Source organism: Carica papaya, chromosome 2 (genome assembly GCF_054855325.1).
Source record: "Carica papaya isolate Zhongbai chromosome 2, ASM5485532v1, whole genome shotgun sequence".
NCBI classification, from domain to species: Eukaryota; Viridiplantae; Streptophyta; class Magnoliopsida; order Brassicales; family Caricaceae; genus Carica; species Carica papaya.
Genome location: NC_142310.1, coordinates 16,187 through 88,275, shown reverse-complemented (window position 1 = coordinate 88,275; position 72,089 = coordinate 16,187). Strand labels below are relative to the sequence as shown.

General features: G+C 33.0%; 4 protein-coding genes, 2 long non-coding RNA genes and 3 other non-coding genes across 27 annotated transcripts; all 9 read right to left on the bottom strand.

The window, feature by feature from the left end:
• Nucleotides 1-1,409: 1,409 nt before the first annotated feature.
• Nucleotides 1,410-2,248, bottom strand: LOC110814657 (bZIP transcription factor RISBZ4-like). Its single transcript, XM_022042204.2, has one exon. It carries the CDS (start codon nt 2,110-2,112, stop codon nt 1,540-1,542), a length of 573 nt encoding a protein of 190 aa, XP_021897896.1. The 5' UTR covers nt 2,113-2,248; the 3' UTR covers nt 1,410-1,539.
• A 6,258-nt stretch (nt 2,249-8,506) lies between these two features.
• LOC110814606 (fe(2+) transport protein 1-like) lies at nt 8,507-10,063 on the bottom strand. Its single transcript, XM_022042134.2, has 3 exons — nt 9,260-10,063; nt 9,035-9,184; nt 8,507-8,943 (listed from the first exon to the last, which is right to left on the bottom strand). The coding sequence occupies exons 1-3, from the start codon at nt 9,863-9,865 to the stop codon at nt 8,638-8,640; spliced, it is 1,062 nt and encodes a 353-aa protein (XP_021897826.1). The 5' UTR covers nt 9,866-10,063; the 3' UTR covers nt 8,507-8,637.
• Nucleotides 10,064-11,600: 1,537 nt separating this feature from the next.
• On the bottom strand, nt 11,601-56,958 carry PHYLLO (2-oxoglutarate decarboxylase/hydro-lyase/magnesium ion-binding protein). Of its 14 annotated transcripts, none has more exons than XM_088212348.1 (31): nt 56,345-56,957; nt 56,036-56,245; nt 55,240-55,457; nt 53,797-53,917; nt 53,501-53,617; nt 52,665-52,772; nt 51,333-51,392; nt 51,111-51,179; nt 49,958-50,113; nt 48,362-48,466; nt 48,096-48,290; nt 46,761-46,859; nt 46,017-46,586; nt 40,409-40,633; nt 35,809-36,111; nt 33,601-33,668; nt 33,265-33,423; nt 32,041-32,166; nt 31,822-31,971; nt 31,616-31,733; nt 31,196-31,351; nt 30,760-31,002; nt 30,063-30,230; nt 22,787-22,930; nt 15,982-16,443; nt 15,323-15,622; nt 15,091-15,248; nt 14,872-14,979; nt 14,148-14,459; nt 13,847-13,957; nt 11,601-12,450 (listed from the first exon to the last, which is right to left on the bottom strand). In XM_088212348.1, the coding sequence occupies exons 1-29, from the start codon at nt 56,501-56,503 to the stop codon at nt 14,189-14,191; spliced, it is 5,346 nt and encodes a 1,781-aa protein (XP_088068474.1). In that variant the 5' UTR covers nt 56,504-56,957; the 3' UTR covers nt 11,601-12,450; nt 13,847-13,957; nt 14,148-14,188. The 14 variants fall into 14 exon arrangements, with proteins under 14 accessions (XP_088068474.1, XP_088068472.1, XP_088068469.1 ...); XM_088212346.1 differs by having other exon boundaries at nt 13,911-13,957; XM_088212343.1 differs by having other exon boundaries at nt 13,847-13,985; nt 14,095-14,459; nt 56,345-56,956.
• Nucleotides 23,114-25,050, bottom strand: LOC148268628 (uncharacterized). Its single transcript, XR_015816747.1, has 2 exons — nt 24,054-25,050; nt 23,114-23,550 (listed from the first exon to the last, which is right to left on the bottom strand). It is a non-coding gene; the product is annotated as an uncharacterized LOC148268628 (long non-coding RNA).
• Nucleotides 56,959-59,588: 2,630 nt separating the features above from the next.
• LOC110820153 (uncharacterized) lies at nt 59,589-61,616 on the bottom strand. The gene is made up of 2 exons (XR_002540816.2): nt 61,212-61,616; nt 59,589-59,882 (listed from the first exon to the last, which is right to left on the bottom strand). It is a non-coding gene; the product is annotated as an uncharacterized LOC110820153 (long non-coding RNA).
• Nucleotides 60,439-60,519, bottom strand: LOC148268627 (small nucleolar RNA R160). The gene has a single exon (XR_015817470.1). It is a non-coding gene; the product is annotated as a small nucleolar RNA R160 (small nucleolar RNA).
• LOC148268626 (small nucleolar RNA R160) lies at nt 60,644-60,724 on the bottom strand. The gene has a single exon (XR_015817471.1). It is a non-coding gene; the product is annotated as a small nucleolar RNA R160 (small nucleolar RNA).
• On the bottom strand, nt 60,933-61,016 carry LOC148268625 (small nucleolar RNA R160). Its single transcript, XR_015817432.1, has one exon. It is a non-coding gene; the product is annotated as a small nucleolar RNA R160 (small nucleolar RNA).
• Nucleotides 61,617-62,350: 734 nt separating the features above from the next.
• Nucleotides 62,351-67,474, bottom strand: WIT2 (WPP domain-interacting protein 2). Of its 6 annotated transcripts, XM_022049540.2 has the most exons (6): nt 67,172-67,473; nt 65,931-65,949; nt 65,400-65,897; nt 64,141-65,294; nt 63,507-63,698; nt 62,351-62,773 (listed from the first exon to the last, which is right to left on the bottom strand). In XM_022049540.2, exons 2-6 carry the CDS (start codon nt 65,932-65,934, stop codon nt 62,576-62,578), a joined length of 2,046 nt encoding a protein of 681 aa, XP_021905232.1. In that variant the 5' UTR covers nt 65,935-65,949; nt 67,172-67,473; the 3' UTR covers nt 62,351-62,575. The 6 variants fall into 6 exon arrangements, with proteins under 6 accessions (XP_021905232.1, XP_021905216.1, XP_021905207.1 ...); XM_022049524.2 differs by having other exon boundaries at nt 65,400-66,057; XM_022049515.2 differs by having other exon boundaries at nt 65,400-65,949.
• Between the last annotated feature and the right edge of the window lie 4,615 nt (nt 67,475-72,089).

Sequence of the window (72,089 nt, the reverse complement as noted above, 5' to 3'; positions counted from 1 at the left end):
TGTGGCCTTCAACTCAATTGGGCTAAAGCCCAAAATCTTTGTTCTCCAATAATTACAGAGGTTATTGTTCGGCCAGCTGTTCGGATGTCCAATGTATTAGGGTATTAAAACTACGTAATAATTTGAATATGGTCATATTTTTACATATTATAAAATTATATAAACATATAAATTTTTTATCACATATATTTCTTTTTTCACACCATATTCATTCTGCATATTTTTTTCAAATATTAAGATGTGATAAATATTTTATATTTTTACTAAAAATTTCTTTAGTATTCACATAAAATAATATTTTTATTATATTTTATACAACTATAAAAATAATATTCTATACCTAGCACATGAAAAAAAAATATATATAATATGTTAGTTGTATTATTAATTTTATAATTTCATTAATTTTATTACAAGCAAATAACTATATATGCAAGAGCTAAGAAAGGGGGATAAAGATACCAACTTGACAAGGGATGGTTGGCAAATATATATATATATATATATATATATATAATGAACAGGAACTCACTTAAGACAATAATTGGAAAAAGATTAATGTCACTAGCTACTGTTCAAAGCAACACCTGAAGAATATAGATGTAGATATATATATATATATATATACATGTGGTTAGCTTTGACGCCATATTTAATGGTGAAAAGAAAAAAAAGAAAAAAAGAAAAGAATGTAAAGGTTAGAGGAAACCAAGTTTAGACAGGAAATAATGCCCTCATGAAAAGCTTAAAACAGTATATGGGTGTTGTAGTGGATAGGCTTTTTTTTTTTCCTTTCAAATGTTTTTGCTTCATATGGTATGATCATGATCCACTACCACCAGCCTCGTCCACCATAATTTGTCCTCTTCCTCTCTCTGCAATTCTTGACTCCCCATAGGACCTCTCTCTCTCTCTCTCTGCCTCTGCCATTACTGGGTTCCCTGTTCACAGAATTAAGGGTCACCACTCGTACCCAAAATAACATGTTTGCTGATCATGATCACTTTCTTTTTTTGTACACCTGAAAAAGAATATAAATACATATATTCTTTTTAATATATGCACGACCTCATATATCATGAGAGTAATGATTTTTCTTAAGAGTTTCTGTGATGTTACACCATCTAATGTGAAATCGAATAATAAACAACTGGTAATTGGGTTATCCAAAATTAAAGTGATGATTTGCTGCTTCTGGACCACCATGGATATATTTAAATCATTTTCGCGTACGTTATCGTTCCCACAACTGTGCTACTTTGCAATCATTTAATTCATACGCGGCGAGAAGCTTACAAGTTAATTACTCTGCAGCTTCTTTGATCCATCAACTGGTTAAAGCTAAATGGTAACTAGAGTCAGTTATTGGACGATATATGCACACATATATATACATATACTCGTAGAAATGGTGAATGTAAATTATTCTTGCTAATTATAAAAACAAACGGTGGGATGTCGATCAAATGTTTAAACATACAAGCCGTAACGTACAAGAGTTAATAAAATTAATGGGAAAATTTGGATGAGCTAGATTTCTCAATGAAGAAGATCTATAGACGCATTACTGATAGTGGATTCAGCCCTGAGATGGGCAGTGTTGCAGGTGATCTGATCATCTAATCCGGCTCTTAAAACCGCCGTATAAGGACTGCTAATCTGCAAATCAGTCAGCATTCGACGAAGATCGGCAGCTTCTTCCTTGAGCTTTGCATTCTCTTGTACAACTCGGTGATGACATTCCGATACATGATTCAACCTATCTATCAACCCATGATTCTCGTTCCGAAGCCGAACCACCTGTGACCACAGCTCATCCAAGTGTTTCTGCTTCCTCATACGTGATCTCCGAGCAGATTCTCTGTTAGAAATCATTCTTCTCTGCCTCCTTTCGTCGATGATGCTCCGTTGATGCTCCTCCGCTTCGTCCGAAGTTGAGTTATTGCTGCTCAGACACGATGAGGACTGAGGGATGCCAAACAAATTACTGTTGAATTGGAGGGCTGGTTGGATCATACTCAAGTTATGATTATTATTAGAAGAAGGAATCTGAACTGGGTAATTTTCGGGTTGAAGACAGTAGTTCATTTCAGTGATCTCACCTTGAAGCATGGTGGCAGGCACTTGATCAAGGGTGTTGCAGAGGGGTAGTAATTAATAATGTTGGAAGGCTTGGGATATTGTCAACAAGACAGCCGAATGGGATTTTATAGGAAGAGAAAAGTCTAATGAAGTGGGCCAATTTTAACACAGGAAATAAAAAAGTAATTATATATACATTTATTTTTATGTACATCTCTTATATAGCCATGTATAGGTGAATTAGTGTATGTTATACAATATTATTCTTTACACGTATCATCAGCTTGGCCAGTAAAGATGATGCGGGTTGCTGTTTTTAGTGCAGGGTCAATACGAGATAGTGGCATGTATATCTCACGTATATACACTTTTTCTTTTGCTGAAAGTATATATGTAACCCATATATAAGTGCATTAATGTGTATGCATAACCAAAAACAAGCGTTATCTTTGCTTTTTGTGGTGAAGAGGCAGGTGTTATGTCTAATGATTTAAATGTAAGAGTAATGATCAGGAAAAATTAAAGAGAGAAATGAAAAGAAAAAAAAAAAAAAAAGAAAGGTTGAGCGGGAGAAGTCAATTCTCGGGAGAGTCAAGAAGCACATTAACACTTGAAAACTCCATTAAAAGAATGAACACTTGTGGCTGGCTGGCTGGATGACGCAATGAAGTTCAATTCAAAAGATAATTAAATTATATTAAGAATGGAGTTTCAATAGGGTAACTCTTTTTTAATTCGATGACTTGTTAAGCACTTGGATTTTGAGATTGGAGGGGACCCCCATAATATAGTTAACATCAAGAACCTAAAATTCCGAACATTAATTTTATATAATATACAAATATATTTGTTCATGTGTGAGCTTTTTGATCATCAATTTATGAGTGGCTTGTTCTTGTTCTTGTTTTAGTTTCACTTTGGGTTAGTCGTTTTCAATTTTTGTTTTTTAATCATCGAAAGCATGGGATTAAGGTTGATTTTCTTTTATTAATGGAATTAAGGTTGAATTAAATAGTTTAAAGTATGCTTAAACTTCCGTTAGTGGTTTTATCACAGAATTAAAGCTTTCATGTTCTTCTTTTCATTTGTCTTTCCTTTTTTTTTTTTTTTTTTTTTTTTTTTTTTTAAAGGATGAATATCATCCTTACATTTTGTTGGACCAGAACTTAATTCTCTCTGCTTTATACTTTTTTTTTTTTTTTTTTTTTTAATCTGATTTAAGGTTACAAATGGCTCAAGATTGTAATCTTTTCCACCTAAGTTTGATTTTTTAAATTAAGGAAAATACTAAAAGAGAAGCCTTCTTTTGTGACATAAAATAACTTAGTCGCTAATTATATGTGGATTTAACAATTGCGTTCAATTAGTTGATTATACATAATTTTTTTTTTTTCATTTTATAACTTAGTAAATTAAGTATTTAAAACAATAATTTATCTGGTTTAAAAACAGAGAGATATGATAGTAGCTAACTTCAGAAACTTTTAATACTAAATATCATCATCGAAAAATCACGAATGAACGAATATTAATAAACAATTAAAGGTTTTTAACATTTTTCAAGTATGTATATATTTGGAGAGAAGTTATTTTTATAACACGATAAAATTTAAAGTTTAGGTAATAGAAAATATGCAAGAGCTTGGTCATGGAAAAAAATGCTCTCTATATATATATATTTTTGAGTTATTTAAGTAACCGATATTTTATTTCTAGACATGAGTTATTTGATCTTTGACCATTTTATATCATTAATGGAGTAATTCATTCAAATATTTATGTCTTTAAATACGTAAGGAAAAATTATTTTTAAAAAGTATATACATAAAATATATATATATATATATATATATATTTGAATGAATCACAGATTGAATTTTTAAACTTTAGTAAAATACTTGTGATTTAATATTTTGTGCACATAAAATGATATTATAATCCTCTTGGTTTCCTTTCGAGTTAGTCGTTTTCAAGTGTTGCTTTTTATAACTCAAGGATGCATGATATCCTTAAAAATTTTGCTAGTGGTTTTAACTCATAATTAAAGCTTTCATTTTCGTCTTTTCTTTGAATAATTTTGTTTTTGTTTTGCTTTTTATGTCATTTAAGGATTACAAATGGCTGGAGATTACTGCTTCTCATCATTATATATAACCTTTTTACATGCAAACTATTTATTCATCACTTCGCTTCTTCTAATAATTTTACATTCTACATTTAATGTTCTTAATTTTACAAAGATAAAATAAATTGGAAAATTAACTTTTCCTGATCTACAGTATATTAATGCTTAATCACAAATGTATACATAATGGGTTTTTTTTTTTTTTGAACCATATATCCGGTAGAGCACCAGTTGCTTAATGTATATTGGGATAGAAAAAGCTAGTAATAAGCAAAGGATAATAATAATATATTTGCATGTACTTATATATAAATTGATTAGTTTCATGAGAGATTAGGCGATTCCCCACTAAATAAATAAATAAATATATATATATATAGAGATAAAACCTAAGAAGCAACAAATTTTTGCATCTATCAAGCAATATACTCTGGTGAATATTCAAATCTCATTTTCACCTAATTTCTTAAATTAAGATAAGATAATCCACCCAATCAAAACCGAAAAGCTAAGCTTTAGGGGGTGTACGGCATTATCTTTTTCATCATAACTATTTAATAGTTTATTAATTATGTAAAGGATCTACCATAATCTTTTTCTACTGTGTGCAAGTACGAAATTCATACGGTCTACCTACCTAAAGGAGAGGTAGATGATGTGGTTTTAAAATTGTTTAGACAAAATTCTTACTTTTCTAACTTCCTTTTTAAAGGGTACATGTCTTCTTTAAATATATATATATAGAAAAGTTTAGAGCTTATAGGAGGGGTTTAGAAGACTTGGTAGCTCATAACAACACGCTTGAAATACAAGTGTCATATGTTTAGTCAATAAACAAAATTATTATTATTATTATTTTTTTTTTGTTATGCATTAAACAAGGTAATCAATTTGTGGTGAGTTGATTACCTTCATTCTTTTGGGATTTTCTTTCTCTCTCTTACTTTTACTTCCTTCTTGGCATATTGTACATGCTTTCTTTTGTGGATTAATGGTGATGATATGACTGATTATAAGTGTTTTAATCCTTTGACAATGGAAATAAGCTCCATTGACAGCTTATCCGATGAAGGTTACATCAAGGACACATTAGACTCTTATAGCTTTTTTAATTCCCCTCCCTATATAATATGAATTTTGATTATTAAAAAAAAAAGTTCTATATAAGGTGATATTTAAATGAAGTCTTGATAATTTTAAACATATTTATTATAATCGTAATTGAGTTTTGATATATTAACGATGAGTAGATTAATCACAATGTTAGGTGTACGAAACATAATCAAAATATTATTTAGAATTTTTCCTAATCAAAATTTACTTGAAAGCAAAATATGAAGGGGTTGGGTTCACCTCGGTCATTGCAGCTTTTCGAACCCTCTTTTTTTTTTTTTTTTTTTTTTTTTTTTTAAGGTTTATTTATGGCCTTATAACATGTGATGTCTCCACTTTTTCCCCCACTTAAACAACCCAACTCTTCTTTTTCTATTCTAACTTTAATCTTCTTCTTCTTCTTCTTCTTCTTCTTCTTCTTCTTTTTTAAAATTTGTTTGTGGCGTCTTCACATCTCCAAGCAATTGGTTAAAAGAGGATAGGATCATCATCTTTCCTTTTGGTCATCCTAACTTTTTTCCCAATATAAAACTTGTTCATACCAAATTTAATTGTAATTATAATATCCCTTCAACTTAAATTACTATATTCATATTACAGCATTGAAATCTATAGATATACTTGTATATAAAGAAGAAACTAGCAAAATTTTTATTTCTTGAAGTTATTATTATAATACAGATGGTGCATGCATTTAGATTAATAAGGAAGAAAAAAAAATCCAATTTAAGGTAACTAATGAAAGTAGGTAATTTTGTATATTTCATTAATTATGTTATAGGTATAATTGATTTTGTAATAAAACTAAATAAAAAATATATATAATTTAATTGAAACATATATTTTCGTATAAAGAAAATTTGATTATATTGATATATATATATCAAAGTTTATTTGTCATTAATTAAGATTAATAACCTTAATGTATCGTATTAAACTAGGTTTATGTTAAACCTCTCCCTTTATGCTGCTTTTTAATTAATTTATATGTCAAGGATACATGTAAAGCAAGATTGGGTATTTGGTGATGATGATGATGATGATGATGACTGTGATTAGTCACCATCATGTTGTTTTCCTAATACTAAATATATATACATATACATATATGTGTGTAATTCTATAACTAACAAAGTCGTCTTCGTTGCAAAAACTCACTACCAGGAAACGTGCTCCTCTGAACAATCTAAATCGCATTTTTTTTTTTATTTAATGTGTGCAATCACCAATTTGTGAAATTTATGGAGATGTGCTACCTTTTGATGTTGTATGTATATATATATGTATAGGTGGTTTAGTTAACTTATTTAGCCATCTCCATGGTGTGCCTGCATTTTCTTTCAAATGAGTGGGCATGAAGAGGACCAAAGACACAGGCAATTTAACAAATATAAAATCATTGGAGTTTCCTATAATAACTCACAAGTTAATTTAACTCACTTACATTCCAAATTGAATTTAATTACAAGAATCATAAGTTTGAATTGAACATCTTACATCTGAATTTGTTATTAATATATTTATATTTATATCGTAAATATAATATAATTATATTCCAAATTGAATTTAATAGAACTTGTCACAAACCTGCCACATCCTCATACCTAAAGTGACGATCATAAATTCATACATTTTTTCTATTAAATTTAAAGATCATCATCCGTCTTTGATAACTAGCACTGCGTAAGCACGTCAGCGTTCAAAGCTTTTGTGTCTCCATTATCTAGTTAATTATAAGTGAGAAATTACCCACACATGTTCGTATCGTTATTAATTAATTAATTTTAATATTTCTTTGATATTAAAAAATAGAATTCCAAAAAATAATGATTGATTTCCTCCAGGTATAGTTTTATGTTGATAAATTGCGAAGCAGATTTGACCCAAAGCAAAAGAGGTGTTGAATTCTAGTCCCTTAATCCTGTTTTCACATCAAGGCAAGTGCTTATTTACAGGGAAACCAGTATCTAATTTATATTTCAAATGTCTTTACTGCATTTCCTTTTTTTACTGCATTATATATCTTACCAGTTTATTTACTCTCTCTCTCTCTATATATATATACATATATGTTAAACTTTAAATATATATTTTATTAGGAAATATTTGCAGAGATGGTTTAAAAATACACACACATGTATATATCTTAAAAATCTTTAGCTAATCAATGTCTTAGAAAAGTTTTTGAGTGATTAGGTACTTGTCAAATGTCAATTAATAAACTATGAGCTGGTTGCTTCTGATTGAACAAATAGTATAGAAAATTATATGGCTGGAGAGAATTAGACATTGATTATTTTTAATTTTAAAAAAAAAAAAAAAAGCTTGTTTAATGATTTCAAACTAATGGTTAAGCTTGGTGAGAGGTGATGAGAACATTCATCATGATCACCGTTTAACCACTTATTATAAGACAGCACAGTAAATGATTGATATATATATATATATATATATATATATATATATGAAATGGGAAACTACTCTTCATTGCCGAGTATAATATTCCTTAATTTCATCTTCACTTAATTTATTTTCTGCTATGCAGTCTTTTTCCTTAAATTTCAGTATGATCTACACATGTCTATTGTAGTTTCAAGTTTATATTCTTAATAATACTGAAAATAAATAAACAATAATGACTATAAAATATTTACTAATATATAATTAATTCTGTATTTTATTTCTTAGTCATTAGATTTTTTTTTTTTTTTTTTAATGGTAAATATAAAGAGCATCATAATCAATATGTAATAAACATATTCTTATTCTTTTCTTTTTTTTTTTAATACAAATGAGAAAAAAAAATCAATAAAAACAATTAAAAATTACATATTTTAGATCAGAAAATTCCAGTAAAATTCTTCTAAAAGATACTTGGAAGCAACATAACCTTATTCTTTAATAAATAATTAGTAATTCCTTTGGTGAATTTCAATATCCACATATACATATATATATATTTTAATAGTGGGTATTTTCCTGATGGATTCCATTGAACCCCCGGTGAATTTTTAATTATTCATCTATCTAAGCTGATGATTGATTATTCAAAAATTGAGCTTTCATTGATCTCGAGTTCTTCTCTGCGAGCAATATTTATCAGTGTAGCGACGGAATTCTATATATGATGTGTATGTATAAGGTGCTTTTATATCCAAGTTTCATTGAGAAACAAATCAAGAGGAATTCTAAAGCTGCTTGAGATGAATATATATTTAGTAAGGGAGCAAAAAATGAGAGTGAGTATATATACATATACAATGGAAACAAATGAAGTTGATGCCCTAGTCTAATTGGATTGAGTTGAGGGCGTTAAGCTAAGCCCATTTTGCCATCAAGGACATACCTCCAGCACCTAGCAAAACTGCAAAATAAGCCCACCCCTGGAGTTTCAGATTGTTTTGAAGTTTATGCCCCATAAAATCAGATCCCAAAAGATCCACCAGCGCCATGTAATTCAGCAACCCAGCTGAACAAGCGTTTAATAGTCCCACCACGATCAGTGCTGTTGGACTGTTCTCACTGTATACATTCGATAACCCAATTCCCAGCACGATTCCAAGTGGAGTGGTCACCGAGAAGAACACAATCATGATTGCTTTCATTTTCCATTTATACTCAGCCTGATCATATATACCCATCTCAATTATCACCGTTTTAGAAACAACCTACACACACACACACACACACATATATACACATCAATGGGCCTACCTGTAATATGCAGCCACCAAGTCCCATGCCTTCAAACATTTGATGGAAGCAAAGGGCTGCAATCAGTGGCCTGATGGTGCAATGGTTATCAGACGCTCCCATCGCTAGACCAATCACTACTGAATGTACTATAATTCCCAGCTCTAACACCTGCATGCATTTTACCACTATTTACTTCGCTCTCCTATATATATGAATAAACACCATATTATATATATATTATACCTGAGCCACAACACGGTGCCTCAACAATTGTGATTCTGTTTCATCATGTGGTTTGAGATGATGTTGACCATGCTCAGACGTATTCCCATTTTCCAGTCTCTCAGTAACAACTGATCTGGAGCAATGCCTCTTGTACAGACTCATGGAAAATGAATCCACCATCATAGTCGCCACTGCCGACAGCATTGCTACAAACGTCGTGAATGGGAACTTCCTCCATGGATCTTCCGGCAAACATTCCGATGTCAAGCAGTCAAACGAATCCGGCAACACATGCATGTACCCGGTTGCCAGAATTACACCCGAAGAAAATGCCTTTACGAGTACAAATAAATTTCTGTCGGGTCTTAGCGCGGGTATGGAGCGTGAAAACATCGGCAAGCACACACCGATCATACTTGCCACTAGTATCGTAATTATGGCAATAAGCTTCAGTTTCAATGACTCTCCCTTGTCGTGACACTTTCCTTCTTCTTTCGTCATGGCACAGTGCGCCGGAGTATCGGTCTCCGATCCCGCCAAAGATGGCGATGCAAGGGACACAAGGATCAGAAAAATGAAGACGGGAACGGCGGCGCCGTGGAGGTTTCTATTGTTGAAGGCCATACCTTTATCTATACAATAAACAAGCAAGAATAGATTGTAGGGGATGTGTTCATATGTGTAAGTTATATATACGTGGCGGCCATGACCTACAAGATACACTCATACAAATTGGTTTTGGCGTTGACAAATTCAACAAGGCGATGATGGGTGATTTGTCTAGGATATCCTTAAGTTTTCCATGCATAAATTTGAGGATGTTTTGGTAAAAGTACAGGAGAAGGAGCAACTTCTAAGGGCGAGTGGAGAGGGGATGATGTGAGAGGACGGTAACTTGCTGTTCAAGTGTGTGTGGGTGCGACCCACCACAGGGTTTGAAACAATCAGATGACTAACTTCTCTCCAACCATCACATTATTTTCTGACGTGGATATTATTAACCCGCAAAACAACTGTAAATTCTAAAATGTATGATTTTTTTTTCTAATATAGTTATAAACATATTATTATACATAAAACGTATAATTAGCAAAATCTTCGTTTCCTATGATTTGCGAGCATGACATGTTATTTTTCATGTATGATTAGCCAAATTCAAAATAAATATGCCGGCTGTGATATTCTTATAATTATTAAATAGTGAGAGGAAGGAAAGAGAAGATTTGATAATCAAATGGGAAAATGTAAGGTAAACTCCATTTAATCCCAATTAATATAATTTGTTCCAAATATTTTTTTTTTTTTATAAAAAATTTATATTCCAACAAAAAAAAAAAAAAAAAAAGAAACACCAATTAAATTACATGGAGAAATTTAGAATTGAATTTTTAAAATATAAGTTAAACCATCTTGGTACTAAAATACATAAAGAAAGCCAAATTAAGAGGAGTCCGTGCATCAAATAACTCTTTTGTTTAAACTTTAATTTGTCCATTGTTGGGGTAATATACAGTTAAAATTAACGACACATAGCTGTCGCTGGTTGCATCCAAATATTAAAGAAGTGGACATATACTCTTATATTTTTTAAACCATAAATATCTTGGCTCTATCCATCTTCTACCGTGCCTATATAAATAGAGAATGCTTTTGGTATTAACTTCCCTCCTCTCAGGACACGTCCTCACCTCTTCTCCACTTTGTTTCATAATTCACAGGAGCAATTTCTTTCTTCTTTTTCTACTTAATAAACATTTACCCTCTTTTAATTGCAGAAATTCGAAATCCGTATGGTGCACTCAACCGACGTCGTATTGATATCAAATACAGAGGTGAATTTTTCTGCTTTTTTAACCTAGTAACGTGATCAACACGTCAACCACACTCACGAAGTTACATACAGCTTGATTATGTTATCAATTGAAACTGAACGAAATACTTGTTCAATTGATTGCCTAAATGGCTAGCTTTCAGTGACGGCTATCAATCAATATTCTTGCGAGCAGTTTGTTCTGCTTAACATTAACTTTATAAAAGGCCAAGATAAATAAGAAACGAAATATAATATATTACCGTCTAAGAAACTACTGTATATATTATTACACGTAATCTTATTTTCCCGAATTATTTGTATAAACTCAGACCATCTCATGAATGACAAGATGGAGATCTAATCTCGTGCCTGGCAACTCGATGTTACCACCAATGAACTTGCAAACCGTTGGCATTTCCTTAGCAATCAGCAGAGGGCAAATAAGCAAATATATTTAAGATGTAATTTTACAGAATGAAAACTTACTTATATACTCCGTTCGTTCTGATATATAATGAAAGAAATAAGAAATTTTACGCAACAGAATTAACATAAAAACTCATTAATTATTTGCAAAGATTATGATGTACAGCGATGCTTCACTTATTTGATTAGCATCTACGGATGTACTAAGAAAGTTCATTGCCATTTACAGCCACTTGATGTACTTTGACACACTATAACTTATATATATATATATAAGCAAACACCATCACAAATCCTCTCTGCTAATTGAGAATTGATCAAAACCAAATTACCATGGGAGCTTCTCAACAATCTTTGTCCTCAACCAGTTGACACATTTGCAATGGTAAACGATTGATCCAAACGTCAAAACGAAGAAGATCAGTGGAGCCCAGCTCACTCTTGGAGGCAGTAGTGTCCACAGCAATATGGTGAATGACAACATAACACCAGTTAACGCTAACAGGCTAAATGCCTTGGTAGTTTTCGGGTATTTTTCACCGCAAGCAAGAGCATTGATAGACGAGAAAAATGTCAACATGATATCAAGCAGAAATATGTAAAAGGTATATGGGTGTTTTCTAAATAAGATTTCTGGTGTCGGGTGACCTTCGTGGTTCATTTTATAGTTGATGCTGAGAAGGGAAAATAAGCCTGTAAAGGAAAGGACAGCAACAATGGTATTCCATTTCTGATTTAACTTTTTAAGTAAAGGCAAATCTTCATCGGTATAAACATTCTTATTCTCTTCCATCTCCAAATTCGATATACTGATAGAATGATCCGATGTTGTTGTATTATTTTTACACTGATCGGTCCCATTTACAGAAGGGTTGTTTTTGGATGACCCATTATTACCCTTAATCTGATCAGAAAAATCCTGCTCCATGGAAGAAGAATTTGAAAGAGAGAAGCTTCTAGGATCCTGTCCCTGTAACAAGGAAATTAGTTTATGCACATTGTCAATATTGAACCCTGAAAACTTCACAAAATACAATGAGAAGAAGATTAGATAGGTAGTTAGAATATACCATGAAATTAAGTAGGAAGGGAGAAGAAGATTGAAGATAATTAGATTGCTGGCTAGAGGGATGTAGGAATAGAAGGCTGGTAATTTATAAGCACCTTGATTTTCTTTGGCGTACAAAACCAATTTCTACGTTTTGGAAAAATCCCAGTGTTTTGTCTGGTACTAAAACCGAGATATAAAAGAATCCAAAGCTATTAATTTTTACAATGTATTGATTGGAGAAGAAACAAAACCTTATTTTTTTTCCGCACATGAGGAAACTATATGCTTATAGCAACGGAGAAAACATGGGAAATACTGATTCATAGAGCAATTATTCTTGTTTATCGTAAGTATCTATGTCTATATATATGCGTATTATAAGCCACCAATGTGTCCGCAAATGGACAATCTAACATGGTGGCTTTCATTGAAGTTCTTCCTGTACTATCGAAAGAACTGTCTCGTTAATTATTGTGGTCCCTAGGGAGATCAACCAAGAGGATCATAACAAACACAAGTAGCTACCAATTTAATCGTAATAAAACAATGCTTCAAATCCTTAAAATTGTCTCCCGTTTTGATGTCTGCCTGAAATTGTAACGTCATTCAAATGTCATATATATGTCTGACTGAAATATATATACACACACACACACAAGTGTATGTAGTTTTTCATGAACTCAAGAGACAAGGCTATTGCTAATAAAGTATTAAGATAACGTTTTCCATTTTCGCATTTTTGCTGAGGATAATAAAACGTGAAAACTACGAGCAGCTCTCTTTCTAAAATGGAGGGAGCTATTTCTGCAAATGTAGCTGAAACTGAAAGGGTTTAAGTAACACATTTTTCCTCTAATAAGATTATATAATTGTTTCTGCTTGATATTATAAAAATATAATAACCATTACATTAATTACAGTGAAATGATAGAGAAGATTTTTCTTTTAAATCCATATTTAAACTAGTGCAGAAACCAGCCATAAACCACATGATACGCATAGGCATAGCTAGGTAACCGTTGCTTCATCAACTGAAAAACACTAAGCAATTTTGAGCTTGGGCAAGTTACATTCTAACTAAAAAACACTAAGCAATCATGAATAGGTTTAGCTAGGTAAGCATCAATTGGAGAACACTAAGCATTTTGGTTGGATGTAATAACCTTACAATGAAATTAAATTTATAACCAATTTTTATTAAATTGTTGAGTTGCATAAAGTGTTTCGTCTCTAAGATTATAATATAATTGTGATTACATTACAAGATGCAGTCGTGATTATGCTTTTCAACATAATTAATAACTACATTACCAACCGTGAGGCTATAGTGACGTGCTTAAATACCCATAAATGCATCCGATATCTAAATATTCACAAACCTCCATGGTTACTTGGAAAGTCTAGAAACCCACCCTGGGGTGAGTACCTGAAATGTCCAAAATGCACTCGATTATCTGAAATGCCAAAGAATGCATATAAGTGCCCAAAATGACTAGAAAACATATCGTATTAGCAGAAATGCTCAGATATGCGCTTAGATATCCAAAATGCCCAAAAACGTACCTAGATATTCAAAATACCAGATACCAGAAGTACTCATAAATGGATTCAACTACCTGAAATTCTTAAAATGCACTTGGATATCCAAACAGTCTATCTAAACTGCAGCTTCATCACAAGCAGGATTCTGCTTCACTCTTGTCAAAAATTTTCTCACTGCTTGGATAAGAGGAAGGGGATTCTCCAAATGGACAGCATGTCCACAGTTGGGAATTTCAACTTTCTCACAGATTAAGTTCTTTCTTTCACTTTTGCTCTTCCTAATCTCATCATACATTTTCTTCATAATTTCCACAAACTTTTCATCTTTCTCTCCAACAATGAGCAAAAGGTGTGTGTTGCATTGCTTCAGCCCTTCCCACAGTGACCTTTGACCCCAAAAAGAGAAAAAAAATCAGCGATATCCAGAAAAGTATAGTATTTTAACGAAGGAGGAACAACGATTGATGATTTTAGGATTTCCATTGATAATGATAGATTGCAAATTTGCCTTCTCAAATGAAAGAAAGAAAGGGGAAACAAGAGGAGAAGGAAATCGAAACAAGATATCCAATCACAATAAGTTGGATTTCCCCAACTATCATTCTGAAAATAGAGAAGTTATTGGTGTAGATCAAAAGTTTTTAGAACTTTATACTACCAACTGATTCATGCAACATATATGCTAACTTAATATTTCAAAGGCTGGAAGTAAAATGTTAGTTTAAGACGGTAAAAAACTCTTTCAGATCATCCCAACGAAACTAAACTCAGATCAAAAGAAAATCTTGATGAGCTTACGGCTGTCTCCCAATGCTTAGATCGGTTAAAACTTTTGCCAGACTACACACATCATCATTCAGCAAGCGGCTGGAAACTATTCGAGTAAAATGAGGATGGCTTCTCAAGCTGTCCCATGCAGAAAAGTTACCCAGATGATTAGTGGTGCAAGACATATTGCAAATATCTTTAATAAAATAAGCGAAGAAAAACTTTAAGAGGAAAAGATAAGTAAATCACCTTTTCCACATGTTTCCCGAGTACCAGTTGTCTAGAAAGAGTTGTAAACCATGATCAACCAAGAAGCGTGCCCTGGAATCATCATATGCTCTTCGCATTTTTCTCGCTAGTATATCATTTAGGCCAGGACTTCCAGATATCACAACGGCTCCTTCTATCTGAATATTAAATTTTTAAGAACATAATTGAGAATGTCTGAAATAACTACCAAAAGCTAAAACATCCTTCTCACCTTCTGACTGAATCTCATAGCCATGTACAATGCAATCCTTGCTCCCATGGAGTACCCAACAAGGGTAACCTTGTGAGGGGTAATATGTTGAATCAACTTAACTAATATATCTGCAATCATCTCAATTGACAAGGTTGGTTTCCCTCCACTTTTCTTACCATCATGATCTTTAAATCTTGTTTCCCCATGTCCAGGAAGGTCAAGTGAAATGCATCTTGCAGATCCTGAGATAGCCTTCATGATAGGGATCCAATCCTCACCAGTTCCAAGAAAACCATGCAGGAACAAAAGTACATTGTCCTGAAACAACAAAAGTCAGCAGAAAAACAGTGACTAATGGAACAGAACTAACCATGATACATCTGTCTACAAAAAGCAGTGGCTAAACAGAAAAATAGCTCATGTAAAGCTGTCTAAAAAATAAAAACCAATTGGAAAAAGTTAAACACTAATACAGTTCACAAACATAAAACAAAAAGCCAATAAGTTGTCACGACTTAAGAGTGAGGCACAACCAAGAGCGATAACATCCCATCAAGAAATTCGTAAATAGTAGGTAGTAAAAGTTGTCGATATGAAACAATGAGAGGAATTGATAGTCTTTCAGTTGTCTCTTAAAAGAAAACACAAAATGAATGCCACAAAGTCCCATAACTTACATCAATCTGTCTTTGAATCTCATGCACCCTGATGAAACAGGAATGGTCTGTTGTATCCACGTTGAATTCATATCTATGAACTTGTTCCCCAGTATAAGCCCCAAAAATAACATTTTTGTTTATTTGAAAATTTTGCAGATGTCTGGCAGCATCCGCAACAGATGCTTCTACACAGCCACTAGATCTACTTTGACAAATTCCAAGAGGACTGGTCACTACATCTTCTTTAAGCCATTTATAGGTTCCAAGACCATGGGCTATAGATGGGCCCAGTTCCCTATTCATTTCTCTGCATATTACAGCATTCTGCACCTCCAGATAAGATGAAAATAAAATATATGTTGACAAACTGAGGCCACTTTCAAACGCAGCACTGATAACAGCCATCTTCCCATGCCGTTGTGCCCATCGTGCAATTAAAGCCGCATTTTCAAATCCACCAACAACACTTGGTTTAATAACCTGGCATAACAAATAAGACATCAATATCAAGATTAATCCAAATGACTAGTCTCTAACAGAGATTATGGAAAGTGTAGGAAAACAAGAAGTTGATCCAACAGAGAAAGAGAAAAATAGCTCGTAGAAAGAATTTTCTTACTCTTTTCCTCATTTTACCAAAATTGAAAACTAGTTTCTCTCATCTAGAAATTTTATTTTCAAATAGTAAAAACAACCTCAACTAAATTTTTTGTTTCAGCTCTATAACTGGACATATTTCTATGATTTTTTATAGAACAGAAATGGAGATATATCATGCTTATTCTAACCAGTAGACTGTGAGGTCTTCCGTGAAAATTGTGACTGTTAAATAGAGAGTAAATCAGAATAGTAAAGAAAACGTAATTCAGGTTAAAGGGTATAAGAGAAAATTACACCCTTTGTAATTAATCACATTGTCTATTTCCTTTTTCCATCTTGAAAAATATATATGGGATTGTAATATTTAATAAAATATGCAAAAAACTATTCTTAACATAATATCAAAATTTTAAGTTAAAAAAATTTTAAATTTTTTTACAAACTCCATTTGGCTTTCATTTCCGAAAATTAAAAAAAGAAAAAAGAAAATCCTAGAAGAATTAAGTCAATCTTCATAACTAGCCACTAGAGACCAACCGCCAGCCACCACTGGTAGCTTAACTGGCCTTCATCGGTGGTGACAGAAACCTCAGCTGCGCATCCAGTTGCAGACTGCTACTTTGGTCTTTGTCTGCATCTGGATGGACAGACGATCGCAATTATGTTGCTGAGGTAGGTAGTTGTGAGGGGGCTGCATCTGGATGGACAGATAGTGTCGCTTCTGCATCTGGTTATGAGCAGTAGGTGGTGTCGTGGTCGTGTCTGGTCAGATTTTTGCTAGGTAGGTTTCTACTTCTGGAGATTTGTCCTTCTGTGTTTGAGAATGGTGTCACGTCTTGTTGTGAGCGGGCTGCGATTGCAAAAAGGAAAAACAATGTGGTCACATCTGCACCTACGCCTGGTCGCGGTCATGGCTGTGTCTGCGCAGGTTTCTGTGCCAGGATACAGTTCACGATTGTGGAGAGAGGAATGTAGAGGTAAGTGGCTATAGACACAGTTGGCGGAATCCTAGCTCATCTCTTTCGCGACTATCTGCACATAGACACGTGTGTGCCAGCCATTGGTGTCTCTGCCGTTTGCTACGCTGGAGCCGAATCAAGGTGGTAAGGAATCACCGAATTGATTTAGTGACTTCTTGGTCTGAGTTAACTCAGTGACTAGTGCAAAATTAGTGCTTGCCTTATCCAGCAATGTGTTACGGGTAAAATTTATGATAGTTTTTTAATTATCATTCAATTTTTATAAGATTTCGGAGGTAATATCTTAAAATAATGGAGCATATTCCAATATGGGAATTCCACATGCGAATTTCAGCTAATTTAGGTTACCTATTAGTTCTCATAAGGAAAAGACCACATGAGTTGGTCTCAATTAATCTGGACCAGACTAAAGGAAAAAAGGAAGTTTAGCCACCTTCTAGGTAACGGATCAACACCCGAATACCCTATATTCGATGCCTGTGATGAAGAGGGTTCTATGATCATGAATGACTTTGGAACTCCATTACTCCATAGATAAATAAAACTGTAATGTTCTTTCTCACAATAAAGGTGGTGCTGGATGCAATCGGCAAAATCTATTCCAAAGTCAAGGACGTTGCACAAATTTATGATCTAACAGTTAAGATATGGTCTAAGAAACAAGGACACAAATTAATAAATGAATATTCTAACATGTTAAAAAATTGATAGGAGGAAATGGACCAATAGCATAAGCAAGGATCATGGATTGCACAAGATACGCAACCTGTCCCAAGAGGTTTGTACAAAAAAATTGTGCATATAAATTTTTGGCAAGACTGAACCTGGAGTATGATCAAGTATGAATTTAGATTTTGGAAAAAAGGAAATAGCAGTATTCAATGAGGTAATTTCCATCGTAACATCAGAAGAAAGCAAGAGAAAGGTCATGCTAAAACTCTGCTTCATTAATAGTTTAGCCCTAATCTCATGAGTTTTTCAGCCTCATCAGAAATCGAAGGAAGTACATTACCCTGAGAATGCAACTGTGGAAGCAAACAGTAGGAATCTTCTTGGTGTACCTTCTGTAAAAAACTTAGGCACACCAAAGATAAGTGTTAGAAATTGCATGACAAACTTAGTACCACCAGCAAATAATGGGGGATACAAAATGCCTCATAGAAGATTCTTAAACAGGTTCATATGACCAACAAGAAGAACTACCTATAGATCTTGCTTTCGAGGCGAAATTGAATGACTGTAAAGTTGATTGGAATACCTTGAGAAGTCTATCATGGAAGGTAAGAAATTGCTTACTTAAAGAGCTCAACCAATATGCTTTGTTATCATATAAAAAACATATTTTGAGCGAGCCCCAACTAATAATCGAAAGGGCTGAAGCAGCTTGTTTGTCCCTTTCTAGTAAGAGGAGCACCCTCATTCCAGTTGAGGAAAATCATAATCATGAGATTCATGCTCAGATAGATCCTTTATCAGATGACTTTGTCACACGGTTTGGATGCCTAAAATAAACCCTTTAAAACTCTTGAATTATAGACTCAAAAGTCGCTGATCATATGACAAATACTTGTAGACTTTTTCATACATATGTTTTATATTCAAGTATAAGAAGATTTTCACTAAAAATGGTTTCCTAAATACCATTGCAGGCAAAGGAAAAGTTAAGCTTAGTCCGGTCTTTATCTTATAAAATGTACTACATGTTCCTAAATTGTGCACTAATTTTGTGTCAGTAAGTAAATTATCACAAGATTTGAACTGCAAAATAACATTTAACTTTTTTCACTGTAACTTTCAAAACTAGAACATAGGAAAAATGATTAAACGTGCTGAAATCAAACGTGGATTCTACTACTCAGATGTACCTGAAAGAGCCTTCTATGTTGTTATCACCAACCCCGTACACAAAATTTAGGTCCACCATGACAGACTTGGGTACCTATCTTTTTCCATTTTAAATGCTATGTTTTTCTTCTTGTTTATAAATTTAGAATATGGAAATTTAAACTGTAATGGATGTGAATTTATAAATAAGTATTTGATATTTTTTATTAGTAATAAGAGACGTTCAGTTTTATTTTCATTAATTTACAGTGATATTTAGACACCATCTCCTATATCTAACATTTCTGAGGCTTGATGATTTTTATCATTTATTAACGATTGCACTAGAGTTACCTTATTATTTTTACACAAAACTAAATCTGATGTTAGTCACATCATATCTTAATTTTTTAATATGATTAATCCTCAATTTAGAACATTCATAAAAAATTTCGTATTGATTGTACAAAAAATCTTTTCGATCATATACTTTCATCATTCTTTTATTAGGAGGGAATTCTTCATGAATCATCTTGCATCCATGCTCCACAATAGAACAGAGCAGCAGAATCCAAAAATAATCATATTTTAACCACCAAAAGAGCTTTTCTTTTACAAAAAAATATTCCAGAATAATATTAAGACAAAATCGTCTTTACTGCCACTTACATTATTAATCATTTGATTACAAGGGTTATTAACTTCAAAAATTCTTTTGAAACACTTCAGTAATTTTACTTAATTGTAAGTGTCACAAATTATCTAATATTTTAGATATTCAAATGTATTATCTTTGTTCATATTTATTTCTACCAAGGAAAAAAACTTGATTCATGTACTATAAATTGTGTATTTGTGGGGTACTTTTCCTCTCAAAAGGGATACAAATATTATAATGCGCACAGTGAAAAATTTATGTCTTTGCAGGTATCACATTTGTCGAACAAGAATCCTAATTTATCTAACTTTATTTTTAGGGGTGCCTATATTAGAAGATAAAGATACATAATTCTTAAAAGATTTTAATATACCACTTTTACTACACACCTTAAAACCATCACTACAAGAGAATATTTGGAACCTATTAGAAAACTCACAACCACAAGAAAACCTTCAAAACCCATCATCTCAAGAGATCATACTAAACTCTAGGTTTTCTTAGATGTATACAAGAAAGAAGACCCCTAATATTGAACCAAATCTAATTTAAGAATCTGACATGATTATAGAACTGAGGTAACTCCCGAAAACTTATTATACTTTGTAAAAGTACAAAAGAATGCACTAAACATCCTATGTATTGCATTTCATAAATTTGTGTTATTTAACAACAGTTAATTAACCCATAAAAATATCCTCACAAGTTTAAGTAATGAGTATACTTCTAAAACAACATTTGAGGTATGTCTTGTGAAAAATAAAAAAATGCTATGAGTATAGAAATGCATACAGTTAAAAAGAACCAAAATTGAAAAATGGTGAATTTATCCAAAAGCAAGAAGCTAGTAGGTTACAAATGAGTTTTCTCAATTAAATATAAAACAAATGGAACAATCAAAAAGTATAAAGTGAAACTAATGGCAAAAAACTATACACAAACATGCAAGATAGACTACTAAGAGATATTCATACCAATAGCCAAAATATATATTGTGTTAATTTTATTATCATTAGTTGCCATCTTTGACTTATAATTACAATAGTTTGATTTAAAAAATGTCTTATTGCATGAAAATTTAGTAGAAAAAATCTACATAAATATTCCATCAAACTTTAATAAAGAAGCAAGAGCAGATAAGATATGTAAACCAAAGACTACATTGTATGGACTCAAACAGTTATTAAGAGTATAGTTTGACAGTTTCACAAAGATAATGATAAATCTGTGGTTTAATCAGACTCAAGGAAATCACATTCTATTCATCAAACACTTAAAAACTGAGGGAATTACAACACTTCTAATAAATGTTGATAACGTTATCATAACAAAAAAATGATAAGAATGAACAACTAATACTAAAATAGCGTCTGTCAAAACAATTTGAGATCAAGAAACTAGGCGAGCTAAGTATTTTTTGACAAACGAGCATCCAAACCAGTTAACACTTCTATTGATTCTAATAAAAAGCTAGGAATAGCAGAGGAAGGTATGTCAGTAAACAAGAAGAAAATGTATCAAAGATTACTTGGAAAATTGATCTACCTATCCCACACGAGACATAGATCGTTTCTGCAGTAAGTATTATAAGTCAAATCATGTACAATTTGAAAGAAGTATACCTATAAGTAACTTAAAAAATAATACAATACTTAAAAGGATCACCAAGGAAATGAATTATGTTCAGTAAGAATGATAAATTGCTCTTAAAAACTTATACTGATAGAGATTATGCAGAATTGGTTATAGATAAAAGATATACTACAAGTTATTGTATCTTCCTCAAGGGCAACCTAATCATATGTAGAAATAAGAAACAGAATGTACTTGTGGCGTTAGGTGCAAAATCAAAGTTTAGGAATATAATATAAGAGGTATATGAATTACTGTAGATAAAAAAGAATTTTGGAAAATCTTAGAATCGACTGAAAAAATCCTATGCGCCTATACTGTGGTAACAAGTTGGCTATAAACATCGCTTACAATCCGGTTCAACACGACCATATCAAACGCATTGAGATTGACATACATTTTATCAAAAATAAAAGAACTTAATAGCGGTCTAATATGTACCTCATACATGTCCACCAATTCTCAATTAATAGACACGTTAATTAAAGGTATAAACAATCTAGCATTCTAAACTCTTATTGACAAGTTGAAAATGGACAACATCTATTCTCTAGATTAAGTGGAGTGTTAAAAATAAAATAAATCAGAGTGTCAAAAAGAAACTAAATCAAGTTAAAGGGTGTAATTGTTAAATAAGAAACAAAATAGAATGATAAACAATAAGTAAATCAAGTTAAAAGATATAAGGAAAAAGTATATTATTTGTAATTAATTGTCTATTTTCTTTTTCTGTCTTAAAATACTTGTATATATAGGTTGTAATATTAATAAAATACACAAAAAATCATTCTTAAAAATGAGTCATGTTTCTCTCTATGGAAATGTTCTGGCCAAGCAAAATAGTAGTATCATGAGACTGACTAAACAAGTTTAATGATTGCAGAAAATAGTAAACCATACAAGAACGAGCATAACGTTTTCACCAACAAAATGGTGCAAAGAAATACCCCATATAAAAATGATTTATTTTCTTAATCTTTATTGGTGCAATTATAGTCAATCTGACAGAATAATTTTTCCCCCAAGAAAGTCTTCAAGGTGGATCCTAAAGTCTCATTAAAATACCCAACCCTCTACCCAAAGCGATGCATCAAAAACTGATTTGAAAAAGAATTCCACTATTACTTACAACAGCAACAATCCCCGGATGTGAATACTTAGCAAGCATATCAATATAATTTTCTTGAAAACCATCTATTGTCTCATCCAATGCCACTGGTAAACCACTTTCTTCACAGTATTTTATGATGTTATCTTCATCTTGTACAGGTTCCTGAAAGACAGACAATGTTAGATACAGACAACAATAATGTGACAATAAAATATCCTTGCAGGAATTAAATCACTAATTTCCATCAACAATATTCTTAAGGATATACTTAAATGAAACAAATAATTTGAGATAAAAAGTCGATTAGTCAGACATATTTTCACGGAACAAGATCTATAATTAGACAAAAAAAAAATAAAAGAAAACATCATGGAGGAGTAGTTATCCATTAGAAAAAATAAAAAAGAGGCCAGGACAACAGCATAAACAAAAAATAAAAAAACAGCCAGCCAAAATCTGTTCAAGTTGATGAAGAAACTTCAAGCACACGTGCCTTGTCCCCAAAGCTGATGTCCCGGAGAATATCTTTCCCACGTCTATAGCAAAGATTGCTCCTCCTCAATTCTGTATGATTTGCACCCTCAAGGGTGTTGCTTCTTGAAAATTCTGAACTTTAGAGACATTACAGTGATGGGAACACTCCATTTGGAATAAGTTAAAGAGTGCTTCGGTTTATTATGATAGTTGATGGCATGTACTGCATGTTCTTGTCATAAAACCAACTCAAATGCTTGGGTTAAGGTGTGCGGTCTGTACATCCTCATTGTTGGTCTAAGTTCCTCCTTTAAACCACAAATAAAACTGAAGATGAAATATTTTTTAAAATGTCTGAAGTTCTCTATTAATAATAGAGACCACATTTCTTCAAACTTTTCTTAATACTAGAGGATGCTATCTTTCTAAATCAATTTGATGAATTCCTCCATAATATCAGCTCCAGTTAATCCTCCAAACTTTTTATACAATTCTATTTCGAATATTTCTCATTTAAATATATTTGGGTCATTTGTTAACTCATGGAACCAGATTTCTTCTTTCTCTCCAAGATACATTGAAATTGTTTCCACTTTACTGTCTTCTGAGATGTTAAAAATATGAAAATACTTATTGCATTTTCTAATCCATGTTCTAAAACTTCTCCCATCAAAGACAAGAATTTCAATTTTTGGGCAGAAATTTCTACTTGGTTGTCCCTCCAATCTGAATTGCCAACTCCAATTTATCTGGTTATGGGGTTTGGTAAAATTTCCCTATCAATATTTAAAACAAAAGCGGAAAAACTTACCCGAATGGTTGTTTCACCTATCTGTGCACTGTCTTATGAGAGTTCGGTGAGTCTTTCCAATTGCTAGTTGAACGTAGTCAGTCTCTGGTCCATCAAGACTAGGGTTTGCTATTGTGATCCGTACATTTCGGATCTCAAATCCAAAAGCCTTTGGTTCACCTCACACATTTTTTCCTCCATAGTGGCCATCTTTTGATAATCGAACACCATGCCTTTATCCTTACTTTTCACCATGGCCATGAAACTAGCAAGTTAGTTTCGTCAGAATCAACCTACTCTGATATCAAGTAATAAATTTGTTCACCAAACTAGTTTTATCTAACTTGTTTTTTCCTTTGGTATCCAAGATGTTCATGGTTAATATCCACAATTCATTAGAGATATAGTATTAAGTTCGGTAAGTAGGCTTATTAATTTAACTAACTTAGTATTATTATTATATGTAAGTGTACAACTGAAACGACTCGGAACTAGAAGGGAAATAAATTCATAAATTTTATGCGAAAGCGTATAATAATGTTACAGTTTACATTCCTTACACATAAATTTAAATGTCCAATAGGACAACAGAAATGTCCATTTTATAGAGCTGCATAAAAAAATGAAATAAATATATGAAAATAGTAAATAATTATTGTAGGGAGGTTAACCTTTGCTAACTCTTGATGAGATTCGGGGGACACCTACACAGCCTTTCTGCTGATCAGGATTTAGATGTTGATCTTCTTGATATGAAATGGTTAATAGGATTGAGCTACACTAGTCTAATAAAAATATCACACTACTCACCGATATGAAAACTGAAGGTTGGTAAAAAAATATAAAACAATTAATAGAGCTCTTAATTTAAGTAAGTTCATTTATCACAAGAAAAATTATTTATTGCATACTTACCGTTATGAGATTTTCAAAATCAATCTACAAAGATAATAACTCAAATGACATTATGATCTCTTAAACAAGTATGAACAACAACTTTTTTTTTTTTTATCTGCTTACTGGTACCTTTAGGGGTCCATAGGGATGTCTCTGTACGCATGAACTCAATATCTAAACTTGTCAATTATCCGATTGTCCCAATATCCTATCCGATATGAGCGCCAAAATTTTATCCCTTGATATCCTGTCTGGTATGATAGTGAACCGGACCATACTCATACCTTGTCCGATATGAGCGCTAAAAATATTATCCCTTGATACCTCATTCGATATGAAGTGACGTTCACGGTAGGATTCCCTATACACCCAGTCCGTCCACCATATCTCAGGATAGTAAGACAACCATTTATTAATTCACATCATAAAGCAATTTCCTATATATATTAATTTCACTTTTCACAATCAACCGTAAATCACGCAAAACAAGCGATATATGTATTGAGAAAATACAACTGAATTATAAAACTATTTTAATATATTATCATATATTTACAGCTGTACAAACAAGTTAAATATGAAAAATAAATAACTAACCGGTTTCGGCTCCATTAGTGACCTGTAATTATTCTCAAAATTTTTTAAATTTCATAGAATACCATATTATTGATTTTTAAGCATGCAATTTACCGGAACTTTAATTTTGGCAAAATAAATTAATTTGTTTGGAACTCAACATGCACGTGTTTGAGTGCACAGACTGCACCTTTTCTATCTCACTTTCTTGATATTTTCTAACAATATTCTATTTAGCTGTTTTCTTGGTTTTTTTTTTGAAATAAACAGTATATTAATAATATGGTGTAACGCCCAATAATTTTAAAATTTTATTATTATTATTATTGATTTTATAATTTTTGAATTTTAATTGATTTATTTAATTTAATTTAATTTAATAAAAAATCAATAATAATAATAATAAAATTTTAAAATTATTGGACGTTACAACTCTCCCCCCCTTAAAGAAATTTGGTCCCCCAAATTTGTCTCTTACTCTTGGTCGAACAAATGGGGATACTAGGCTCTAAATTCTGATTCCAGTACCCAAGTAGCCTCCCTGGGCGTGTGGTTCTGCCACACGACCTTTACAAATGATATTTCCCGGTTGCGGAGTATTCTGCTCTCTCGGTCCGTGATACCGACCGGTACTTCTTCATAGGACAAGTCCTCTTGGAGTGGAAGCGGTTAAGTGCGATCATATAAGCACTAATGCACCGGATCCCATCAGAACTCCGCAGTTAAGTGTGCTTGGGCGAGAGTAGTACTCGGATGGGTGACCTCCTGAGAAGTACCGGTCGGTATCACGGACCGAGAGAGTAGAATACTCCGCAACCGGGAAATATCATTTGTAAAGGTCGTGTGGCAGAACCACACGCTCAGGGAGGCTACTTGGGAACTGGAATCAGAATTTAGAGCTCAATATCCCCATTTGTTCGACCAAGAGTAAGAGGCAAATTTGGAGGACCAAATTTCTTTAAGAGAGAGAGAGTTGTAACGCCCAATAATTTTAAAATTTTATTATTATTATTATTGATTTTTTATTAATTTAATTTAATTTAATTTAATAAAAATAAAATAATAATAATGATAAAATTGGGTAAAAATATTATTTGGATTTAATTAAAATTAATTTTGGAAAAAATGGGTGAAAATTTGGATTCTGGGGGTATTTTTAAAAAGAAAATCGAAAACCGGTGGTCAAAACGTAATTTAAAAAAATTGCACCCCGTCAGCGCCACGTCAGCAGCTACATCAGCGGCCCAGTCAGCAGCCCTGACCAACCAGGACCTGCCGCGTGGCAAGACCACGTCGACCCGGGAACGGGCCACGTGGGCGATCTGCGTGCGCGCGATTGGACGGCCCAGATGCAAGCGCACGGACGGCCCAGATGCACACGCACGGACGGTCCAGATGCAATCAAGCACGGACGGCCCAAATTTAATCAAAATGGACGGCTGTGATCAAAAGGCAAAAGGGTATAAATAAAACCCCCACACCTGACCACAAAAACCCTAGCCGCCTGCCCTCGCCGAAGAAGACGAACCAGACACCGGAGGAGCCGGCCGCCGCCACCCGTCTCCGCACCGGGGAGTTTTCCGACCGCCGATCGAGGTAAATTTCATACCCCTGGCTCGTTTTTCAACGCTGAGTTCCCCTGTGGCCAAATCGGAGCCAAAATCCCGGCCAAACGGCCGGAAAACACGGCCGAAACCCAGCGGCGCCGCCGCGCCCCTCCTCGATTTTTGCCTCCGATGAGGCCCTTCCCGGCCTCCGTTTGATACAATTTTTATATCATCGTGATCACCATTCTTTTCTCTACAGGTTGATCGGAGTCAAATCACCAAAATACGAACCTCGCCGGAGAGCCGCCGCACCTGAAAGCACCGCCGCCGGTAAGCTTCGGTTTTTTCGTATTTTTTTGGTCCCCCGAGGGCCCTAGGGTTGTTTTATCGCAGGGACCGATGCAAGTGTGGCCGAATTCGGCCGGAAACGGCCGAAAACGGCCAACCCGAGGCGAATCGCCGTCGCCGGAGCACGGCGGAGCCGCCGTGCCGGAATTGCGATATTGGCCGAAAGGGGCCCTGGGTCTAATTTGGGATTTTTTAGGACACGTGCAGGTACCAGTAGTGCGTTTCAGTTCCCCGGGAAAAATTCAGGGAAAATTAGGGACAGCCTGTAGGCGTACTGTAGAGCCGTATTCGGACCCCGAAACAAGTAAGGACCCCTCACCCTATTTTCTATCACGGTATTAAAGTTCAATAAATGATAAAACGGTATTTCACGAATCAATAGATGTGTGAAATTGTTTAAAGTCGCTAATGGAGCCCGAGTCTGGTGTGTTTGTCGGTCAGCTGTTGTTTGGCTTATTTTACAGTTTTAAATGCAGTATGAAGTCTGATGTTTTCATTTCATAGTTTCGTGTGCATATATCACTGTTTTATTGATTATGAGTTGAATGACTGAGAATCCAATGTTGTATGTTGTCTTGTTTGGCATAAATTACTGGTTTGCTTGTTTGTGTGTGAATTGATGATGCTGACTGAGGAAAAGGGGAATGAAAGGTTATGTAAATTGATAATTGTATAATGTGATCAGCCTGACTAGATATTCTGGGAGATGGTGGACGGATCGGGTCCGTAGGGAACCCTACCGGGATTGTGGTCTCTCATACCGGACGGGGTATGGAGACCTTATATGTTTTGGCGCCCATACCGGACGGGGTATGGGGACGGCCCGTTTCACCCTCATACCGGACGGGGTATTGAGGTTTATGGTTTTGGCGCCCATACCGGACGGGATATGGGGACGGCCCTGTACTCTGATTACAAGTGTTAAGGGTTCATGGGTAGCGGGACCCCTATGGATCCCCATGGATGCTAGTAAGCTGGTAAATGAGGAAAATATGTTGTGTAATGATTGAAATGCAAAGGCGTGGTAAGTATTATGTTATACAGTTCATATGATTTCATGATGATGATAATGCTATTGCTTTCGTATGTTGTTTTATGAACTTCACCGAGGTAAGTTGACAGTAAATAATTTTATTATTGATAAAAGAATTTGTTGTAAATTATGCTCCATTGGTCTTTTTGTGTTTTCTACCCACTTTTACCTCCGTGACGGTGAGATAGTGTGATGTTTTTACTGGGCTGGTGTAGCTCATTCCTTATTTAACCATTTCAGATCAGGAAGACATTGTTCCCGAGCCCGTTCCGCAGGAAGACGGCGAAGGGGACGCCTGAAGACTCCGTTGTTATATTTATAGTTTTTATTTTCGAGTTTCTCTTTTAGTTAGTTTGTTCTTTTATACTTTGAGCACGTTTTTGGTTTTAGTGTATGGGATGTTAATCAAAATTTTTATTACGCTTCCGCATTTGACCTTTTTAATACACATATTTCATTTTAAAATTCCGGGGCTGTTACATATGGCATTAAGGGAATGCTACTCATTTATAAATATTTACATCTCAGTAAGTATATATTGGACATTCCCAAAATCTTTCATCCTATAAATGTTATGATCCAAAAACAAATAGCTAAAATAGTTGAGTTCCATTGCCATCCTATAAATGTTGAGTTCCAAACAAATTGTAATTTACCGGAACTTTAATTTTGGCAAAATAAATTAATTTGTGGTATTTCTGGTAAAAACTAAGAAATAAGGATAATTTTGAGAAGAATAAAATTAAGGGAGAAGAATTTAGAAACAAAGAAATAGAATGGGAAGAAAAGAAATTTAGAAAAGGAAGAGGGGAAGATTCTGAAAATGAAGGAGTAGATGGGGAGGAAAGAAAATTAGAGAAAGAAGAGAGGAAGATATTGGAAACAAAGAAATAGATGGGGACAGAATTTGAATTCAAAGAAATAGAAAGGGCAGAAAAGAAATTTAGAAAGAAGAAGAGAAGGATCTGGAAGAGAGAGAAAAGAGGGAGTCACGGAGAGAGAAGAGAGGGAGTCAGGGAGAGAGAGAGAGAGAGAAGGGAGTTAGTAAGAGAGAGAGAAGGGTTTTAGAGAGAGAAATGTAGAGAGAGAGAGAGGAGATAGCAGAGAAGAAAGAGAGAAAAGGAAAAAGAGAGACAGAGTTTAGGGAGAGAATAATAAACTAAGATTTAATTCCATAAAATTATATGATTTGAGTTTGATTTACAATCTACTATTTATAGGCATGAAATGGTACATGAATCAGTATGAAGAGTATGTAGAAAGAAAGGAAGAAAAAGTGGGGGAAAGACAGACTATACAGGAAGGAAGAGAATAATGTGATATCGCATCATCCAAAGTTATCAATTCCAACCTGCCCTAAGCTATTGACTAGAAATCCATATATACTTCCTAATTTCACCAAAGGAACACAAAATAATATGGGAAAAAATCCGAAAATTCCAAAATTCAAACAACCAAATAAATTCAAATTTCTGACAAGTCCTCAAAAAAGTTTCCTTTTTAACATAAGTGGTTCTGCATCAAATAAAATTCATTGAATAATTGGTTGTTATAGTAAAGAATAAACTATGACTACTAGTCCCATGGGACTAGTCAAACATAGTGATGAGATTAGCAGTTAAACTATACCTCAATATATTGCAGGTCACACTCTTTCACTAAAGAGCTGAATTGAATTGCCTCTTCATAGCTCCAATTACGATTGGCATCCACACGTAGTTTAGTATGACAACCAACCCGCCTCCTTACCTCTTGTATGACTGCAGCATCTTCAATAGGATTGTTACAGCGTCCAACCTATTGTAAAGAATAGTTAGTAGACCAGGAAATATTCTGATAATTTCCAGGCTTAACTAAAGTAGCTGAATTCCTTGGAAGACAATAGAAGTGGTGATAACTATTTTATTGTACATGGGAAATTGTAATTAGAACAGCTTGGTTAAGCAAGCAGCATCTTGAATAGGATCTTTACAGCATGCAACCTATTATAAAGAATAGTTAATAGACCAGGAAATATTCTGATAGATCCCATGCTTTACTAAAAGTAGCTGAATTCCTTAGAAGACAATATAAGTAGCAATAGCTATTTTATTTTACCTGGCAAATTGTAATTAAAACAGCTTGGTTAAGCAAGTAGCATCTTAAATAGGATCTTTACAGTGTGCAACCAATTAAAGAATAGTTAATAGACCAGGAAATATTATGATAAATCCCACGCTTTACTAAAAGTAGCTCAATTCCTTGGAAGATAATAGAAATGGCGATAGTTATTTCATTTTACATGGCAAATTGTAATTACAACAGCTTGGTTAAGCAAGTAGCTTACTTTTAGCTTAATTGCTGCAAATCCTTCTTCAACAAGTTTAGTGGCAATAAAAGCAATCTCTGCCGGATTACCTTTAGAGTTAACTAAAGCACATATCTGAACACGTGATGATGGTTCTGACATTTCTCCTTTCTCTGTCTGTGAATGGAGTATATGTAATAAACTAGAACTTTCTCTTACAGCTAAGGCATTGAGGACAGCCATTTCTACGCCACATCTGACACTTGGAAAGATTGATGACACCTATATAACAATGCAGAACTTCACTAGTAAAGGTTTTATTAAGTAAACTGAATGTCAATGAGACTTTTTTTAAGAGAAGAAAGAAAATGAAATATAAAACAAGATTATTCCTCTAATCCCCTTTATTTCAATCTTATATTACTCTCTAGGCATATCAATATTATCATATAATAATGAATATTCATGGACATACAGGGATTCCCAGATCACTCCATATCCAAGAAGAAAAAGAGCCCCTCAGCAAAGGAAGCATGCAAGTTATTTTAACTCCTTTCATCACATGAAGAAGGTATTTAAGTTGCTCTTCCACATCCAGCATGTTCTCTTCATGAATTTCTAGAGGTGCAACCTACTCAACAAGAGTATAGCAGGTTAAAACAAGGACCATGTCAATGAAATCTTCGCCTCTAGCCACAAAACCAATGGAATAACAAAAAAACACGTTGGACTATATATATATATTATATATTCCTTTAATTTATAGTCAGATTTAGGTTATGCACCCTGATAAGTAAAGTTCTTTTTGTTCCACTGCAGGAAAAAAGAAAAAGAAATTGTATAAGGAGATGAAAGCCGTATGTAGTTAACAACTAAAAAATAAAAATAAACTAACCTCCCCATAGCCAACACATCCATCTTCGAGAGTCAAAGACAAGATGAATCCTTCTCTATAAAATAGAGTGTGGTCCTTCTCAACATAACTCGAAGTAGGTGAATCACAAAGTTGAATTCTGTCACAAGAATTGAAGAATATATGTACATATCCTGAATTAACAAAAGATGTAATTAATCTGACTTACTTTCTTGCTTAAGACTCACCTATAGAGTGAATATTCTGTAGCATGGATTTGACAAAGAAGAAATTCAGATGAAATAAAATCTGAAGCAGGAAGCCTTGAAAGGATTCCTAAAGTATGATCTGCTGCTTGGCATGCAAATTTTCTCAATGTACTGAGGAAGAGCTTTGATCTGTCAGACTGAAAATGTGTACTAAACCTCAAAATAGATACAGTTCAAGAAACAATAGAAGTGAAGAACCTGTGGAAGGTAGCATTTGCATTGATGCTACTATCAACTTCTATGACACAATCAGTCTCTTCATGTTGAGATGTGAACAGAGCATCCTGAAGATCCAGTTTTGTCTTTGCTTGTAGATGCTTCACACTGCATATTTAATGAGTCATTGAAGCTTTCAATGGAAACTTTAAAACCTCAATCTTATATATTAAAAGATGCTGATTTCTAAAATATACCAAGAAATCCCCACGCATTTCTATAGGTAAGTAAGTAAGAAATAAAATCGAAATCATATTTGATCTCCCATAAACAAGACTGATTGCGTTGAGGAAGAAGAATAATTGCAGCAGAAGTAGAAAAGATTTTAGCAGAAGATGAGAGCTGATTTAGGGAGAAGAAAGGCTGAAAATGCAGAAGAGAAAGGATAAGTTGTTGTAGAGAGAGTTGTAATTTCAATTAAAATTTCCCTGCCTAATCACTTCCCACTCTGCCCTATTTATTTCCTTCTGCCAGAGATTAGTAGGAACTGGAAAGACAAAAATAAAAGAAATACAACCCCGAATCTTCATAATGACATCTCAGCCATAAATTTCACCTAGTTAGCTATAAATTTCACCTGGTCAGCCATACATTTCACCTGATCCTGACATTACCCTTCACGGAGAAAGTGAAGAAAGATGTGTGGGCATTTGGAGTAGATAAAGTTCCTGACCTGATGGTTTTCTATGTTTTTCAGAAAAAAATTATTCAGATTGTGTTTCGGCCAACCTAGGTTTTTGAGGAATTTTACTGTAACAGGAACATTGGTTTAAGTATGAATGCTACTTGCATCACTCTGGTGCCCAACAAAGATTTTTTATTTTTACCCAACTAGCCTTATGAATAGAGCCTAAAAGATAATTTTCTCCTTCTCATCCAACCTTATAATTCAACAATCATTACCCATCTTGTCACTCCATCAATAATAAGCAGAATCTTCTGACCAAATCCCTCCCCCATAACTGGCAGGATCAGGCTCCCCACTCAAATTCAAATACCTCATCAGCAATATGCTAACATTGTACATCCTATGCAAAAATAACATTCTGACTGTAGTAATGATATTATGTTCTGTCAGAATGAGTCTCCAACTATGACATAGAATAAAAGTGATAGACAATGAAAATACAGGCCAATAAGGGAAGATGCATAGTGATAGACAAGAACAGCTACATGATTGTGGAGTTGAAACGTTGATGTTTTTACCCATGCGCAACACAGAGCTTTTCAATTGAAATGCTATGGGATGTATAGAAATATTGATCCAATACTGTTGGTTCAGTCCTGTCTGCAATAGGAAGAAGGCTGAAGATTGCTCCACCGTGATTGTTTATGACGATGATTGTCATTGGTTTCCTACATTTCCTAGTAGAAATGAAGTAAATACCATAACACATTAGAATAAAAACAAAAGATTGTTAAGCAGTATCAATAAGAAAATAAGAAATGATTAACAAAAATACAAAAATTTAAAGGTGTTGCCCCTATAATGTGGCATAAGAATTCCATAAAGCAAAATTCATGAAACATTCAATTTATTACCTGTTCCTCAAAAGTGCCAAGCCATTTGTATCATGAAGAAATGAAATATCTCCAATCACACAAAGTACCTAACAAATAGTTTTAGAAATGTCAACCAAAACAAGTTAATTGTAAAGGAAGTTGGATGACCTCTTTAAAGACAAAAAAAAAAAAGAAATAATCTTATTAAATTTTAAATTGAAGGAAATGAAAAAAAAAAAAAGCAGCAAGCAGCCATGAGGTTTAGTAGTCAATTTGATAAATGAACAAAAGCAGTAATAACTTTATGTCATTAGGCATGAATCTGAGCAGAAATTTTCTCCCCATTCAAGAAGTTCAATTATATTGTTCGAGAGAGAAGCAAGATACTATAGGTTACTGTGATTCAGAAAATTATGCAACATAAATAATTATTCTTCCAACATGCAAAATACAACAAAAGGAATCCTCATGATAAGTCATGTGTGAAGGCTGAATGGTTACCTTGAGTAGAGAATAAACACATGGCAAAAATTTAAAGACGCGAAAAAAAGAAGGAAAAAGAAAAAGACAGCTGGTCTAACATAAAAGTATAATAGATAACTCCAGTGAATTTGTTCTGCCTGAGAACCAGCAATTCAAAATCTAAGAGATACCAACAAGCGATAGGGATTTAAAGCGTAATTAGAATTGAAGACCACATAACTAGCTAGTACGAACACATCGTTAGTGATCTTTGACATAAATCTTGCATATAGCTAATTTAAAGACACAAAAAAAAAAGGAAAAAGAAAAAGGCAGCTGGTCTAACTTAAAAGAATAATAGATAACTCCAATGAATTTGTTCTGTCAGAGAACCAGCAATTCAAAATATAAGAGATATCAACAAGCGATAGGGATTTAAAGCGTAATTAGAATTGAAGGCCACATAACTAGCTAGTACGAACACATCGTTAGTGATCTTTGCCATAAATCTTGCATATAGCCAATTTTATTTCAAAAAAAAAAAATCTTGCATATAGCTATGGGCCCATTTGGATTCATTTTTTTGCTTAAAAACTGTTGGAGAATAAATTTAACTTAATTTTTTAATCTGTCTATTCATCCAACCTAAAAATTATATCCAACTTTATAAAATTTGTTGTTAGAACTAGTAATTATAAGGTGAAGAATTAGTAAAATGACCCAAAGAAAGAAGGCAATATACATGACATTGCAGATATAAATAGAACACTGCAATTCAACTAAATCATTAGAAATAGTAAAAACTCTCATCAACCAGAACTTATTATTATGAAATAGTTAATTACAAAAAAAAAACAAAAAAAAAAATACATAACCATATAGGAGCTCCTGCGGAGGCCAAGCAACATCCTTTTTTCCTAAATAAAAGAGTAGTATTAATATCAAAAGGTGCTAAAGGAGCACCCCCCATGTATAGAATTTACATCTCGATTAACATATCTATAATAATACTTAAATCGTCAAAACAATCAAGGTTATGTCCTAAAATATAACAGCCAAAATATTTAAACCAGTTATTTTTGATGATGTTAAAATCATATTTGACTCTTTCAAAAGCCCGTTTGTTGCTTTCCTTCCAGATTACCCAAAATATAATAAGAGGAATGAGTCCGGTGAATATAGTAAGAGGAATGAGCCAAAATAGTTAAACCAGAAATGAGTCTGACTCCTTCGACGGCCTTTTATCCAGTTGGTATGGAGAAAACCTCCAAGACAAATAAATAGAACAAAAAATGGACCATAGTCGGGCATGGTGACAAGAGAAGGATATCCTCCAGAAATAAGTATAAAGGAAAGTTTTCAAAAAATTCTTGGTCAAAGAACCTCTTCCCGACAGCATGGAAGCCATAAAAATAGTTCCTTTTACTAGTCTTTTTTGTTTTGTGTTACTAAAAAGTAATGAAATCAACTTATAGAAACATTTCAAGATCCTTAAAGCACTTCAAGGTTCTAATATAACACAGTGCAAAGGCCCCATGCCAGAATGCATCCAAAGAAACCACTTGAATCAGAATAAGAATGGAAAAGAAATAAATAACATTGATTTATCAGAAGTCCAAATTCATCTACCACAGTTTCTGTACATGTATGGACATCATTGGAAGTGTGAAATGCGACACTTCTGCTTTTCAAAGAGAGCAAAAAAGTTCAACATGAACAATTACACTCACTAACAGCAGAAAGCTAGTAACACAACTGACAGTTCAAGCAAATCGTATTACTTACTCTTTTTTTGCACCCTACAGCAAAACCAATAGCCGTGCTAAGCAAGCCATCAATTCCACTAGCTCCCCTATTTCCAGCAACCTGTATCCAGTGACATGGAAATTCTGAGCTTAACAGCAGATCTCCATCGCTTTGCTTAGAGATTCCCCAACTATGTCCGTACATATCTGCATCACGTATTGGCATGCTATTCCCAAAAAAAATAGCAAACTCAGATGAAAGTGTTTTTGAAATTATGTGCGCAACATAAGGCTCCATCAAAGAGTATTCAGTCCAAATCTGAAATGAAATTTCCCATGCAACCTACAGAAAGGCAAGAGAAATTATAAGGTATAAAGAGGAAGAAGAAAAAGTAAATTAAAGTCAACAGAACCACCACTATATGGAAAACAACAATATATATTATCATAAAGGGAATGGAACTTCAACCCCTCATTTTATAAAAAATATATAAATCATTAAGAGACAACAAGGAGTAGCAGCACATATACAAAGGATTTTCAAGAAGTTCAAAACAAACCATCGATAAAGTTTCCCAGATCCTATAATTCGTAATTGGAATCCATGTCACTAAAATATTCAGGGCATGGAACCTACAACATCTAACCTACTAAGCAGATGCCTCCAAAAATCCTCTTCTTTGTTTCTTTCCTAATGGTCCACATCATAGACATGAAAGAACTTTCCCCCTAGATTTACAATCCTTAATATCCGGCCAAGCCCACAGCTCTTGCTTAACCAACCTAGCAACGAATACCAAAATTATCTAGCTCCCAAACGCGAATTTCACTGAGAACTTTCCATCTTTAGCAAGGGAACATATAGGAGAATTATCCAATAGAGACCTTAACCAAAAACTTGGAAAGGAGAATCATTGCTACCTCCTAATTATTGAGTTTCCATTGAGCTCAAAATTCCAAGATGCTTGACCAAATGGATCAAGATCCATCATATCATAAATAGCTACTTCCTTATCCCTGACAAAGGAGAAAATGTAGAGGAAGCGAATCCTTAAAGTAGTGGCACCACCACCAATCCCCAAACAATTAACTGCCAACTTGCATCCCACCTTAAAATCCAATGTCCAAAATTGTACCCAATCTCTACTAATCCCTCTCCAAAGCTAGTTTTTTAAGGTTTTCTACCCTCTCTAATTTCTTCAGCCCCTCCTTTCGGTCCCAAACTTAGCTCGAATCACTCATACTGTACTTGACCCTTGTATAACTCATGCATTTCCATGACCATGGTAGGGTCCCCATTGAAGGATCTCATTATGGGACAATGAATAACGAAATCAATAAGAAGAGAATTTTTTTTTTAGTTTTTTCTGCCTTTACCTATTTCTAGATTAAAATTAAGGACTTGTTTGAAAGAGAGAACCCTACAGTCTCTATAGTAAGGAAGTACTCCACTTGAAATAATTCTTCATACGTGTCCTGTCTTTCAAGAAGATAGACTGTTTTAACATTACAGAAGCAGTTAATTCTGGAATTAAGTTTTCAGGATTGCCTACTCTGTCTGTCCCTCTTGGCTTTAGAAGGCTTATTCTCCCATATTACAGTATCTCCTACAACTACTCACACATATTACATAATTTTAGCACTTACTCACTTAAATACAATATTACACACATAATAAAACCTAATGATTAATACACAATTTTTATTTTTTATTTCTTCTTTTTTAGACCCTGGCAAAAGGAACTATTTTGTTCCGAAGACCACTTGGCTAATAATGACACATTAATCTCCCCCAAAATCTTTGGCTGAGTTTTAACACAGGAAATGATAACACCGCTGTAAATTTGTATCAACCCAAAGAAAATTAAATTCTAGATATTCCAAGTACTTTGCCACCTTAAAAGGAATAGGAGAAATATATAGAAAGTCAATAGGCAGATTTGATAAAATGCTCCTGATCAAAGTGAATTTTCTACCTTTCAATAAAAAACCCTAGCTGATCTTTTCTCCACCTTTGGTGACATTTTAAGTCTTCAGATACTACGCTCATGATGTTTAGCCCCCAAAGGCGAGCCAAACTATTCTAAGGGAAGCTTGCTGAGTTACAACCCTAACACCATTTCATGATCCTGCATGTCGCCGCCTCCAAATCCACTGATTCGAATTCATTCAAACTAATTCTAAGGCCTTGAGAAGCTTCAAAGCATAGAAGGAGGCACCTAAGTTTCCGAAGATTCTCCATCTAGCATGTAAATGAAAAGGGAGTGTTTGATAGAAAGTGAGCCACTTCTTTACTCCTCCTTTTCTCCATTTTAAGAACCTAAAACGAATCAGATTCCCAACCTTCCAACCCCATCTTCATAAAAGCTTACATTACCAAAATGATTCCTTTACTTCAGGCCCCTAGAGGAAGAGAAAAATCCTACCAGCCCCCCATTGATAGAGATAGCAAAAGTGGAAGAGCAAACACATCTCTTAATTCGGTTCCTAGAGCTCTCCTAGAAACCCATTCTCTTTAACAAATATCTAGGGGACCTAGACACATGGTCGTAAGCATTTTCAAAATCAAATTTGCACATTAAGCCTCTCTCTCCTGCTTGCATAATCAAGTCAACAATCTTGTTAGCAATCAAAGTAGCATCAAAATCTAAAGCCTCTCCACAAACACGTGTTGTGCCTCACCAACCACCTAATCGACTATTCAACTTTGCCTTCTAGCAAGAACTTTTAACTTGTAAAGAGAACCTCACCAAATAAGATCTTGATACTATCACAACTCTTTAATCCTCAAAATCAAAAACAAAGAGATAAAGCAGCGATTAAGTAACGATTCCCATGATACTCGTCAAATAATATAAGAAATCAACCTCAAATAGCATCTTAGTTGCTTTTTAAGAAAGCAATGAAAAACCATCAAGGCCTAGAGCTTTATCCGCACTTTAACCTATCAAGGTAGCTCGAATCTCCTCTTCAAAGAAATATTTCTCTAACATCTCAGCATCTTAAGTTGTGACAGTATAAAAAACAATGATATCAAACGTTGACCTCCTAGATTCAAGCAACATTTAATGTCTACAATAGTACTAACAGACTGCAACTTTCTACCCATTATCCACTTCAAGACTAACCACATCAACAACTTTGGGCCTTTTTAGCCTTCTAATTTTCTTTATTCTAACTTACAACTCATTGACCTTTCTATTCGGCTATGAATTTGAGCCTGGTTGATTTCCTACCTTTGGCCCTGTTTTTCCTAGATAAAGTGCATGTAGCATGCTTTTCTTTTTTTAGAAACTCTCTTTTCATGCGATAGAATAAGTCTCCATGAAGCAGATAAATAAGAACTTCTCTTCCTCAACTTATGAGCTTTCTTTTGTCCTCACCAAAAGAATACACTGTGTAGTACACACTAGACATAACAAATGCAGCTTTCACTACCCTTTTGACCATCCGATAGGACCTCCCAGCTGATCAAAGAGGTCGTTTCTTCTCTGAATCACCATCCAACTATATTGGTTCCACGACTGCGTCCTTTTCTCTTGCCTCTAGGATTACTTTCAGACTTGCCCGATGGCTAACAACAATCTCAACCATCCATCAACTCCAACACCTTCTAAAACCAGAGCCCTTCCAGTGCCAACTTCATTCTTCTCCCTTTGTTCCAAAAAATATGTGCTGCCATTCCTTGTCAAACATAACTAAAGAAAGCAACTTCACTCTTGTACCATCTGATTCATGAGCTTTGGCCCTTGACCCAATAAATTTCACGCAAGGCTGCAACTATCCACCTTATCTCCAAGTTGAAACATAGAATGAAAATCTCTTCTTGTTTACATCCTATATGATTATAAGATTATTTCAACTTCCCCCTTCAGAATCACATTCAAAGACTTTTTTCCTATCACTGGAAACTTCCTTGGGGATAAAAAAGGCATTTTAAAACCTTAAACCATTAGAAAAGAAACACAGAGCCCAAGCTAGAGAAGATTTTCCCTCTCTAGAAGGCCAAGAAAACGAAGAATTGAATCAACTTCAACCTCTTACCAACAGAAAGAACCAAGGGCTCTATTCATCACAGCAACCTTACTCAAGCCAACCATCTAATCCAAGTTAACTTAGAACCATGTATCAAACTAAGATGAGCAAGATGCTATGACGTTTTTCTCCTCTCATAATAATTTTACCTTGCTACAAAAGCAGAACAACATAACTTCAAATACATATCCATTAATGAACAAAAAGCATATCTGGGGAACCTTTAAACCTCCTTAGCTGCTTTTGCTTTCTTGTCTAGGAGAGAGTTGACAAGGGCAAACTGCGCTTGCAAAATTATTTGCATAAAGAGCATCTTAAGTTGGTGAGAAATGCACAGCACAAAAAGAAATCATGTAACTGAAACTAATAAAAAGCAAGATAATCTGAGGTTTCCCTCCACTCATAAAAATTCTACCTTGGTCCAAAAGCAGAACTAGCCAACCTCAAAGACACTGAGATAGCTAACCTATTAATTGTGTAAAGAGTATTTTTAAGTTGATGATAAAAGTTAGCACATAAAATGCCACATTTTTTAAGGAAATATTGCATTAGAACCAACAATTGCCACCTATCATCCAAGACTACATTAGAGGTTGATCAAATACCATCACATCCAACACTTGTAGATAACCAAGCAATCTGCTTTGCTTCTTTGGCAATTGGACTTTAAGTATACAATCTGCAAATTGAACAATGTTGCTTTGGACCCTATGTGTTACAAGATGTGATGGATCATGACGACATGGATGATCATCAACCAAGAGATACGAGAATGGAAAACATTTCTCTAGCATTTGGGACACACGTTTGCTGGTTATTCGACTCCCAACCTGTTCATATCAGAATAAAAGACACTAAATAAGAACAAAGGCAAATAGCTAAGCATGCAACTAACATACAAGAATGAATACATGCAATGTACATCCATTATTATGAACTTCATATGCCCCATTGTACTCAAACAGACTTTTAAGTAAAATAATGAACTTTCAAACTTTCTTTTCCCATTTTTCTTCACTTTATAGCAAAACCATGAATTTTAAACTTAGGATACGTGGTTTGCTATAATATGAAAAAAAAAAAAAAAAAAAAAAGTTCCATTATATTGATCTATAACATTTTCAAGTAAGATTTATTTATTTATATAATGATAAAATAACTACTCTGGACTCCTGTTTTACGTTCTCATATGTAGTGATGACAAAACTTATCATTAACTTCATAAAAGAGATTCCAGTACCTTACTATTTCCTGTTTCCTGCAATTACAGCACCTACATTCATGCACCTTCTCATTTCTCTCTTTTCCTTTGCATCCAATACCGCATATCCTCTCATTTCTCTCTTTACTTTATATTAATAGTTAAATGTATATTTCATTAAATATTATAGTTCTATTTATACAAATTAACTATAGAAAAAAAAAATAAACAATTAATTATATAGAGCGTATTTTACCCTTACACTATTTAACCTAATTTACATAAAATACACTCTTTTTAACACTCCCCCTCAAACTAGAGAATATATTTTGTTCATAGCCAGCTTGCTAATGATAGGTTCAAATGTTAGACTGCTCAAGTTTTTAGTCAATACATCTGCTAACTGTGAATTGGCAGACATGTATAAAGCACACATTAAGCAACTGTCAAGTTCCTTTTTCATAAAGTATTAGTCAATCTCGATATGTTTGATCCTATTATTTTGTATCAAATTATGTGCAATACTTATGGTTGATGTGTTGTCACAGTGTGGGCGCATAGGGCTCACCCACTTGATTCTTAAATTTTCTATAAAAAAAAATTATTTATAATAATTCACATATCCCTTAAGTTATTATTCGAAATTCTAATTTTTCATTTTAACAATTACATTTTGTATTTTACTTCTCCAAGTAACTAGATTACCTCCAAGAAAGATACAATAACCTATGACAGATCTTTTGTCTATTATTAGTCCTGCATAATCTACATCTATATAGACTTCTAGAAGCAACCTATCACTCTTCCTGAACATGATCCATTTCCCAAATGATTCCTTTAGGTAATCCAGCATCTGTAGGTTGCTTGTAAATGCACTTCTTTAGAGTTGTGCATGAACTGATTTACAACACATACTGCATAAGTGATATCTACTCTTGTGCAAGACATTTATATTAGTCTTCCAACTAATTTCTAGTACATCTCCTCATCTACTAATGTATCTCGTCTGTCACTCCCAATTTATGATTGAGATCAATAGAAACACTACCTAATTTACATACCAGCTTGTCAATATTTTTTAACAGGTCATGGATATATTTCTGTTAAGAGATGAAGATCTTAAATTTTAAGCAGCCACCTTCTATTTCAAGGAAATACTTCAACGTACCTAACTCCTTGATTTCGAATTCTTTTGTCAAGCATTGCTTTAGCAACAGTTTTTCTTTCTCGTCATCTCTTGTTACAGTAATTCATCAACATATACTAGTAGAGTTTTAACTCCTATTTCTGAGTGTTTGATAAACAAAATATGATCTCCCTAACTTTTTCATATCTCATGCTTATCATGACTCTTGCGAATTTGCTAAACTATGCTTTTGGCAATCTCTTGAGTCCACAGAGTGCCTCTTTGATTTATACACTTTATTCGATCTTGTTTATCTAATAAAACCTAGTGAGATCATCATGTAAATTTCTTATTCTAAATCTCCATTCACAAGGACATTCTTAATATTAAATTGTTGCAATTGCCTATCAAAGTGGGCAACTAAAGACAACAAGATCTGTACTATGTTCATCTTGGTTACCAGTGCGAGTGCTTCCTGATAATTTACCCCATAAGTCTAAGTATAACCTCTTACCACAAGTCTTACTTTATACCTCTCGATTATCCCATCTGCCTTCTATTTGATTTGTGGACATTCATTGCATCCTATAAGTTTTCTCCTTTTGATAGGCCCACCATTTCCATGGATGATTCTTCTCTAGTGTTTGCAATTCTAAATTTATACTTTTTTTTTTCTTTTCACAAGATAATACCTCAAATACTGTATTAAGAATAAACTCAATATTCAAACTTCTAAGAAAATTTTTATGAGACTGTATGCATTTAACAAAAGAAACAAACTGTAGTATAGGATAAAGTATTTTTACAAAGTATAATAGGTATATTATTACCAAATTGTATAGGTTTTTCTTGGCTTACTTCAGTTCTAAGATCAAGGTCAAATGCTTGAACCAGCTTAGGCTGAGAACTCAGGTTCTTCCTTCTTGTGTAGACCAAAGTGAACCTAGAGTCAGATACTTCTTGTGAGTGAGTGAGTTTTGAGAGCTTTCTTGTGATGGTGGTGTTGGAGTGTGTGGTAAAGGTGATAGGATAAAGTTAGTCAAGAAATATGTATCTTTATTTTCTAAAATATGTTCTAATTGAAAATAAGATTAAATGAAATACGATTTTTCTTCAACAAAAATGACATCCGCGGACACATTAAATTTTTTATAGGTAGATGATAACATTTACACCCCTTTTGAGAAGAATACCTCACAAACACACATTTTAGAGTCCGATGATCAAATTTCCGTCTATAATGGGAATAAATATGAACAAAGTCGACACACTCAAATATCCAAGGACCAAATGATTTATGACACTTACCTCTGGATTATTGGAGAGAGCTTTTAGAGGACTTTTAAAGTTTAGAACACTAAAGGGTAAGCGATTAATAATGTAAGTGTAATTGTAAGGATTATTTTGCCCCAATATTGTTCTAGGACGTGATTTTGGAAGAGGAAAGCTCTAGTGAAGGATAAAAGGTGACTATTCTTGCATTCTACTACTCTATTTTGTTGCAAAGTATGGATCCAATATGATTCATGAAGAATTCCTTTTATGTAGAAGAATCATGAAAATGTGTGATTAAAAGAGTTTCTGATGTTGTTGATATGGGATCTTTTTATGTGGATTCGTTGTCAATACGGGATTTTCGAGTAAAAAAAGCTAAGTGACTCTAATGCAATTATCAATAAATGACACAAATCGTCGAACATCAGAAATATTATGTGTGAGAGACAGTATCAAATATCGATATGGATTAATAAAAAATAGAGTAAACTTCTTTTATTGCTAACATGACACGTTACACGCTTATGTTTGATAAACTCACATATTGCACAATGTAAATTTCCATAATTTTAATTCTTAAATAATAAAGAAAATAAAACCTTTAACATGGAAAAAGATGGGTGGCCATATCTTTTGTGGTGGAGTCAAAACCTGTGCCTAGAGTCGCTAGCAACAAAAAAAAAAAGATTCCCCCGATGCATCCAAGTAATAAAGCCCCCCCCTTTTCCGGTTCCTAACTTCAGTACATCCAATCATCTTCCCGAATTTTGGTCTTGAAAGTCACAGTGAAAAAAGAAGAATGTTAATTTGCAATTCAAATCTTGTCATAACTTAGTGACCAACACAAAATTAATACACAATCCACGAACATGCAACATATTTTATAGAATAAGGAAAGGACTAAGCTTAATATTGCCCTTGCCCGCAATGTTATTGAAAGAAACATCTGCGGTGATAATTTTCTTATTACTTAAACATGGAACATTGTGTGAAAGTATTTAAAAATATTAGTCATCTGATTGGTGGATGCTAAGTGTACAATCCATGAAATTTTAAATGGTTTATCTAAGACATCTAGATCATGTGAAAAGGAAAATAAATCTGAGTGCTTTATTACAGCTAAACTTGTGGGTTTCTCAAAATCTTCCAATCAACATTGCATTCATAGAATTTCAACTTTGAATGCAGTGAGATCAGTAGATTTCTCTTCCTCCTATTGGTTGACCACATGAACCTGTTTGGTAGTTTTTTTGGGTTAGTTTTATGTCTCCACTTTTTTTCTAGAGGTATTGAGCTTGTCATGCAATTTCCAACATTTTCCTTTGATGTGTTTGGACTTCTTACAAAAAGTATACCAAAGATTATCCATATTATCCACTCCGAAGTTGAGTTCTCAATGTGACTTAATTCCTTTGTTTGTTGGCAAGGTCTTGAGACTCGTGAGACAAGGGCTGAGCTATTAGTGGAGCAGGGTTCTAAAATGACCCATCTTCTACTCTCACTCGTAGTTACAGTGGAAATTACTTCATTAAGTGATGACATTTTTTTTTTTCCTAAGATTTCAATCCTTACCTTATCACATTCAGGATTTAGTCTTGCCAGAAACTAATAAATATGGTCTCTTTCCATAAATTATTTTAGGTTAGTTGCATCTTTATAGTAGTCTATGATAAGGCTATAGTGTTGGTCCAGTTTCTACCACTAGTTTTCAGCATATTAGAATATTTATCAACTGACATATTCATTTACTTAGTGGACCCCATCTTAACAGTCAGATTAAAATATATGTTTCATCTCTGACTTTAGAATAAGTATCACCGGTTACATCACACATTTCTTTTACTGTAGGTAGAAACATCACGGGTCTTGTTGATTTCTATAGTCATGGAATTCCGGAGTCACACCATAATCATTGGGATTCTCTGTTAATCAAATCAAACAAAATTTCTAACCAGTATCTCATATTTTTAGGAAGATTAATTTTCTAATATTGAGACAGAAGATTGAGGACTTTAAAACAGTTTCGCCTAGTAACTTGTATTACTTAATGTTTATTTTTTACTTTATTTTGTTGTGCAATATCAATGTATAAAATGTCTTCCTATGTCTGCTTCCACATGTCTTCTGGAACATTTAGTGTCATTTAAGGAAGACGGTTGTGTATTTGAATCTGTGTAGCTACTTGTAATGAACAGATAGTTCACAGTCATGAGAACACATTACTATCCTAATCTTCAGCAATAGAACTATGTCCATCCTAGGAGGAGACTTTTACACAGTTATTTCAAGAAGTGCTTGATTACTTTACTTACACAAAGAGAACCTTTGGATTCTCTATTAACGGGCCTGTATCTTTTGATCAAATTAGGTGACAGGGGAAGAACATCTAGAAGCATGGCTATTTATTTACTGATTTTAGTGTAAAAAAAGCCAGAGCAAGATCCTTGAGTAGGGACCTTACCATCCTAACTCACAAAAACTACTAAATGCACCAAAACAGATATCCAATGCTTACTTAAATCATTTTAAACAGCTTTATCAACATTTCTCAGATGTGTGATGGGAATTTCCAAGTAGTAATTCAGTAAAAATTGAGAGATTTTAAGTTTACCTGGATAACTACATCAAACTGCAACCAATCCCTAACAGAATCTGAGAGCAGAGAATGATCAAGATGTTCAATGAAAAAAACATTCTCCTCACATTCAGGAAAAGTAGAAAAGATCTTTCTCAACCGCAAACCAGACAAGATATCAGCTACAACTGGCCACATAAGCTGCTTAGCCAACAGAAGAGCTGCCCATATTTCATCCTCTGTATGGATTGCACCGACAAGTAGAAGTCCCTTGTTAGCACCTTGAATTACTTCTAAAATCTCAGTCATTTGGCCACATATATCAGTAGTAGATGCAGAAGAGTGTTGCATTTGAACATATTTAGTGAATGGTTCAGAATTAGACATCCAAATGTCCAATCCCTTCAAGCAGCTCAACATCCATTTGCTTGTGCTATCATCAAGTGGTTCCCTAAAAGGACAGTTAATGTGGACTGGTCCGTATGGAGATGATGTTGCCCAGTGTACAGCAGAGTCAAGAGTGGTAAGCACCATTCGTGCAGGAAGTCGGTCAGTGGGAGCAGGTAAATTGAAGAAGAACCTCACAAAAGAACCAAAGTGATTTACCTGAATAATTTTCAAAAGAGTTTATTCAGGTTTCAAACCAAAAAACAAGAAGAAACCAAAGTAAGATGTAGATAATAACTAACAAAATGTAAGAAGTACACTACTGAGAACATCACTTCATGGCTCAGTCACAAAATTCAATACACTCTCAACCGTAAACCTTAAATCTAATACCTGATTTATAGCTTGATTTGCTCCAGCGTCATGAAGTTCAGAAGGACGATCTGCTGTGACCAAAAGAAGTGGTACAAAATCCTGACTGGCTTCAACAACCTGTAAATTGGCACCAATGGAAATAATTTACTTGCACTGTAGCAAAATAAAATGAATATTCCATGTAGAATAGATAAACTAACTAAAACAATCTTGAGTACATAGAACTATCAATTCTTAACTTAGATTGAACAAAAATAAAATATTAAGGTAATAATAGTGATGCAGAAGAGAGAGCACCTAAAAAAAGGGACATGTTTCAATAATAATATCCATTTATTTAGTTGCAACATTTATGTATTATTAAGGTCATTATCTCATTTAGGAATTATTAACTATATGCTTATTTTAGTATGAAAGGTTTGTTACTTCATATTTAATTAGAATGTTATTTAGTTATTTCTCTACTATAAGATAATTATTTAGATTATTTCTAAATTTCCTATTCTTTTTCCCTCTTTATATTTAACTTATTTTCCTATTTATTAGGTTTGTCAATTCCTTATTTTTTATTGTATTTTGGTGCCTATAAATATGGTATCTCAGCTTATAGTTCATGATCATTATTCAAATAATAAGATAAAAATAAGGTACCATATTCAGAATAGTTTGACGTGTATTCTATTAAATATTATAACCTTATATATACAAATTTTCTAAGACGAAAAAAGAAATAAACAATTAATTACAATCAATTACATGGATATAATTTATCTTATACCTTTTAACCTAAATTAACCTTTCTTTAACAGACTTATTTTAACATGGTTTTCTTATTTCCTATTTAATTAGAATGCTATTTAGTTATTTTTCTATTATAGGATAGTTAATTATTTAGATTATTTTCTTATTTCATAGATTTCATGTTTTTTTCGTTCTTTCTATTTGATTTATTTTCCTATGTACTAGATTTTTTTTTATTATCTTTTTATACTTATAAATCAGGTACTTTATCTTAATTATTACGTACACTATTCAAGAAAACTATTCAAACATTAAGATATTACTTTGATTATTGAAATCTAAGATCTTTAAATTTGGTTCTTAATAAAATTTCTTTAAATTTTATCTTCAAGCTATCTTTGTTCTACAACAACTAGCACATGAAAGATATAAAGAACCAAATCTACTTCCACATTCACAAAATTCGCAAGATCTCTAGAAGAATCTTAACAAATGTAAACATGTGAAATATAATTCTAAAATATGATGTAAACATTATAAAGTAAGAAGAAATAAATAGAATATTTTCAGTAACATCCAAAAAGTGGAAGTTAAAGGATTATTGAAACTCACAGCGGGCAGAAGATTTGAAACTGCAGTGCCCGATGATGTTATGATAACAGCTGGTTTTAGAGATCCTCTACCATAACCCAACCCATGAAAAGCAAGTGAGCGCTCATCAAAGCATGCAATACAGGTTGCATAAGGATGACTAGAAGCAGCAATAGCAAGGGGGGATGACCTTGATCCTGGAGCCACACAAAAATACTGGGAAAAAAAAAAATCAATTAGATACGCATATCAAATCGAGATCGATAAGTGATAAACCACATATTTACCGTCAAACCAAGACGGATGCATTCTTCTACTATAAGTGCGGCCCAAAGAGCATTGATATTAGCAAAATCACCAATAGAGCAACTGATTTCACTGCCATCATCCTGCTAATAGTCAACATAGGCAGATAACTTGAATTTGCTTATAATAGTTTCAATGGATTAAGCATCAGCATATCATAGAGTGCCAACTACATTCAAATAATACATGTGAATTACTTTTGGGTAACTGAGGGCTGAATGTTCGATCAGGCTTCTATTGTGAGATAACAAGAACCCAAAAAATTCAAGCATTTGCAACTTCTACTATTTTCATTATATAAAGTGTAAGATATGAAAATCAATCATGACATCAATCTTGCAAAGTTTCTTTCATTTATCGAGTGTACTTAGTGATAAAAGACACTAAAAAAAATGAATTGTGAAAGTGATGCCTAGCTTTTCTAAGAACAATAAGGAAATAATTGCTTGCACTATCCATATCGGCATATGCTCGCTCTAGCAATATCCTATATTGCATTCCCCACTTTGCTCCTTCTCAGACTAGGCATGTGGGCTCGTACTCAAAGTTCCAACAATATTTGTGAAGACTATAATTTCTTATGGGCACAGGAACCAAGCTAATCCAGTCGTATAGGTTTTAGTTATCTGCATTAGTCCCTTTACTTCCTAGGTGCCTATCTTTGCATGCATAAACACATTTTCTCATTGGTACTAGATTATTAGGCATCCATCTTTGCATGTTTCTTCTTAAGGTGCCAACCTTTGCTTGAGAAAACTCATTAAAGGTATTCATACTATATTCTTTTTATCAATAATATCTATTAATTTTTCCTTTTTTTTTTTGAAAATGATGATTGATGCCCTCAACCAATTCAATAATTGGATATCAATAAGAAATTTCAAGAATGAACCATCATTTACAATAGCCTTCTCCATTCCATGGATCGGATGTTCCAAATGAACCTACTCACCAAAGTTAGATTAACTAGTTGTCTGCATTTAATATTTCCCTAGTCTCTACCATCAGGAAAACAAATTCCCCAATACATTCACAAGCCGAAATAGAGGCTCAACTATAACTCAAAGTGACTCACTCCAAAAAGTGATGTCTACACAAGTTTTTTCTCTCCTCTAAAAGTAAAATTCAGGCTGCTCTAGCTTCCATTCCCTTAAAAATGGCCAGTAGAAACTGCTGAAACATACATATTCGAAGTTCTCCAATACTGACAATTATGGTCCTATATCAAGCGCTCTTCCCTTTATGACACATTTGTGATACCGCTAGCTCATGACGATTTAACAGCATAAGCATCATTCATGACACTTTGTCAAAAGCTTCAATAATTTAAGACAAGATAGATTCCCCATCAAATGGTTTTTGACGTGCAAAAAATAATTGTTGGACTTGAATGGTCTCAAGTCAGTTGAAAAACATCACTTCTTTCATTGTTTGTCTGCAAACAGATGCAACAGTGCATCTATCTCAGGATTAGGAATGGAAACCGTTGATAACGAAAAGGTAAGAAATGCAAAATAAGATGTGTGATCATAAGAAACAAAACTAAGAGATAGGATGAAAGGTGCAAGCGAATCTACCTCTTCAAGGGCAATGAGTATATCAAAGACACTTGTGGCAAGATGAAAAGATAACGGCATGATCAATGGAGGACATGTTTGTTCATAATGTTTACAAGTTGTTATTGCAACTGATGAAAACAACATTAAACTCTTGAATCCCCCTGCTATCATCACCTGTGATAACAATATCAAGATCAAAAACTTGGGGTTCGGTGGGAGAAACAACTCGATAGGACCAACCTCCAAACTCCAGCAATCCAAAAAACTAGGAGAATCAAAGCTTCAGTGTAGTGGAGACACCTTAATCAAGGACAAAAGCTAGTAAATGAATGATAAAGATCAATCATGGTAAGTGACTCAAAGATATAAGACAAGTAGCTTTGAAACTAATTTGTTCCTAGATCGTTTAGGAATAAAAGAAATTAAGGTGAGAAAACAAAAGACTGGAAATAGACGAGGAAATTCCTCCAAATCCTCTGCTGAAACAACAGGATGACCCTCAAAGAAAAAAACCTAGGCCTAGAATCATGAGCCTCTAACTCGATTGAAAGAAAATATCTAAGCCCTTAAAAGCTACTCTGTACGTTTATTTCAAAAAAAAAAAGCTCTTCTGCATGTTGCCTACCAAATGATTCACATGGTAGCCAAGGGGATAAATGATGTAAGTATTTTCTTGTGCTTATCCTTCTAGATACCATGACATGACCGAATCTCTTCAGCATCAGAAATTGAAGGCAACACCAAGGAACTTAAGAGTAGTGCACGAAAGGCAATATGAAAAGGGACAATGCAACCAAAGATGCTCCAGGATTTTTGAAAATATTAAAACAAATTTCAAGATTATTATGTTAGTTATTAGTTAATAGAATAATTTAAGGTTTGTTGTCGTAGTTTTCATGCATATGCTGGCCCATACAATGCATTAGTAAGCACATAAGTACTAAACAAAGTCATTACCTGCAACCTTACTAAGGGTATCTCAAACTGTGATAGAAGGATCTTTCCCATAACTAACTCGTCATATCCTATTCAACAACCCTACCCCAAAATGTCAAACTCAGCCTTAATGAACTATGGGAGCAAGATCTAAGTACACACATCATATAAATATTTGACATATAGAATAAATAAATGTTCTTATTTCTTAAGAAAACAATTGATTATTGCATACCATGTTATTAGCAACAACAATGGTTTGTGAAAGCCTAAATGAAAACTGACTGAAAGTTGATGCTGCCCTCTGCAAAAGTTAAGCCTATGAACATCAACCATCTGAACTGTATGATAATGATTTCTAGCTTATAGGAAAAATGTCATTAAATAGAACCTGACCATAGTGTACTAGAAGTTAGAAACAATGAGGAAAAAAAAAATTACCAGTGAAAAGGGTTACCTGTTCCCTGGGGCCAGCTGACATCTCGCTCCAGGACAGAGAGAGAGCATTCATACAAACCTACAAAATCATCTTGATAATTGACTAGCGAACACAAACAAGTGTTAGATTTAAATATTTATTTTTGTAAAATTCTAGTATAGATGCATTGAATATAGTGGTGAAAAACATAACATCTCAATAATTTTTAAAAGGTTTTACAGAATCCCTAGTTGACTTCTATTTGTGTTCAGTAAAATGAAAAAACTGTAATAGTACAAAAGAAATATAAGATAAGATAAAACAATATTTGGTTCATACATTGGGCTGATAACATACATTATATATTACCTATGATAACCCTTGAACTGGAAAACCGAAAAGAAAACCCTTAAAATTGGACATTCCAAAGTACTTCTATTTATTATCCATGTGTAGTTTTTATTTTTTAACAAGGACTAAAGAGAAAGTATTGAATATAATAATACACTAAAATTAGTATTATTTTATCTTTTAATCATATAAACAAATTGAATTACATTAAGTTAAATTATTGAAGTTAATTATTATGCAATCAATACCAACACTTGTGAGAGATGCGATTGGAATTAAATAGAATTGTACATAAGCTAATATGCAAGGATTATTTTCTAGGCTAGAAAATGTGAGTTCACAATAACCTGGGAATAATTTTGTTCTACCAAAATAAAAAATAAAAAAAAGAGTAAATTTGTTCCTTAATTTTTGCCATGAAACCTAGAGCAAAACTCTTCTGTTATGTCAAGTTTTCTAATGCAACAGTATGAAATGCTATTTAATTTTAGAGAATTTCCTTTGAATGGAAACTTTTAAAGGACAGCACCCCCCCACCCCCCCCCTAGGTGCTCTGGTTAATGAAGTGAATTGTCTGTTGGTACAGTATATGCCATTGTTTTTATGAATCTCAACCCAGAGCATTAAGAACCCTGGTACCGTCAGCATCCCATTAGCAACTTGACAGTTTTATCCGGCATCAACCAAAATAGAAGTAAAACTACTCCTTAATTTTTGCCATGAAACCTAGTATTGAACTCTTCTGTTATGTCCAGTTCTCTAATTCAGCAGTACGTAATGCTATTTAATCGTACAGACTTTCTTTTGAATGGCAACTTTTAAATGACAGGAACCCCTAGGTGCTCTGGTTAATGAAGTTCATTCTCTGTTGCTACAGCACATGCCACTTTTTTTATGAATCTCAACCCAGAGCATTAAGAACCGCTGTTGCTGTCAGTCTCCCATTAGCAAACTTTCTAGTGCACCACTTAACTTCTAAATCTTCACTTTAATTAATAACCAAGTAGTTATCACAATTACCAACTTGATAGTTTTATCTGTCATCAGGTTCACTCCACCAAGCTTTCTGAGAGCAGATTTTGCACTTCTGAAGTGAATTCTCTGTGGCGTGGGCCGAAAACTACTGGCCTGAAAGAATATTAGATCACATTGAAAATACTACAGAAACTAAAATCATAAAAATAAGGGAGCAAGATAGAAAGAGGTTACAAAAAATAATAACTTGGAAGAATTTCAATTTTCCTAGACAAGACTTCATTAGAGGTTCCAAAAGAATTTAATAACTGAAAAGCAAATATGCAATAATCGAAAAATTGATAGTGCAACACAGAAATACTGAGTACTGAGTAAAAATAAATAACAAAAACATGCACAAACAGAAATATAAAAGGGTGTGCTGCACACATAACGACTTCAAACTGTGTTGAATTATTGAACATTTAACAGATACCCAGAGGAAAAAACAAGGCCAAACAAGTGAGGCTTCAATGAAGTCACAGTAAACAAAATGTCCAAAAAATGTCTTCAGAGAAAAATTAGTTACTTTCCAGAAAATAGAAAAAATATATCTTTACAGTGACTTGTGAGATGCAAAAGAACACACAACATCCAGCAAGCATATGGAAACACAGATTTCAAGCAAGTCATGAAAAGAATTTCACTACCCATTCTTTTTTATTTGCCTGGCACCCCATTGGTGCCCTCTTTATTGGATTATATTTTTGCTCTCAAAAGGAATTTTAAAAATCAATGATTTTTATAGAAAAAAGTATTTTTAGAAAGAGAAAGAAAGGTCATTGCATGACAAGAAGTAATCTCAATAATGAATAAATAATAAGAAAGCAATTCCAAGATACCTGATGATGGGATGACTCATAGGACTGAATGGCCTGTTCAAATGTACAAGATACAGCATCATCCCATGCTAGTGTTGCCGCCAAAATAGAGACACTCTCATGCTCATGTAACTCAATCTGTTGAATTTCCAATTATCCAAAAGCAAATACATGTAATAATACGACAACTAAACCTAAAGAGAAGACAGATACCAGGAAGAATCACACAGCCACTGAACCTCGCTTATTTTGGATATAACAATAAGCATGAAGCTAAAGTCACGGTGCTAGAAACATGTGAAAGAGTGCAAGTTCACCTGAGGAATGAAAAAGTAAAAAGAACCAGCCTCGTGCTTCATAGTTATAGAAGACTCTGTTGCAAAATTAATATCCATAAAACCATAAGCTCTTATAAGGGCCGAATCATTTGAAAGATATCTGCAGAAATTACATGAGAATTCTTAGGTCATTCTTATAAGCTCGAGTACAATGTCAAAGGAAACAGCAAATCTTTTACACTACTCAGCACGAACTTTTTATATTGACCCTAAGTCCATTCAGCATTAGAATCTATGGCAAACTAAAATTAAAATCTCCAAAATCTCGGATCAATTTCAGTACATCACAGTTTCCAAGATAAAGTTTAATTTTATCAGAGCAAGAGGAGCTTGCTATGGTACAATCTGAGGACGTTTTTTAAGAAAAGAAGAACTTTATAGAATGGAAAGAGAAGATATAAAAGAGAAGGAAATGATAAGATATCCTCATGAGAAAACAACAGAAAATCAAAAGATGGCAAAATGTCATAAGAAGAAACGAAGAACCAATCGCTTTGAGAAGTAAGACATGCTCCTAAGCTAATGTGGGCTTTCACCAAAAGAGATGTGAAGAAGATCATCCTTACTAAACCATGTGAAACAGTTGAAACCGATGCTTAAAAACTTTAGCATTCTGTTCCAACCAAAAGGATCTGGAAACCAAAGTACCTTAAGCTCCTCGGTCCTCCCTTTCCCACACAGGGAAGTAGAGACAATAATCTCAAGAAACTTCTAGTTGTAAATCTGTTAGGATTGCTTTCCACAAAATGTTGCATAAATAATTTGATTAAATCCATCACTATAATGTATCACCACAGACAACCTAGGTTATACGGTAACCTCAATTCAAAAAGCAATAAGACATTGAAACAAGAACTTGAAAACAGCATCAAATTGGCATTTTTGGCATTATCCATTTGTTACCCTCCACCAATACCCATTCTTCACTTTCATTGATTGGGCAAATCATCTATCCTTCTCAATCTGTGTTGCACCTTAGTGTTGACTTTTAGGTATCCGAATTCTTGTAAAAATACAATTCCCATATAGATTGGTATCTTCAGAGAAAACTCCCTATAAAGCATAATGATAGCCGACTTCCATAATTGGAAGATCTTTTCCTTTTATAGGATTTATTTGTATTTACCTTTCCACTAAAAGGTTCTCTAATTTTCAGCTACATATATTCAGTTATTGTAAATTAAATATTATAAATAAAAATTCAATAAATAAAAATTTTAATTAAAAATTTTTATGATCCAACCATTCATGAACACAAACTACACTTTTCTTGGGACACTTCAAGCTGTAACTTGATTTCACTGATAAAATTTCAGTGGTAAAATTAGCACTTTCAGTGAAAATTCCAATTGGATTGACTAGCTCCCTCGAGAGTATTCAAATGGATTTTTAGTGACGTTGAGAGAAAAATCACAATTCTACCTTCTAACCAAGTTCTCTTCTCTAGAGGCATAAGAAGATGAGCGCACAAAGGAAATTGCAACTCCGATTCCAAAAACTCCACGGATCCTGTTTGAATAAAGTGATTTACAAGTTGGGTTCTCTGTTTCCTTAGAAAGAAAAAATAGAGGAAACACATCTGATGACTCTGGTTGACAGCAAAACCAATTCAACGCTTTTGCACTTGGAGGCACTGCAACCTGAAAATTTAAATTAGCATTTAATAATTCATGCAAACATTAGCAAAATTGTTCTCTTCCCAATTCATCTGAAATAGATGTTTTTTAAATGCACAACATTGACCATACATGGACGTCATTCAGTTTCATGAATGGAAATGAAGGATTTATTTGGTGCGATTATTGCTGTGAGCCATAAAAGATGCATTATTATATTATAAAAGTAATAATAAAATGATAAAATAATAAAAAATTGCATAATAATAAAAAATTAATTATTATAATTATTTAAATTAAATATTATTTTTTACAAACTTTAATAATTTATCATAAACATAAAATTAATATTTTATTTTATTTTTAAATATCAATTATTAACTTATTAATAAAAAATTAATAATATTTTCATCAGAAATATTATTTGCCTCCTGGATCACAAATTAAAAAAAAAAAATTATCAAGAAACAAACATTTATCAAAAATTAAAACTGATTTTTACCTGGAAAGAAAAAATAAAACTATGCCAAAAGGAGATATTTTGCAAGGAGAAAGTAAAAGGAAAATCAACAGGTCAACTCTTTATACATAATGAGGCGCACCTGAAATCTTATAACACCATGAGAAGAAGATGGAGGATTGAGCTTCAACTCCTCCAAAGCTTCCTTGATGCTCTCAAGCCCGCGTTCAAGCGTCAATGCCGCAGGCAAGGTACGCGTAACACTCGTCTCCACAACCAGCTCGCCGTCCTCCATATTCCCCAATTCACCCATATCCACCATTGGCCCATCAAATCTAATTCCTTTAACAACCTAACAACACAAAAAGAAATTTTAAAAAAATAATAAGTCAATAAATATAAAAAACAGAGGCACTAAGAGAAAACGAAGAAGACAAAGATAATAAAAAACCTTCCAATTGAAGTTTCGAGGGGAACCAAGAAGAGAAACGCGAAGGATGTTAAGAAAAGGAGTTGGCACCTTTTTAGGGCTCAGTTGGTTCCGAAGGTGAAATTTTGGGATTAGAGATGGAGAAGAGAGGGGATTCGTGGGAAATAAATGAGAGTTCATCGGGTGTAGAAAATGAAGGTTTTTATAGTGGAAGTTTAGAGTGTCAAGATCATTGAAGAGAAATGGCCGGGCTGCCGGCGGTGGTTGTTCTTTTCGGCTTTTCAAATTTTCAGATTTCAAGTTGAGGCCTGGAGGAGAACGGATAAGAAAAAGGAAAGTGAAAGAAGGAAGTGGGTTACGTTTTCTTCTTCTTCTGCAGGTGGCAGTGAGCAGATGACGCAGGAAGCGGAAGATGGCGTGTGAGATGAAGTCAGCGTGAAGAAAAGAAGAACAATTTGATTTGGGTTACAGTTGGTGAATGATTTCAGCTATAAATGGAGCCGAAGCCAAGTCGAAAGTAGCACGATTTTTTGAGAGAGAAATAGAGAGAAGAGACCGTTGAGACCGTTTTAGAGGGGAACGGATAAGAGAAGAGGAGAAAGTCTCTTTGTCTGTCAGCTTTGAGGTTACCAAATTAAAGCATTAATATAACGCTCTTCTACTTTTAATTAGCCTAAGGTTATCTCTTATATTTGTTATATATATATATATATATATATTAGCTATAAATAACTTCTTTTAATTTGTCTAAATAATTTCATTTTCATATTTTAAAATAAAATATGTAGGTAAATAATGTCATTTGCCCACCTATAAAAATTATCTATGAATATCATTTGAAAAAAATTTATTAAACACATTAATTATGAAGGTGGGCCTACCTATCCCATATTTAGGGGTATGTAGAACCAAATAGATGAAAAAAATAAACTCATATTAAATCATCTAAGAATACGATGAACTGAAATATTTTAAAAAATCTGATTATAATAAAATTTAACAGTTTCATAATTGAAGTATTGATATTAACAATTTTATAATATAAATATTAATAAATCACCACACAAATTAAAATATTAATAATTAATTCAATCACAAAACACGAAAATACAATAAAAATATATATCAATTGAGTTAAAATAATAAAATGTACAAACACAAAACAAACTACATTAATCAACAAGTTTCATAACTCATGTATGGTTCCCTCTAGTGCCAAAACAACTTCCACGATGTCCCCCAATCATCTAGTAATATCCTCAATAGCCAATCTTCACAATATAACAATGTATTGCGTATAGTGTCAAAATTATGTAAATATATTTAAATGATATACTCAATCTCTTTTTTTGAACATAACCTTAATATTATTTTGTAATAGCAACTACAACGTTTTATCTTTTATTTCTCTTATCCTCAGTTTTCTAACTAGTTAAATGAAAATTTATTATTGAAATATTAGTTATTCAATTCTCATTGTTAGCAAGAATATACAAAAGTTGTTAGGGCTACGTATGACTAGTATTTGGCATAGAAGCCTCTCTTTTCGAGGCACAAACATCATCATCAATTATAAATTAATCATGATAAAAAGTTGTGCTTAAACAAGAAAGGTCAAGAAACAAGAGACTCCGTTACATCCACATTTATATCAGGTAATTGCAACTTAGTCATATGTCATAGGAATCCATGAAAGAAAGAAAAAAAATAAACAAACAGATAAATATATGAAAGAATATCCTCAACAAGCCAAACCAAGTTCCAACATTAAAGTAGTCAGTGTAAAATAATTAGCTCAATATTTAATTAAAATATAATGAATTATTAATACAATTAACCAAGTATGTTATGTAGCTCAACATTCAAATTTAAAAATATAACGAAGCATGTTAATCAGCTCAATATTCAAGTTCCGGTAATATGGTAGTTGGTGAGCTTGTGGCAATTCAAGAGAGATGAATTTGAGTTTTTCAAATTTCAAGCTCAAGAAACAAAGGTTAAAATATAATGAATTAATACTATAGTTATCCAAAAATTCAAATATTAATTATGAAAAGTCAAGATATTGAAGTGTGAATTTAATAATGGTAAGAATTATCAATATATAATTTCATAGAAGCTAATCTATTCAAACCTCATATGAAATGCACTCATAAAGAGAGTTAAGAAAACTTCTATGGATTTTGGTCAATATGTTCTTCATTCAAGCAACTCATTTGAATTTTTTTTACCATATTCAAATGGTATGTAGTCGCTAATTTAATTGTGTCCAGTAACTACGATCCTCTTGTATGTAAGAAGTGATTGCATCATATCTCGAAGTGAAGAGGCTAACAAATTTGTGACATACCTTGCCCTTAGCCAAGCCTCCATCTCATATGATAAAAGGCTACTATGTCACAAAGTCGGGCTTTTATAAGGACAGTTTGAGGATGAAAAGAGTAATCATTATAGACTTGACATAATGCGGAGGCCATTTAGCAATAAGGAGGAGATACAACAGCTTAAGCAATGTTTCATTTGGACAAGGATGAAGTAATGAATCTCAAAGTAAATGTTACATAGAAAAAATGCAAAGAGGAGCACAAGCAGTACCTAGGGTTGGTACAACTACTGCCTGTTCTAGATTAGATACGGACTCGTTTTTCTTGGACAATCTAATTCTCCGGGCAATTAAACATACACTTAGGACAATACACTAGGATTATGTAAGATTAATATTAGAAGTCTTCTTCCGATTTCTTGCAACAACCATTGATGGAAAATAACAAAGCTAACCAAGATAGAACATGTAGCCTGAAAAATAACCACATAACAGACTCTGAAATTTGGTGCAAGTTTTCTCACTAGTTATTTCCCATTTAAGCAGGTCCATGCAGGGAACATACACCACCCTGCTTCCAAAATAGGGAAGGAAGGTGGCATTTGATACTCACAGGCTACAGCAAAGTCACTAGTTATTTCCCATTTAAGCAGGTCCATGCAAGAACATACACCATCCTGCTTCCAAAATAGGGAAGGAATGAGGCATTTGATACTTACAGGACCAAGGACCAAACCAACCTCATTCCTTCCCCTCACTTTCCCCTCATTCCATCACTCCGAACCCTCAAACACCCTCAAAGCCCACTTGCTCATCTTCATTACTTTTTCATTTCTAAATGCTTCCATCTGCTGTTTGATTTCAACACATGAATGACAATTAGAATAGGGAATATATCCAACATGTGCAACATGATATTTGTAACAATAAAGTTCATAACAATTTGGACAACATATATATATTTTTTTAAATAGCTTGGAAAATATATTTTCATAACCATTAAACAGACATTAAAAAAGAAAGTTATTTATCATGAACATTAGCATGTCTTCTTCCTAGCTGCTGCTAGGAGGAAATGGCAAATCTAGCCAGGACAGAGAAAGAATGAAAGCTTTTTATTGCACCATACTCGTTTAGCCTGAAGGCAACAGCATAACAGACTAAGAAATCTCGTACAAGCTAATTGTTTCACATTTGAGCAGGTCCAAACAAGAGTAGATACCATCCTTGGCCCGTCTGTAAGGGAGAAATGAAATATAACAGGAAGGAATGAGGAGTTTGATCCTTACAGCAAATTTCTAGAGTTTCTCATTGAGCTATTTATATGTAATACGTTCTGCTCCAATTATGCTCCAATTAATGAGTTATTGTAATGACCAAGAATGACTATGATAACAGGGAACACATGGCAGGCATTCAACAGGACACTTGGGATAATGAAGTTCAATACACAAACAAAAGAGATCCATATCAGACCAACTAAAATCAAATCATGTAATTCACATGATAATTGAATATAGATGATGAAAAAACAACATTAAGTTTATAGAATATCAATATTAGCATGTCTTCTTCCTAGTTTTACCACAAAAGTCAATGGAAATGACAAATATAGCCAGGATGGTAAAAAGGAGGAAGATTTCTATTGCACCATGCTCGTGTAGCCTGAAAGATAAAAACATATCAGACTATGAAATTTTGGTGCAGATTCAAAGCCCTCTAAAGAAAGGAAAGAAAAAAAATTGGAATACAGCTAGTTCGTTGCATGCTATGACACTAACGCAACCAGCAAAGTAATCAGAGAACTTTGAAGACCTGTATGATATGAGTTCTTCCACATCAAATTCAGATAAAAGATTCTCATCATTTTGCTTGTTCAGGTGACAAACAGACGAAAAAAATGATGCTACTTCTGGAGCAGACACTAGTAGACACCATACTTAGAAGCCTTCACTTAAAAAATGAATAAAAAAAACAAAAATAGCTCCAAGCAGCAAAGCAATCAGAGAATTTTGAAGATCAATGCGATTTAAGTTGTTCCGCATTGGATTCAGATAAAGAAAATTCGTTATTTTACTTTGCCGATCTAGATTTATGCCTTAACATTAGAACCAGAGGTGTCGTGAAGAAGAAAATACACGTCTGCTTAGAAATCTTGGCAGCATACTTCACAAGCGTAAAAAAAATAAAGACTATCAGCAACAAAAATGAATATCAAGATGAGAAAGAATTGGGGAGAATCATGCCCATCTCGGAAAACAATTACTAAAATACAGCAACGAGTAAAGCAGTCAGAGAACTTCAAAGACCAAAATAAAAACAAAAAATTTGACATCTGGATTAAGACGTAATTAATCTCATCATTCTGCTTTGCTTTTGGATTTAAAAATTAAACCATTCTCCAGAAAAGAAGGGGGGGAAAGAAGAAAACAGCACCATTACTAGGAAAATCAGAAAACGTTAACATTCCCATTTGTACTGGCAAGACCAAACTCTATGAAGCGTCATCTTATTAACTGCACAAAGTTTGAGAAATGCTAATGCCAAAAGCAGTCAATTTCGCACCTTTGACCTTTCATCGTTTATTCCTTGCAACTATACCTACAAAAAAGCAAGGGGCTACTTGGTGCACTTATGCAATGAGTTTATTGACCAAACTCATAGATCAACTGTAAAAGACAGCCGATTGGCTCCGATCTTATAAGGCACCAGTCAGGGCTGCTGGCCGCTGCTGGCCGGCAAAGGGAAAGAAAGGGCAGAGAACATCTGAAAGCGATGGGCTAGTAGGAGGGCTACTTGTATGGGGGGATCTTGGGATTAGGGTTTGTTGGAATTTGATAAGCGTACGAGCGGTGCCTTCGGGTCGGTTATTTGTTTGAATGGGCGCCTAGGATTTCTTTTCCCCAAGTTCGATTCTCCGTATTGGGGAAACTTAACTTATTTGCAAGGAAATATCTTTTAGTTTTATTTTTTTTTTTTGAAGAGATTTTCAACTGTGATAATTGGTTCGCATTAATTTTTTATTTATTACACATTAATTTACAAATATAAAATATTATATTAGATAATATCAGTATGCAAGATTCAAAGACAGATAATTATGAACAATAAAAAAAAGTAGTTCATAAATAGTATATGTTATAATAAATATATATCATTCAAGAGCCAAAAACTATTGAGCTATGGCATTTAAATTTTAGAACAAGGCTAATATATGTTACAACAAATATATATATCATTTCCATATATTTTACACTATTTTAATTTTTTCTTCAAATATTGATATTGATAATATAAATAAAAATGTGTTAATTATGATATTAGTGATTTTTACAAACTATGCAAATTCATAGAGAATATAAATAAAAATTAATTTTTATGTTAAAATTATGATTTTATATTTGAAGCATTAAGCTTATGTTAAAATCCTAAGCCTCCATAGGGATATATATAAATATATATGCGTATTTTATAAAAGTTTGTTTGAATTAATAGATTAAAAGTATATATTGTAACTATAAAAGTTTTTATTTTTTTTAGATTAATTTTATTTATAAAATAAAATTATGTAAATTTTTTTATTCTTTTAAAAAAATATAAAATTAAATATAACCAAACAATGAGGTTAATACCCACAAAACTATTAATTATAAGATTACAATTTTTTGCATCAAATTCTATGCACTACAATGAATAAAAGAAAGAAAAAAGAAAAATTATCTGATGATTACATTTTCCGTATCAAACAATATGTACTACAAATCATTTATCTTTTGGTATTTACAATGGAAGATTGGTAACAAAATAAAAGCACATTAACAAATAAAAAATGGAAACAAGAAAAAAAATTTAAAAAAAAAAAGAACAAAAATTTACATGGTAGGACAATGTATGCCTGAATCACAATGGGAAAAGCTTTTCCCCAGCCATCAGAAATTATCAAACAGGACACTTTTCTTGTTGGATAAACATATGACTGAAACTGAAAGTAATACAACAAACACAACCATAAAAACGCATGCATGGCTTAGTTTGCCAGCCTTTCCGCTACTCTCATGCTGGAGTTTTGAACTAGCCGTCTGGGTCATAGGCTCCACGCAATCAGCTTTATCTTTTACAAATCTATTCTGATTGTAAAACAGCAAAAAGAGATTATTTAGATTAATGATGGAAATTTCTTGCGATTATAAATGAGAAATTAAATGGCAAATGCAATTTCTTCTAGGTGTAAGTTCTTCGATCTCGAAATAAATTCAGGATGAAAGCAAGTGGACCATAATCTTTCAACTAAGTAGCAACCTTAATAAATTTGAACATTAATGTTTTCTTGAATTGATCATCCAATGATTCTCAATTTTGCAAATCTCCCAACAGCACTCCATAATGAATGAATTAAGATGCCAAAGGTAATCAATGTCTCAATAATTTTGCCTAATCTAAACAGATAACTAAGACAAGAAATACAGAGGATAGATAAATAAGAAAACTTAAATCTGCAATCCATAGCAGCTTTTGGGTCTAATAAAGAATCTCTATTCACCACAGATTTTTTTACTTCACCATAGCAATTCCAATATGTAGTATTTTGGCATGAATAACTACTAAGGGAAGAAGTACTTAATTGATTTCTATGCAGTAACAACAGAATCCATCGAACAATCTTCCAAAGGATTTCAAGATCAACCCAACAAGCTACAAACATCTCAAAGAGTACTGTAACTGAATTTGGACATACAAAGATACAAAGCCACAGCAATGTCATTTAAGACCCTGGCTAAAGCCTTATGTATGAGGTAAAATATACCAAAGGACTTGTTTAGCTGACAATAAATAGTAAAGCAGATTAGAGAGAGAACCTGCCTGCAAACATGTTGTCAAAGATTCTGCTTTCTCAGATTCCTTCGTACAAGTAGTTTGCCTCCATTCGTTCTGGGAATACTTGAGCCTTTGATCATGAATATCTCCACTACAAGGTGTAGTCATATAGGCTTTTGTTTCTAATTTTTGTAACTTCTCCAACAAAATTTTGTTCTCCTTCGACAAAAGATTTAGCTGCAGAAACAATCCTCATTAAAGTTTTGAGGCAGATTTAGTTGTTTTATTATTATAAGTCTTTTACAACCGATCATGTATTATTCTCAAATCAATCATTTATCTGAAAAGAAATGATAAATATAGAGGAGCGAAAAATATAACTCTCACTGTCTCTCGTATTTTGTTTTGCATGACATACCATCCGCAGCAATAGGTACGTCGATAATGAGAATTAGGGAGCCAGTGACCATCCTCATTAACGTGAGAATGAAGTTTGACATGACAATTATTCTTAATGACACAAAATTAATAAACTACAATAATATAGTAGAATTATATTTCATTCGTGCTTTTGCCAATTAGTCAACTCATTGTAACATCAAGGGGCAGAGCACAATAACTCAAAGCTACAAGCCAATTAGAAGATTCAGAAAAACAAAAAAGACATAAAAATGTGTACCTGCTTCTGCATGTGCTCCCTCTCCACTGCTAGCTGCATAACCATGTCCATCATAACCTCAGTCCTTGAATTAATTTCTTTTGCATTCCTATGTTTTACATTGTTCACTTGGTCCAAAGATGTCTCCAACTCTTCCATTCTAGACTTCAGGCACTTCAGTTCTTTATTCAACTCAAAGTTAGTTTTAGATAACAGTATACATTGTTCCTCTGCCCTCTCAGTCTTAGTTTCAGCTCTTGAAACTTTTGACTTTAGGTCTTCAATTAAAGTCTCCATATCCCATATTGCAGAGTACAGCATGTTTTGCTGTTCTTGATTTGTTTGAGATGAAGCTTTTGCATTTTGTAATTGGATCTCTTGCTCCCTCAACTGCTTCTCAAGTAGGCTGATCTTCTTTGTGTCGCTATCATTACCTTTGAGAAAATTTAGCTCCTCGGTAAGTTCTAAATTTGCCTCTGTTAATTCGGTAACCTTGGCTTCTGTACTTCCAGCCTTACCTTCTGCCTCATAAATGCTTTCTTTTAGTACCTCGATAATGTTTTCTGCTTCATCAAGCTGCTCCTGGCTTGTTTTATAGAAGGAATTTGCACTCTCCAGCTGGAATTCAGTATCTTTCAGTTGTTCCTCAAGTGATTTTATTTTTTCCTTTAAGATCAGAACTTCAGAAATTATGGTAGCATGTTGTGAATTGCTGCTCTCAAGTTCTTCATTTCTTCTTCCAAGCTTTTGTAGCATAACATCTTTGGCACTTAGCTCTTCAATGCAATCTTCAAGTTTAGATTTGAGTTGAACTTCTCGTTGCATTGAACCATATAAATTCAACTGAGCAATATGAAGCTGGCCAAGTAGTTCCTTTGAAATACCCATCAGCACCTCTGCAGCATTTTCTGCCTCTAAAAACCTTCCCCAAACAACTTCTGCTGCTTCTTCCATGCGAAAAGCCACCTGTTCAGTGTAATGCAACTTTAATTTCAATTGTTCTTCATTTTGCCTAAGCAGTGATAATTTCTCCTCAAGATATAGCTCTCTTGAGAAAGACTTCTCCAGTGTCCTTATAACATGTCTATGTTGTAAGGTTGTCTGCTTTTTTGATGTCGCACAACTGTCAAACAGCTGATCATTTCCTGAAAGCTCAACTACCTCGTCCTTTTTCCCTGTCAACAAGAACATCCAAGGCAAAAATGAAAAATCAGAAAGTAAAAAATATCCTAGTTATTATGCAAACTAATGGTCCATAGAAAAAATAATTTACAACTTACTTTTCTCCTCCTTGAAATATGAAAATGATCTTTGTAATTCAGCCAATTGCATCCTGATTTCCAAGAACTGCTCTTGAGAATGTCTTAATGACTCTTTAGAATCATGCAACTTTTCTTCCATTATAACAAATAGCTCTTTCGAGTGTCTGCATGAAGATATCTTATGACTGGCATAAAATATATGTGCTCTGAGTGCATCCAAGAATCTGCTAAACTCTTGTAACTCAGAATCTAAAATTCCAGATAAAAGATCAAATACTAGTGCCTTCTCAACTGATATTTCCAAGCTAAGGCTATCACCCATGGCCATTGCTTCTAGATCATTATTCCAAACCAATAGATGCATCAAAAGCAAATGCAAGTTTACCAACTTCTTAGAAGAATATGCTAGGTCGAAGTCTACTGCTGCTAAAAATTTCATAGCATCATCTGCAGGCTGCATTTCCATACCATTTTTTGGTACCTCTTCATGCAAATTAACTTTATCTAACTCTTCATGGTTGGTATATGGAACACCAACGGTTAAGTCATCCATTCCTGTGGTTTTACTCTTCAGTGAAGCAAAAAACCAGAGGGAAAGAAAAGAAAAAATGTCAGCATTGGTTCTATTCTTCCCTCATTTAAAACTTTCTTGGTTATGAATTCCACATACCAACCTCTGAAAGGATAAATGGAAAAGAAAAATTCAAAGCAAAACAAGCAAAGGTGAAACAGTTAGTTTTTGTTTCATTCAATTAGGAGACACTAAACACAAAATGCAACTTCAACCAATAGGTAACACACAACTAAGCCTCATACCAATCAAATTTGGAACTAAAAACTGATTTCCATCATAAAAAATGAAACATCAGTATCCAATGCTACGTAACTGGAGGGATTCAGTTTATGAGTTCTTAATCTACTATGCATTAGTTCAGATCTATTTGCAACATTGAATATCTCTAAAAAACCATAAAATTACTAAATTTACACAAAATTAAATTCATCGTGTGTAGTTTAGAGTCAACAATTAGTCTAGTCTCATATTGAGAACATTAGAAGCTTCACATACTTATTCTCTATTCCCTTAAGCAATGGAAATTAGGAACTACATCCTGTCCTCTCACAAAATTACCCCAAAACTTTTCAATTTTAGCTTTAAGTGCACTGTAATGTGCTCAAGAATTACCGCTTCTCGGTGAGATAAATATTTCATTTCTGACCGGAATCTAAATAATAGAATCACTCAGCTTCTACTAACCAATATCCAACTTTAGAAAATTCACTAAATGCAATGCAAGAAATTCACATCCCTAACTATATGCAGCTTGAAATTGAGGGGAAAGCAAGAACAGTTGTTTTCACTATCCCCTATTATCTTCTAGAAAATTGGTTAACAGTACATATTTCATATGAATTACAACCCATCTATCAACATGATGGAATTTTATGGACAGATTTTTGACGGAACCCAGCACAGTAACCACAAATTATCAATCGAATGTTCTGAAATAATAAGGTACTGTAATAACAATTTTGAATTGTGATAATCAAAAAGAGGGCCACACAAAAAATCAACAGAAAAGCAAAAGAATTAGCAGCCTCTCGTGCTCTCAACAAGCAACCAACTTCAAATCACTATCCCCAAAGAATCAAACTAAACTTTCCATCGCAGTAAACAAGAATGAACAATGAGCAAAAGTGATGAACGAATCAATATCAGAACCAGCTAAAGTGAGAATCCCAGTACAAAGCACGATATTACAGCACGAGAAAAAAATTAAAGAGAGTACCTGAGGAATAAAGCAGAGAAAATTAGATAATTTAACGACTGTTTTTGGTTTCCCCAAGACCGTTGGTTTCGCTGTGAAAGTTCCCTCTCTGTTTCTGATGCTAGGAGTGAGGCTAAGATGCGCCAGGTGGGAACCGGTCGGTCAACGCATGGGTTATGGGTTAGTGTTGGTGAGGGACTTGGGTTGGGCGCACGTTAGCATAGCAGCTTGCAGGTGTTCAGGCTTGTTGAATAATTGAGGGGTTGAAAAGAAACGGAGAAGCAGAAGGTTTGATTGACAATGAACCTGTCCACCAGTACATTCTGTTTTAAAAGGGGAAAAAAGTAATAGACAAAATGGAGTAAATGCAATTAATATTGGTTCCTAATTATTTAATTAAGTTAAGATAAATAATTTTTTAGATAATCACAAGGAGTAAAGTACTAATAATAAACATAAAAATTGAAAAATGCATTTGTTTGCCAAGAATATAAAAGGGTATTTAGAACATCCCTCATAAAGTGGCTACTTTTCATAATTGCAATACCATCAATTGAAAATTCACGTGTCCTCATGAATTTTACTGTATGCAATGTCTTACTTCTGAAAAAAAAAATGTTTTAAATCTGGTTGGACGCAATGGCTACAAGTTGCAGCAGTGAAAGCATAATATCAAACTTTATGCTCTTGGGATTCTTTTTTTTTTTTTTTTTAAATTTTAATTATAAAGTAAACATTGCTTTTTAATCAAATTATCATACATGATGAATTTTATTATTTTTGTTTTCTAAATTATATATATATTTATATGTTATTTATTCATTTTTAAAATAATAATTTCAAAAATAAACAACAATATTAGTTTCTTAAATAAATTAACAAAATATTATTCACATTTAAACATTATAGGAAAATATGATAAAATGATACAAAAAATTTTAATAATAATTAATATGCAATGTCTATTACACACTCATTTACCTTAATTACTAATTTGGTCATAATTTATTTTTCCTTTTCTTCTTTTCCAAACTTCATTTAGTTCCCGTATTCTTCAAGTTGAGAAAGGCTCATTCATATTTTTATTAACACCATATCTTTGCAATTAATTAGTATACATAGCTACTTCACACCGTATTTTTATGAACTAAATGGTCATCACAAGAATTTATTGCATATTCAAATTCTTCATCTTGCATGTGATATTTAAACGCTTATTGAGATAAATAAATTTATAAATAAAATCAAAACTCATAACTTAAACATAATTCAACTTGTACTACTTGTGAGTGGGTTCGAATTAATTCAAACGCTAAGTTAAAATCACATGAATTGGAAAATAAGTTTTTAGAAAGATCAAATGAAGAACTTCATTTATAAAGAATTCTTCTCATGCTTCCTCAATAAAGAATTTTGAATTAGAGTGAGTATGTAAAAAATAATCAAAATTGTTGATGCAATTCAAAAAGATAATTTGCACTACCACGAAAAGCAGAACTACAATAAACAAACAAATCATGAGTTATATATAGTTTATTAACATTTCTAAAGTAAATGCTACAACTATCCAACCATTTTAAATTCTGTCTTCACCTCAACTCTAGCTAGGGAATCAACAACGCAATTTCTTTTCCTATAATATTTGCCATATGTTTGCAAAACTGTGGAGCTGTACTTTTGATAACCCAAAATATACTAATAATTGAGTCACTCTCGACCACAAACTCAATAGTTCTTACTAGTTATTAGTACTAAGAATTTATGATAATTTTGTATTAATTGACTTCATTTTTTTCATGTTTTTAGAGAAAAAAATATTTAAATTCACATTGATAATTCTTAAAAATCTCATAAATTATTGTAGTTCATATTTATCTTATACTGATTTTTCTAAAGAATTTAATACTTATTAACGTATAAACAGTTTACATCATATACTTTCTACAGAAGTAAATTTTTTTTTAGAAAATCTAATTTTTTAAAAATATTTAAGGAAAAAACTTCAGAAATAAATATGAAAATAATATCAATTTATTCTTTGAAATATACTCTTAAAATTTTTTTAAAAAATATGGGCAGAACAAATAACTTATTCATTGAATATAATTTTCTCAATATCAAGCTTATAGTTTCTTTCTTATGGAACATAAAGGAATCGATAAGAATGTCTCCGATTTATATTGCATTTCTTTATGTTTAATAATTTAACTAAAATGAAGATAATACAAATAGTATTTGAAATGACTAATAAATTCTTATTATAAATATATTAAAATTTAAAAATTAATTTTAATACGATTGGCGAACATAGAATAATCAAATTAATTTTTATAATGATTTTGTATAAATTAAGGAAGATATCCAATAAATATTATAAAACTATTTCCAAATAATCATATATTCTTTATTTAAATTCAAAGATTTTATTTAAAAAAATTACGTTCTAAACAGTCATAGATTATTAATTGAAGTTAAAGATTTCGTAATTTATAGTGTAAAATAAAGGCTGAGCAATCAATACTCATTAACAAGAAAAAGAATTACTTCTTTCATTCTTCTTCATCTTCAAGTACAAACACAAATTTAGATATTTGTGTTAATATTTTCAAATATCTGATCTCGAGTCATGAGGTTCAAAAGAGGAAATGTTGGAGAAGACCTATGATGAAAAAGATCTTGTAGGACCCAATACCATGTTGCACTTGGTATAGCTTTACTCATTATTATATGATGGTACGTAAGATACTTTTTCAATTTATTTTTGCAGCATTTTAAAATTCTATTTGTGTTTAATGTAAAAATATATAAAAATAGTGATGCATATTATTTTTCATAATATTTAGAGGAGCTTTATTTTTAAAATAGTAAAGTTAAATTTAATGAAGTAAATTTCAATAACAAAAACTCTTTATTTAGTAGAAAATGGAAAACTTCCACTAAAATATATATATATATATATATATATATATATATATTATATCTTAAGTTCAATAAAGTAAAATTTTTAAAACTCACTAGATAATAGAGATTATCTAAGAAAATTAATTTTTTTTATTAACTTGTCTTTTTTTGGTCTAATATTAATATATATGACGTCATAGAAAAATGACAATAATACTAAATTTACAAGATTATTTCGTAAAAATCTTTTTCCAAGCTAATTAGACAATTTATGTTAGTTAGAAAAGATACGTAATTTACTTAATATATACTGCCCATTTATAATATTACATCAGTTTCTTAGTAAATTTATGTACAAATGGTTTGACAATGAATAGAAAAGTTATGGTTGTATTTTAAATTTTATCCTCAATTTTATACACATATATACATATGTGTATATATGTTTGCACATAGTGATGGTTGTATTGATATTGTATAAACTTAATATTGTTTCTTCATTATGTGTGATTAATTATAATAAGAATTACATTGATTTGGTTTTCGTTGAGCTGATATAGATATCTTTTTTCTTTGCGTATTGAACTTGATTATCACAAGTGTTTTGTTAATTGCCTGCCATGTGTTCCCTGTTATCAAGTCATTCATTAGTTAAAATCAAATATTAGATAGAAGTATGTAGAAATAACTAAGCAACGGGGATGAAAAAGATTTCTTTGAGTCTTATAAGGATAGATCAAGTGAGGGGAGTGTTGTTTAGTCTTTACAAGAAATCATCACTTAGAGCATAACGTATTATATAGCAATAGCTAGGAAGAAGACATGAAAATATTCATGATAAATAACTTTATTTATCTTTTTTAATGTATGTTTAATTGTCATGAAAATTACATCCTTTAAGTTATTTTTTTTAAAAAAATTATGTTGTCCAATATTTGGTTGGAGTTTTTCTATTACCAAAACAAGCCTAAGTTTTTTTTTTTCTTTTTTGTGACATTTTTAGGCTAAATTGGGCTAATATGCATCATATAGTATACGTCGACTTATAACATATGGAAATTATAAAATAGATTGATCGTGATTTGAAATGAACACATTCTGAAATGAAGTTCCTCTTACGAGACACATCCTTCAGTAGGAAAAATAAGGTATATTAATCCTACCATTATTTTGTTCAATTTAATTAATGTTGTTTAAGGAATGCATGAGGTTCTGACACCAATATACTACGTGTTTTTTTTATTAATATTGATGAGAATAATATTATAAGATTTGTGATTATAATCAATTTTTATTGTGTTCATATATTTTTTATTTGGTGTGCTGTTAATTAGCACCATATTGGGTACAGTAAGCTTTTTTCCAGGTGATCAATTTTACCTCAATTTTTATATCTTATATATTTATAAATTTTCCTTATAAAATGAATTTTATTGTTTAGAGTTCAAGATTCAGAGCTCATAGAATGGTTGGGAATACAGAAATGATGGATGCTGAGGTATCACTTATTTATTTCTTATATTGTGCTTGCAAATGTTAAAGCTAATAATTTTTCTTGCTTTGTTAGGCTGTTGAGTTATTCGGTGGATTATTTTTATTAACAATTGGATAATAGTTTAAAGAGCATCATTTCCACTCTTTCATGAATGTCAGAGTTATTGAAGGTGAATGATGAGGAATTATGGTGGCATCTTAAATTCACATCTAAGGTAAATTAACTAAAATAGAACTTAAATTCTTTATGTATTCTTATGGATTGTTCATGTTGCCCACTAACAACGAAGGAATGAAAGAAACTTACAATGTTGCTGACTATATTTTATAGTAACAAAAGAACTTATAGTAGGTTCGTAACAAGTAGGTGAAGGTAGAGTATTATGCATTTAGATGGATCATATTTTTTAGAATTTGAGATTCTTTTCTAAGTTATCTTTTTGGCATTCTCATATCTTCTCGCTATATTAGCCAATTGAATATCATATTTGTTTATTTGTTTCTTTTCCTTTCATACCTTATCAAAATACCTCATTTTTTTTTT

Excerpts from the sequence above, each read along its gene's own strand:
- LOC110814657 (XM_022042204.2), bottom strand. The coding sequence starts at position 2,112 with ATGCTTCAAGGTGAGATCACTGAAATGAACTACTGTCTTCAACCCGAA.
- LOC110814606 (XM_022042134.2), bottom strand. The coding sequence starts at position 9,865 with ATGGCCTTCAACAATAGAAACCTCCACGGCGCCGCCGTTCCCGTCTTC. Across the intron at positions 9,185-9,259 it reads GGCACCGTGTTGTGGCTCAG|GTGTTAGAGCTGGGAATTAT; the intron begins GTATAATATATA and ends AAATGCATGCAG. Across the intron at positions 8,944-9,034 it reads TTGGTGGCTGCATATTACAG|GCTGAGTATAAATGGAAAAT; the intron begins GTAGGCCCATTG and ends ATATATGATCAG.
- PHYLLO (XM_088212348.1), bottom strand. The coding sequence starts at position 56,503 with ATGAACTCTCATTTATTTCCCACGAATCCCCTCTCTTCTCCATCTCTA. Across the intron at positions 46,860-48,095 it reads TTTCAAATCTTCTGCCCGCT|GTTGTTGAAGCCAGTCAGGA; the intron begins GTGAGTTTCAAT and ends GCCAATTTACAG. Across the intron at positions 15,623-15,981 it reads AGATTCAAAGACAGATTGAT|GACAATGTACTTTTGTTCCT; the intron begins GTAAGTTATGGG and ends TTGTTGTTTCAG.
- WIT2 (XM_022049524.2), bottom strand. The coding sequence starts at position 65,934 with ATGGATGACTTAACCGTTGGTGTTCCATATACCAACCATGAAGAGTTA. Across the intron at positions 65,295-65,399 it reads ATATTTCAAGGAGGAGAAAA|GGAAAAAGGACGAGGTAGTT; the intron begins GTAAGTTGTAAA and ends TCTTGTTGACAG. Across the intron at positions 62,774-63,506 it reads CTTTGACAACATGTTTGCAG|AATAGATTTGTAAAAGATAA; the intron begins GCAGGTTCTCTC and ends TTTTACAATCAG.